This window comes from Suricata suricatta, chromosome 6 (genome assembly GCF_006229205.1).
Source record: "Suricata suricatta isolate VVHF042 chromosome 6, meerkat_22Aug2017_6uvM2_HiC, whole genome shotgun sequence".
Classification (NCBI taxonomy): Eukaryota; Metazoa; Chordata; class Mammalia; order Carnivora; family Herpestidae; genus Suricata; species Suricata suricatta.
Genome location: NC_043705.1, coordinates 101,510,299 through 101,577,907, shown reverse-complemented (window position 1 = coordinate 101,577,907; position 67,609 = coordinate 101,510,299). Strand labels below are relative to the sequence as shown.

At 39.9% G+C, this 67,609-nt stretch overlaps 1 protein-coding gene across 2 annotated transcripts; it reads right to left on the bottom strand.

The window, feature by feature from the left end:
• Positions 1–9,382: 9,382 nt before the first annotated feature.
• Positions 9,383–41,127, bottom strand: TIMD4 (T cell immunoglobulin and mucin domain containing 4). 2 transcript variants are annotated; one of them, XM_029941420.1, is made up of 9 exons: positions 41,044–41,127; positions 36,338–36,676; positions 33,737–33,979; positions 32,302–32,385; positions 31,065–31,148; positions 14,330–14,376; positions 12,785–12,878; positions 11,480–11,519; positions 9,383–10,339 (listed from the first exon to the last, which is right to left on the bottom strand). In XM_029941420.1, exons 1-9 carry the CDS (start codon positions 41,099–41,101, stop codon positions 10,255–10,257), a joined length of 1,074 nt encoding a protein of 357 aa, XP_029797280.1. In that variant the 5' UTR covers positions 41,102–41,127; the 3' UTR covers positions 9,383–10,254. The 2 variants fall into 2 exon arrangements, with proteins under 2 accessions (XP_029797280.1, XP_029797281.1); XM_029941421.1 differs by having other exon boundaries at positions 33,737–33,895.
• Positions 41,128–67,609: the final 26,482 nt, after the last annotated feature.

Here is a 67,609-nt window from a genome sequence, read left to right as displayed (position 1 = left end):
AGAAGTTGGTGTTTTGATTTTTTACTTTGCTTTTCTGTTTGGAGTGTCATTGTAAGTACTGTATTGTAAATGATGGAAAATAATTGCATATGTTAAAAAAATATGAAACTTTATAAAGTAAAAAAAAATAAAATTTCAAAAAAATAATAAAACATTAAAAAAAGAAAAAAGAAAAAATGTCAGAGGGCTAACAAAATAATGAAAAATCTCTAGGACTAAAACCAAAGAATATGCTAAATCAGAAAAGTAAGTCTAGAACTCAAAGTTGCCTTTGTTTTGAAAGTGTTTTCTGACATGGAAGGAATATCTGCAAAGTTGAATAGTGGTTTGACTGTCTCATGAAGTTAGATGAGAAGTGTCAAGGTTTAGGGTTTCTTCAGTGGTTCAGTCGGTTAAGTATCTGACTCTTGATTTCAACTCAAGTCATGATCTCCTAGTTGCATGAGTCCAAGCTCCACATCAGAATCTGTGCTGGCAGCACGAAGTCTGCTTGGAATTCTCTCCCTCTCTCCCTCCCTAACTGTCCCTCCCCCACTCACACTGTCTTTGGCTCAAAATAAATAAACTTTAAAAAATTTTTTTAAGTGTCAAAGTTTAGAACTCACAAAGTTAGGGACTTTGATGAAGCAGTACTCAGCATTAAGTAGGTCTAAAAGGGCCATACCCTCAGGTTAAAGGTGAACCAGTAGTAACTCTGATCTCTCATGAGCTTCAACCTGGCTTCAAGTCATATAAGTAATCCATGGAACTGTGAGCAGTAAACTTGAGCTATGGTGATCCTAGACTGATGGATGACACACAAAAGTACCTGGTAGAAGCAAATGCAAGTTCTTTCTGGAGTAAATCACATTATGCTGAAACTCAAATTATTCCTGCAAATAATTTTCAAATGTAATAACCTTTATACAATCAAGATGGCCAGCCACATAAGAAACGAAGACACCATGAGTAAGAACATGCAGAGACAAAGGACAACAGAGACAGAGCCAAAAAGTCCCCAAAGTGGAATTTTCAGACAATCATGCTTAGTGCTTTCAAAGAAATAAAGTTAAACCTGAGTTTCAAGTCCATTCAATGAAGAAAAGGAGTGTCTCTTCAACAAATGGTGCCAGCAAAACTGGATTTCTACATTCAAAAAAAAAAAAAAAACTTGGACTCCCTATCTCACATCATAAACAAGTCAAAGTGAACCAATGACTTGGAGTGTTTGGATGGCTTAGTCAGTTAAGCATCTGACACTTAATTTCAGCTCAGGTCATGATCTTGCAGTTCCTGAGATCAAGTCCCATGTCAAGATCTGTGCTGACAGAGTGGAGCCTGCTTGGGATTTTCTCTCTCCTTCTCTCTCTGCCCTTCCTTCCCCCTGCTCGTGCTCTATCTTTCTCTCTGTCTCAGAATAAATAAATAAATAAATAAATAAATAAATAAATAAATATTTAAAAAATGAATCCATGAACTAAATATAAGATTAAACCAAAACATTCTTAGAAAAAAACATAGAGGTATATTTTCATGACTTTGTATTTAGAAATAGATTCTTAGATATGACATTAAGGTAATAAGCAATAAAAGAAAAAATCTACAAAAGGGATCTCATTAAAATTAAAAACTTTTGTGCAAAGTACATTATCAAGAAAGAAATCAAAGACAACCTATAGAAATGGGAGAGATTTTCCAATTATATATCTGATAAGAAATCTATATCCAGAATATATAAAGAACTCCCACAACTACAACAAAATGACAGGCAACCCAATTTAAAAATGAGCAAAGGGCTTGAATAGACATCTGTTCAAAGAAGATGTACAAATGACCAAATAAGCACATGAAAAGGTGCTCTACACTATTAGTCATTAGTGAACTATAGACCAAAACCAGGAGATTCCACTTCACACCTAGTAGGATGGCTATAAGGTTTTTTTTTAAACAAATGAATAACAAGTGTTGGTGAGGATACAGAAAAATTGGAACCCTCATACACTGCTAGTGGGAATTTAAAAAGATAGCCACTGTGGAAAACAGCATCTTTCTTCAAAAAACTAAACATATAGAACTACCCTATGACCCAACAATTCCACTCTTGGGCATATACACCACAAAATTCAAAAGCAGAGATTTGAACAAATACCTATATGTCGATGTTTGCTGCAGCATTATTCACAACAACCAAAACATGGAAACAACCCAGGTGTCCATCAATAGATGAATAAACAAAATGTGGTATATACATACGATGGAATGTTATTCATCCATAAAAAGGAGTGAGGTCCTGATACATGCTACAAAGCAAACAGACCTTGAAAACATTATACCATGTGAGATAAGCCATACATAAATGGACAACTAGGATTTAATTCCACTTATATGAAATATCTAGAATAAGCAAATTCATCGAGATAGAAAGTAGAATGGTGGTTGCCAGGGGATGAGAGGGAATAGAATAGAAAGGGGGAATAGAGAGTTACTGCTTAATAATAGTTGCAGAGCTTTTGTTTGGGATGATGAAAAAATTTTGGAAATGGTGATGGTTGTACATTGTAAATGTAATTAATACCACTGAGTTGTATGCTGAAAGTGGTTAAAATGGTGGATTTTATGTTTTTTATTATATATCCATAATTTTAAAAATCATCTATTTATCTATCTAATATACCCACAATTTAAAAAGAAAAAAAGAATACAGATAGAAACCAGAGCAATTCTCTTTTTTCTTTTTTTTTTCAGGGCATTTTTCTTATATTCATCATTTCACAGGGGTGGAAAACCCCCGCATGAACCAAGATGTATGAGATGGATTTAAAATTGAAATAAAAAATAGCCCAGCCTATATCTTAAGGGCAATAAAAATTCAGTACATGGTCCACTCTCCACATGCCCGGTGTTTTAAAATCATAATTCAAATTCAAAATGGTGCCCTTGCCATCTTCCTAGATTCTTCATCACATTGGAAGTCCAAAGGGGTAGCTGGTACCAAAAGCATGAACGAAAGGCAGGAGAGGATAGCAAATGACAACCGTAACCGGCGCACAGAAGCTGTAGGAGCGATGGCATCACTTGGGAACAATTTAACATGGAATGCAAGATTCAGCCAGAGCTAAACCTCAGGCAGGGAGCGGAAGCTGCAGCTAAGAACCAGACGGTAAGAATGCCCTGGGGTTGACCAGAGCTGAGACCAGGGTCCACAGACAAAGGAAAAGCAGGGTCAGAATTGAAGACAGTGTGTCAGGACAGAGTGGCTAGGAATCAGGCTAGCACTGTTGCAATGTGATGCTCTGAGCCACCCTCTCACATGCTTCAGAACTCTACCAAGGTCATAAAAAACTCAGGTAGTAGGGCCCAATTCCAAGTCACTGAATCAGCATCTCTGGGGATTGAACCCAGATGTATGCATTTTGACATGTTCCCAGATGGGTCTTAGGATGCCTAAAGTATGAGAACCCCCATCAGGGGACATATGTGCAGCATCTGAGATAGACTGGAAGCCCGCATGTTCAACATGCCAGTTCTCCAAGAGCACTGTACATATCCTTCCTCGGGGACTCTGTGGGTCCTGCCAGCAACTTTCAACTAATATAGACGTGTAACTCTAAACTTGCCAGGGGGCGCCTGGGTGGCTCAGTCAGTTGGTTGAGTGGCCGGCTTGGGCTCAGGTCATGATCTCACAGTTCATGGGTTCAAGCCCCGCATTGGGCTCTGTGCTGACAGCTAGCTCAGAGTCTGGAGTCTGCTTTGTATTCTGTGTCTCCCTCTCTCTCTGACCCTCCCCTGCTCACACTGTCTCTCTCTCTGTCTCTCAAAAATAAGTAAAAAAATGTTTAAAAAAATTAAACTTGCCAGGGCTGCAGAGTGAACTAACAACAGTGCATGCTAGTCATAGAGCACCTACCCTTTGCCAAGTACTGTGCCAACTGCTTTACTGGCATTGCTACACTGAATGCTTGCCTATGAGAGTCCTGTTACTACTCCATGTTTATAAATGACAAAGCTGAGACTAAGAGCAGCCAAAGCAACCTGTCCTGGGCCACCCAGATGGGCAAGAGAAGCTTCGGGTTCTAGGCCCATTTAACTCAGACCTGTATTCTTTTCATACACCAACAAGTCACAAAATTTTCATAGTTAAAAAAAAAAAAAGCAGGGGCTAGTTGTGGAGGTTGTAGCATTAATTGATGGTGAGACTTTGGTTAATGAAAAAACTTTTCTCAGCCCAGTATACCCAAGGCATGATAGTGAAGTAAGATGCTGCTGTCTTTTCTAATCATTTGATCCCCAAGGAAGAAGGTATTGTCAGGTAATGTAATCTCATTCAGGCCTTTTTTTTCATCTAAGTGAAGAAGGGTCTGAGATTAAGTTTGGGAGGAGATTGAAAACCAAAGCTCAGAGGAACAGATTAAAATGATTCCAGGCATCCTGAAGCAGGAGGAAAAAACGATAGGACTTTGTTGATGAAGCTGCTGAAAGGAGATAAGACGAATTTCAGAGGGACCAGAGAAGGGAAGGAAAGAAGCCGAGGAAGGAACAGAGATAAACAAGGTAGAAGAGATAACAGGCATCATGGGGGCTGAGGGCGAGGCAGAGAAGAAGATGGCAGAACCAGAGGCCCTGCAGGAGAGCAGGACCCAGACCCCCTTTGTTTTCTCTTTTCTTAGGGTATATTTTAAGAGCCAGATTCTGATTATTCAGTCTCTGAGCCTGAATAGACAGTGCCATTGAAGGTAAAGCGAAACTTGAGTCTCTTCAAGAATAGGGACCCTTTTGGCTTCATGTCCTCCACGCTGTTCCATCCATTTCCAGGTTGGTCTAGTCAGGCAGACTTAGAGACAGACGACACTGAACCTTCGTAAGGCGATCAGGGGACCCAAGACCCCCAATCCAACTCCCTCACCCTACACAGGAGTACAGTCACGAAGAGATCACTAAGGCACTTTATATACTTGGAAGGGCCAGAGAACAGGGGTAGAGGACATGGACTTTGAAGCTGCTTCAGAGTTTGAACCCCAGCTCAACTGCAGACTAGCTACTTTATGAATCTAAACTTTCATTTCCTTACCTGTCAAACAGGGAACCCCCTCATGGAGAGATTAAATAATGCATGTAAAGTGCTTAGGGTAGTGCCTGGCATACAGAAAGTGCTCAAATAATATTAGTGATGACTGCCAGCCCTGTTATTGGGTTCAAGCAGAAAGCTAGGTGCACACATGAAAATACTTATCTATTGGCTTGAGGAGGAGTCAGGATATTTGATTCCCACTATTGTGGGAACGCAAGCAGTGACTTTACCTCTCTGCATTTCCATTTCTCTCCCCTATCACATGGAGATATCCTCTTCCTCTGACACATAGGTTTGGAGATGCTTAGAAATAAAAATAGAAAACAGCACAGAAATACAGAAGAAGTTATTTCCTTTGCTGTACCATTGCACTTATACCAAACTACCTACTCTCTGCCATACTTCTGAAGTTTCACTGCAGCCAAGAATTTTTGCTATGATTTGCTCTCACCTAGTAGGGGCAAATGTTTCTGTCTCATTCCTCTATTGACCCTTGATACTCATATGAAAGGTACAGTTCCTCAGCTTCAAGAAGGTGTGTCTGCAGAATTTATAAACTTTTATCCTTTTTAAATCTCTTCCATCTTTTGCCTCTCAGATACATGAAAGATGATCCAAATATCTGGAATCATGAAATGCATAATACAGATGGAAGTTGCTCTGGAGACTGTAAGCTATCTGGCAAGAGGGGCTAGGTCTGTCCAGCTCATTACTATATGCCAGCACGCGAAGGAGACCCCCACTATACTTTTGTGGGATGAGTGAATGTGTCAGGAATCAAGGTTGTCAACCCAACAGCCATTCCCAGTTTCTCCCATGATGATTGATTGTTAAGTTTTGGTTAAATGGTCATGTGTAGTGATTGGTATACATTAGTCCCAGATAGCTCAGTCCCCTTTGCCAAAGGGTGGGCATATGATCCAGTGAAGTATGTCCAACAAAATACATGTGAAAGTCTTCCAGTAACTTCTATGGAAGATTTTCCTTTTTGATAAAGGATTGAGAATCGTATTAGGGGAAATTTCCCATTCTCTTCTACCTCTTTGCTTACTGCTTGGGATCCTTTTGTGTGCGGGCGCATTAGAGCCATGACAGCCATCTTGCAACCATGAGGAATGAGCCAAAAGAAGTCACAGAGAGACTCGAATAATCTTAGCCTAAATCCGGATTTCTAGTCATATGAAATGACTCAAAGTTTTTAAGCATTCTCTTACTTGCAGCTGAATACAATGTTACTAAGATAATAAATAACTGTGCCCTGAAGAGGGTTTCCCATTATTTTTAGGAATAAGAGGGCAGATACTTCCCTTTTTACCAAGTTCCTTATTCTGCAACAAAGGTTTCCATTTAACCAATTTCCATGTTTCTTTTATAAGCTTAGCGTCATCTCCTCATTATCCCCCTGCTGTCTCTGAAAGATTAATAGCACCACCTTGACCCTTAGACATTCTTTCTCCATTTATCTTTTCTGTTTTCTCATTATCACTTTCCACAAACCAAATATTATATCTTGATTTTTAATTACTTTAATGGGCCTCATCCATAGTAATTGGGACATTTAGGTCATTATCTTGTCTCCTCAGATCTTCTTGGACAATTTTATTGATCATTTCTTTGAGCAAAATCATGTGGGGGTACTAGACCCACATAAACTTGTAACTTATGCCAAAAGTTGTCCTGATTAATTAGCAACATTACTTTCTGGTGCAAAACTGCCCTGTCTTTAGAATATTGGCTCGTAGTCGCTGCTGGGTGTTAGCGTTATCCAAGGTAACATAAAAACTCTTGAGAGCCAAGTCTCCCCTGTGCCCATTAAAATCAGGATCTCGGAGAGTTGAACAGTAGTTTTTAATACTGAAATTCCCATATGATATCAATGTGCAGTCGACTTTGAAAATCAATGCTTTAGGGTAGTACCTCTCAATCTAATGTTCGCGTGAATAACATAGAGACCTTGTTAAAATGCAGATTCTGATTCTGTGGTTCTAGGGTGGGGACTGACATTCTGCATTTCTAACAAGCTCTGTGTGATGACAACAGCATCGTCTGAGCCCCACATTCTGAATAACAAGGGTCTAGTATCTAGAGTTAGTAGTTCATTTTAAGACTGGATCTAAAGAATTAAACTCCACTTGGGTCCCACTGCGGTAAAAAAGTCATCACTGCAGGAAAGCCAAGAGCAGATAATTGAAAGAACTCAAAGGGTGGTTGTTTTCAGCTCTAGCTTAGTTATGGACTTAGGTGGACCAATCATCGCAGTTTGCCCAGAACTGAGGGGGTTCCCAGCCTGTGAGACAAGGACAAGTGGGTCACCCTAGTTATGGGAGTGTTCTTCAGAGAGCAACAGAACAGCCAAGCTTTGCGCTTCCACATTCTGATTCCTCTTTCTGGGAGTGTCAGTCACCATATGGTCAAGGGTGTGCAGGAAAAGATGGTTCAAGGGAAAGAAACACACCAAGAATGTAATGTGACTTCAGAAGGATAAACAATCAGGCAGATCCAGGTGGACCTAGAAAAATCCAAAAACAGGTTTGTGACATGGCCAGAGAGGTAAGTCCAGGGGAGAGGGTTTGGGTCCATGCTCTGGCACTCGTTCACTGTGGAGCCTGGAGTAACTAAGTCCCCCTGTCTGGGCCTCTGTTTCATCAGCTAAAACATGGGAGTTGAATTGCCAAATATGTGGGGGTTTTCCCTCACCCCCCACCCTCACCCTCCACTCCATGGGCAGCACCTGATAATGAATACAACGCAGAACAGCACCTTTCCAGCTCAGTTGGAGAGTAAACCCACCTTCTGTTTCCTGAGCATCCATCTCCAGCATGTCCTAGACCCTCATAACATCAGCAGTCATCTTACTCCATCTAGTACATCTCTCTTCGCTGCCCTTTGATGTTCAGAGAGCTGAGAGCTCACAGTGCCTTTTTTTTTTTCTAAAAAACCATAACGTGTTTACAAATCCAAATGAAATTCTATTTTGAGACCCAGGCTTTTGGTTACAAGTGGCTTCCTCCTTCTGATCCTGCCTCCACCCAGGGAGCTCACTTCTCAACTTTTTGTTTTCTTTAGAGAGACACAGAGTCTCCCCAGCCACCCATTGCTGGGTTCCTGTTAACCTTTCATTAAGCCTGCTGACAGCTTGGCTCCAGGTCTTCATGAGTTAGTTCAACACATTCCCATTTAAATGTGTCCCACCTGGCTTCATTAAGGCTCCTGCCAGGTTCTCCACTTTCAGCTTCCTCTGCAAATGCAAATAAGATTCTGAGTAAATAATATGGGGACCAGGGAAGATTGAGCTATAAAGGGCTTGGGATTGGAGAACCATCAAAACACCCAGGTCGCCATGGATTTGAGCAAACTAAAATCCATTTGGGACCAACACAGGCGAATGCTGCAATTCTGTATGCACTAAGTGTTAAATTAAGGTGCTCGCTGCGAAGCACAGGGTAGTGGTTAAGAGTGTGGAGTCCTTCCGGCCTGGCTCAAAGCCCTGCTCTGGCATAGGGATGTTGGTCCACATGACCTTGGACAAGTTTCTTCACCTCTCCCTGATTCTGGAGTAATTTACCTGTTTTACTGGGCTGCTGTGAGAACCCAGTGAGAAATTGCCTTGAAACACTCAGTCGAGTACCTAGACCATAGAGAATGCTTTTTAAGGACTGGGTGTTATGTCATTTAGCCTAGAAAGGCCAAGGTTGCAGAATTAGGTTGCTCTAAATCCTCAGGGTTTGATTGTGGACCCACCATGTAAACATCAGCTGTAAGAATCATGTCTCCATCAAAGCCCTTCCTGTGCAAGTGGAAAATCAGCACCGATTCCATTCTGTTGCATTTCCCATGCACATGTTTTGTCTCATTTAGATTTTTAAGCTCTGTAAGGGAAGTGAATCTGTCTCCTGGGCCCAAGATACCGGGAAGTTCTTTGTAAGTGGCTACCAATTCATCCTGATTGCACAGAGAGGGAAAGAGAGGAACAACTAAGCCAGCAATCTCTTCTGACCAGGGAGTCTCAGCATAAGAACTGTAATATTTATTAATTTGTCATTTGGTAAAACCCACACTCTACCCCCTGGACTTTGGAGTCTCAGACCGGTTGCCTTCCTCTAGCCTGTGGCCATGTGTTGCTTGGCCAGGACATTATTCTAAGTTGGAGTGTTAATGCCTTCAAGTGGACACAGACACATTCCACTTTGTAACGGCCCAGGCACTTTCCTTTGCCTCACTTGTCTGTGTCGGCTGTCCTCTGAAGTCCCCGGCCACCCAGCCACCCAGCGTCAAGAGAGGCCAAGTGCTTCCTCTATACCGAGAGTAGAAGTCAGGAGACAGGAATCTCTGGTCTGCATTTAGAAAAATATATCTCTGCCACAGCATGAAGAGTACATGAGAGGGAAGGGGGGTAGACGGGGAGGCAGCTCAGAAGCTGCTGTAAGAGTCCGGGGAAATGCCAGATTAAATGAGGTCTCTCACAACCGCCTCTACCTGGACATTTTCCTCCTGTTACAGAGAAGTCCTGACTCTGTGTGACCACACCTGCCACTGCAGAGCTCTTCTTAAGGGACAGTCTTTTCTTAAAATTAAAAAAAAAAAGTGAGCCAAAATTATATACGGTTCCACATCACTTTCTGAATTATTGATGAGACCCAGGGCTGCACATACCATCCCTGGAGTGGGCACTGAACTCCGCAAGCTGGGGCACAGAGAGAGATACACATGCGTACAAGGCAAAGGCAACTACGGTAGAGAAGGGACCAGAAATCGTGTCCCAGAAACAAGGCAATTTGGAGAGACATGAAGTTCTCCTTCCAATATCTGGAGTGCTGCCAGAGAGAAGAGAGATTCTTGGTAAACACAATAAATTCAACTAGGACCGATAGGCAGATGCTATCTGGAGACAGACTTTGTTTTAAATATTTCTGTCTTGGAAATGCCCAGAGATTGAATGATCTCCTTTAAGTGTGGTAGTGAGCTCACCATCACTGAAAGTATTCAAACATAGTCTGGAAGATCACTTAGCATAATGCTACAGAGGGGGTAAAGCACCTGGCAGGGGAGGTTCAGTCTCTAAGTCCCTTGCACTTGTGAAATTAACATAATACTGGATCGATGACACCAATGAAATAGATGGGGCTTTAAAAACAAAACATTCTAAGACTTATTTTGACAATTCCCACATCATGCCCCCATCTTCAATCTTAAGAAAAAGTGGCCCGTTAGAGTGTGAAAAGACCATCTTCATCTTCTCTTCCATGCTGCATGTCTTCAGAGGTGTTTTTACATTCTCCCACATTGTCAAACCTGTAACGAGAAAGGAGAGGCTGAAAATGGGAAACACCAGGACCAGCAATAAATGAACGCTGCTAAGTCACAAATCAACTAACCAGGGCTGTTAGAGGTAAAAGAGCTCAAACTCCATCCACCCTAAGCCTCTCCATTCCCAGATGGGAAAACTGAGGCTGCAAGAGAAAAAGGCCTTTGCAAATATATTCTAATAAGGGAATTAAAAGTTTCTATAATGGCAGAATACAAAATTATGATCTAAGTGTGTTTATGACCTTGGAAAGTCACCAGTTTCCCCACTTGTTAATATTTATTTGTTAATTGATATTTTGATATAGACACAATTAAGTGAAAGCACAGTCTTTATCAGTTTACACCAAATCTTTTCATTTCTTTCCCCAAAAGCTATAAAACAGGACAGATATTCAAAATTTCTGTCCAGAGACTCTTCAAACTATTAAAAAAAACAAAAACTGTTACAATGATTTCATTGGGCAGAGAACTAAATCCCAGGAATGATAGTCTACATGTTTTCATTTTCCCTACTGCCAGCTCTCTTCTCTGGAAACTCCTGTTTCACAATGTCCTTTCAAAATGAATCGCCCAGGGGCACCTGGGTGGCTAGTCAGTTGAGCGTTTGACTTAGGCTCAGGTCATGATTCGTGGTCCGTGGGTTGGAGCCCCATGTCAGGCTCTGTGCTGACAGCTCGGAGCCTGGAGCCTGCTTCTGACTCTGTCTCCCTCTCTCTCTCTCTGCCCCTCCCTTGCTTGTGCTCTCTTTCTGCTTCTCAAAAATAAATTAACATTAAAAAAAAATTTCATACAAAAGAATAAAAATAAAGTGAATTGCCCAGAGTTGAACAAAAAATTCTGAACACAGAGAAGAGTGACATATCACCTTCTCCCTTTTGCATGCCATGCTTCTATTAATGCAACCTGCCTTTGTATTTATATTTTGGGCAAACATAACACAGTGTTAACCAAGATAGAGGTTAATGTGAGCTAAACACCACATCGTTTTCACCTCTAATGCCACATTTCTCCAACCCTGTATTTAAGCAGAACACAAGAACAAGTCATTAAACCACTGAGTAGTATCTAATCATTCGTAACAGCTTGTACAATCATTACAACCATCAGTCATGCAAGATGAATTACCTTGTGTGTTTCTGGAAACAATTGGTTTTCACAACTTTCCCTGAAAAGACAAGGCCATGATATAAGCAGAGTAGCTGTGGTAGGACATGTGAAATGCTGGGTTAAACCCTGGCTGCCTTACCAAGAGCAGAGGTGGACCAAAGGTGAGGATTTAGGAACTGGTTTAGGCAGGGAAATCCATTCCTTTTCCCAGATGTAGTGATTGCCTCTTTGGGTCCCGAGGCCGTGCCCACCAATGACACAGTTGTCCCCATGTGTGGGCAATAACGTTCAGCTGTTTCATTCTTAAGTCATTGCCCACCTAGAACTCAAGCCCTCAAGTTTTAAAACACTCCCTTATGAGACATACTCAGAATTTCCAAAACTGTACGAGGACCAATGGTCTCTGCCTTTATGAGGGCTTTGTATGAAGGCTCGTGACAGACTTCCACTGAGTTTCAGGTTCCCTTTGGCAGTGTTCCCTAGGGACAGGTGCTGACACGTTCGAGTCTTCCCACCGCTGCTCGAACACGGGCTGGGACGGTTGCCGGTCTCCTCATCTACCAGCTCAAAACAGTTTCTGCTGGTGACTTTGGAACAGTTGTCCCCCATTTTACAACAGAGCCGGAGGCCACATGCCTATACTTTGCATGACAACTAAAAACCCTGTTTTTACTGTACTTCAAAACTATGTTTTTGAAAGTGAGGAGCAGAGGTGGGAAGGAGGTGTGCAAGGTCACAGACCAGCTGGAGACTCTAGTAACACCTGTGGACGCTGCCCCCAGAAAAATGCAGAATCAACACACAAGTACTTTCGCACATGATTTCAAGGGATTCACTTTCCCCTGAGGTCTCTCTGTGGAACCCAAGTAAGGAAAGGTTGAATTAAGGGGGTGAGAAGACCAAGATCCTTCATGGCTTCCTTCCTGGGGCAGTCCTTACCCAGAGGAGGAGGCCAGGCCAGGATTTCCTCCACCCCAGACAATGATAATAATAGCACTTTCTACTTAAGGCAGTAACAAGGAAGAAATGAATTAGGCACATGAAGAGCATAGTATCAGGACTGTCACAGATTAAGCGTTCAGTAAATGAAGGCACTCTTTTTTTTTTTTTTTTCCCAAAATATAAACTCCATCAGGAAGACGATACATGAAGACTAGCATTTTAGGGAGAATGAGTTTCCTTTGACCAGAATAGGGACAAGGATGGAAAGAGGACTCTGGGGGATGGAGACAGGGGCAGGAAGCACAATCTGTCCACTCCCAGAGCCTCCTGGAGCCTCCACAGCTCTGAGGGCTCTCTCCCTGCGAGGCCTGCCCTCCTTACCTCGAAGGAAAAATGCCACAAGCAACACCAACAGCACAAATCCCGCGGAGGGAACAGTGATCATTAGCAGGTCAGAGCTGGTGACCATTTTTACCTGTGAGACACAGGGAAGGTGACTGGGCCAGTCATTTCTGAACATCATGCTCACAGCTTCTGGTCCCCGTCATACCTTCCCTCCACCAGCAGCCTCACTGTCTCCCACCCCATTTTGCCCAACGTGTCTCAGGATCAAGACAAAGCAGCCTTATAAATCAGAACTGTAAAAAAAAAAGAAAAAAAAAAACCCTCTGAAAACCTGGGCCATTTCTCCAGACCCCAAATTCTCCTGTCTTCGACATCAGGCATGTGGGCTGTGGGGCTCAGGAAAGAACCGTGCTCTGAGCCCTGTGTTCTCCATGATCAAGTCTTTTCATTGGCCACCAACTAAACCCTTGGAGTTCTGCCCAGTCCTGTGCAGCTCAGGACCTCAGCTGACTTCGACCTTCAGAGGCAACACGATTCAAGAGAAAATGGAACTCAATTTCAACTTTTCGACAGCAGTGGTTCTCAAAGTGTAGCCAGGGGACCCATGAGATCAAAACAATTTTCGTGAGACATTATTTGCCATTTTCACTGTCATTCTCTAACAAGATGGAAGGTAGAGTTTCCCAGAGGTTACATGACAAGTGATGGACTGCTGTCATCATTCTGAGGACAGAATATGCAAGCAGATAAGCGTCTCTCTCCGTCTCCTAGCAAGCCAGACATTCATGAGATTTGCAGAAATGTCAAACAATGCCACTAATGCCACTTCTCTCGCTAATATTTTTTCATTGGGGGAAAATAGAGTTATTTTTCATAAAACATTACTTAGGTCAACACGTAATGGGTTTGTTATTCTTGCTTTTAAATGAATTAATTAACATTACTTTAAATTTGGTTTAATTTGTGTGAGTGTACAGGAGTCCTGATCCTGAATCATTTGAGGAGTTTTGCTCTGCAGGCAGCACCTCGTTCTGCTGGGGACTCAATGCCACCTCTGCTGCCCAGGCCAACACTCCACGTCCTCATCTTCCTGTCCCATTCTCCCATAGAGCAGCAAGGAGGGACAACAATCTCTCTCTGTGAAGGGAGAGGGAAGGAAGAAAGAAGGGATGGGGAGACGTCCCTTTTCCCTTACAGGTGTCTATACTGCGGGCAGTTTTTACTTAAAGCAGCTTGAACCACTTTTGTGATAATAAAAATTAATGAAGGGTACACTCAGCAAATAAGAAGTACGCTGGTGGCAAGGGCTGAATGATTCTGCAGGATGTCACTAACCCTGGGCCACACAGAAGGCACACATAGTGATTTCCATGCTTTCGTACATTTTTTTCTTTCTGGTTTTCTACAGAAGTAACGATATGAGTGTTAGTCCTGCCAAGAGCACAAATCGACAAATTCCTCAGCTAACTCACAACGTTGCTGCTGAGATAGATCTGCCCTCCCGAGTTCATTTCTGAAAACCTGTAATGTGGATTTGAAACATAGAAGTCACATGCTTCAAATCCAGCACAAAAATTTTACCTCTTCTGATTCAGCTTCATTCTGCACAATCATTGCCGTCTCAGATGCTAGGGAGGAAAAGAGGGGAAGTGTTTATATTTCCGGTGGGGGAATAAAATACCACATCCTGAAAAAGGCATTTCAAAGCTCATCTGGAATTTTGTTGATATGTTTAATCTTTTAATCCCATCTTTTTTTTTTTTGTATAATTTTTTTACAACACATTTGCTTTGAGACGGTTTTATCTGATCCTCATCTGCTATCCAACATTATCCCACAGGAGCATCTCCATTTTATAGATGGGTAGAGCAGGGCATAGGTCAGCAGGCAGCTGAGTCTACATTTTCTGTAGATCCCAGCAATGCATTCAGGATTTTTATCCAGCCAAAAAAAAAAAGTGTCAATCTATTGGTTAACAAATATCTATTATGCATTTATTATAGGCTATGTACTATGCTAGCTGGACCATCAACCTTGTTGATGAAATTTACCACGTAGGGCAGAAAACCAAAATTTTTAAAAATAATTTAAAAAAAGGTTTTTTTTATTGCTGAGAGTGACAGAACATGAGTGGGGGGTGAGTGGTGGAGAAAGAGAAGGACACACAGAATCCAAAGCAGGCTCCAAACTCTCTGCTGTCAGCATGGAGCCTGATGCAGGGCTCAAACTCATGAACTGTGAGATCATGACCTGAGCCAAAGTAGGATGCTTAATAGACTGAGCCACCCAGGTGCCCCCAGAAAATCAAACTTAAACAAAGAAGGTGAGTAGTTGAAAAAATAAGGTTATAATTGTGCAAAATTCTGGGAAAAACTAATGCAAAGTGTAGGGGCATATCACCAGGAGGGCTGCCCTGTTCTGGAAGATCAAGGGTAAGTGTTCTCAAGAACATGAAGTTCTCATGAGACATGGATGCATTTATTTATGATAGTTGAGTTCATCAAGGAAAACATACTAAGAATCTACCAAATGCTAAGTGCTGGTCCAGGCACTAAGAATGCTAAGATGAACATGGCATGACCCACCATCATGAGATGTATAGTACATTATGGAAGGAAGACCAGCAGCCCTCAGGCCAAGGGAAATAATGGACTGTGGAAGGCTTCTAGGAAGGGCAAGCAGAGGGAGAGGCACATAGCCTAACATCCTAGTTCAGTGAGAACTTCTAGAATTAAGCTCCATGATGACAGTGTCCTCTGTCCACTCAACAATGGGACTCTAACACTGCCTGGCACATACTCCGTGTTCAGTAAGTGTTTGTTGAATGAATAACACCTGAACCGAGTTAAGGTTGTGTAAGAATGAACAAAGAAAGATAGTAAAGGCCTTTTAGGTAGAGCAGCATCAGCAAACCCATGAAGTATGGAACAGTGTGGTTCCAAGTGGAATGGCAAGCAGCCATGAAGGTAGAAAATGAGGAATGGGGAGTGGCAGGGGATGGATGACAAGGAGATGGGCAGGAACTAGTCATGCTGGTAAGTCTCCATTTACTTCTGTAAGCAGTGGGAAACTACAGAAACATCTTAAGCATGTTATGGTCTAGTTTAGAGGATAAGGAAATAACCAGGATGAGATGATCAATTATCATCTGATCCCAGGTCTGAAATTCAGAGCAAGTAGAAACAAAAGGAGATAGATTCCAGAAATGATTAGTAGGGAGATCAAGAGGAAGTGGGCATTGAACGTGAGGGTAAGAAAGAAACAAATCTTGCAGATTCCTTCTTGGGACTCTGGGCCATTGCCTGTCTGTCTTCTAAGCCTGGGCACAGAAGAAGCAGAGCAGAAGTGTCCATCTTGGGGGAAAAGGTGAGGAGATCAAATTTATAGTCATTGAGGAAGGCGCCTGAGGGACACACACAAAAAACACCGGCCTAAACATGCAGTTGGCAGATTCAAATCTGAATCAAACTCAGGGAAAGGTTGGAGTTGCAGATACTGATTTGGGAGCCATCGGTCTCTAAGGAGCCGTTAAAACCCTCTGGGCATATAAGAAATCCAAGGGCTGCATGTCCAGAGAGAGAAGAGCAGAAATCCTAAGAAACCCCAGCACTTAAAAGGTGAGCAGAGAAAGTGAGGGAGAAGGAAGCAGAAGAAACAAATGGCAGAGAGCAGAAGGTGGGAACAGTGTCAAGGAATTCAATTCAGGAGAAAATGCCGAGGAAGGATGCAAAATCGCATGTGCAATAAAACCTGCTGATGGAAACAGAACATAAAGCCACACGTAGAGGAGGCCTGAATATAACAAAAAGCTAGGCTGATAATTACTGAAATTGATCATTGTTTCTCCCAGGCTTCCTTGCACTCACGGCGTAAGAAAAAATGCAATGGGTTTTCCAAGGCTCATAATTTGGTACAAGAGAGTTCATTTGTTCGACAGGGAAAGTGACCTGTTGAATGCCTAGGAGCATAAAACTCTGAGGGGAAAATTCAGCACGTTTTCATATCCTACAACTCAATTATTGTTGTTTTTCTCTGTGCTATTATCCCCCAGAGCTGGAAATTGTAGGTAGGAATTCAAAACTTCTACCCCAGTTTTGTGAAAATCCTGTAGTATTACAATCGTTTGGGATGGATACGCTGGAAACTGAAACCATCAGAGAGGAAAGCCAGCCTAGGTCAGTTTTGTCACAGGTGATCTGTATTTTAAATTGAAATTGCCTAATGGGAGAGACGTTTTGCAAACACAAACACTGCCATGTGATATCAAACAGTACTCCTCTGTCTCCTCCTTCTCCTCCTTCTCCTTCTCCTTGTCCTTGCCCTCCTCCTCCTCCTCCTTCTTCTTCAGAAAATGCCAAATGTCTAAATCCAGTGTTCAATAGAGTTAAACACTGAACAGCAGCAAGAAGCACAAATGGCTGGTGACGTTTGTTCTCCATGAGACACGGCAACGCTAACAGCCAGCGGATGGGGTAAGCAAGTGACGACTACTTGCTTCTGTGTGTTCTGTGCTACCTCGTCCTTCCACTCTCATGACCCTGAATTCTTACACAAGCACATTCAGGCAAAGGCAGGAGCCCCCCAGAACTTGCAAGAAAAGCAGTTCTGTGAAAGGGGAACTGTGGTAGATTTATTACGGCCTTCCTCAAAATCATGTGTACTCAGAAACTCAGACTGTGACCTTTTAGAAATAGGGCATCTTTGGAGATGCAATTAGCTTAAGGATATTGAGATGGAATCATCCTGGATTGAGGATAGGCTCTAATTCCAATAGCATGTGTCCTTATAAGGAGAGAAGAAGACACGGAGAGACACACAGGGAAGGCCATGGAAAGACGGGCAGAGATTGAAGGCACATGGCTTCAAGCCAAGGAATCTCTGAGGCACCAGGAGCTGGAAGAGACGAGGAGGGATCTTCCCTGAGGGCCTTCAGAGAGAACATGGCCCTGCTGACACCTCAATTTTAGGACCTCTGACCTCCTGAACAACAAGACAATAAATTCGGGTTGTTCTATGGCACTACATTTCTAGTAAATTTTTACAGCATCCATGGGAAACTAATACAGAGACACAGTGATCACTAAGATCTTCCACGAGAACAGTGGCTCTGGAGATGGGCACAAGAAATGACAGGAAGACTGACCTTCATTTAAAATGTTTTTGTACACTATGTACCTTCACCTTCTATGTATGGTTATCTACCTAAAAGAAGTTCATTAACCAGTAACAACAACAACAAAAGAATCTTCAACTAAATCACACTTTTCCCAGGTCTATGGACTCACCGATACTTCTGATTAATATTAGATTTCTCTACAGGGTGAGAATGCGTTTGTATTTTGAAAAATACCAAAATATGGACCCTTCTGGCAGAGTTCCCACTGTAATTAGTAGACTGGCTTGCTGGTTTAATTTTAGGCTCTGGAGTTCTTGGTATGCCCGGGTACTCTAGCCAAACGGAATTCATGTGAACTCTACCCCAGACTGCGGAGCACTGTGAGGATGCCCCTGCGCCTCCCCAACACTGCACTAGCCTCGCTGAGCGTGTACCTGCCCCAGGTTCCCTGGCTGTGTGACCTTGGCCATGACATTTCCTCTCTGAACCACAGCTGATTCCGCCCAAAATGCTGATATTGCCTCAACCAGTCTCCTATGTCCTTTTTAAACTTTAAATTTCTGAATGGCTTCTTACAAAGAATTTGAATGACCCAAGTACATGATCATTTTTCACAGGAATTTTTTAAAAAGGATGTAAAGCTATGCTTAGTATAGAAAATCAGTATGTAAATACTTAAGAATATACAAACACATGCATGCCTCTTGCCCCACACGGAAACCTGAAGAGAAATACTGAGAGACTAAATACAGCTGATGTTGAGTGGAAATATTATAGGCAATTCAAACTTTTTTAATTAGTACTTTTTAAATTTTTTTAATGTTTTTATTTATTTTTGAGAGAGAGAGAGAGAGACTACATGCGCAGGGGAGGGGCAGAGAGAAAGGGAGACACAGAATCCGAAGCAGGCTCCAGACTTTGAGTTAGCTGTCAGCACAGAACCTGACATGGGGCTCAAACCCACGAACTATAAGATCATGATCTGAGCTGAAGTCATATACTTAAACGACTGAGCCACCCAGGAGCCCCTAGCACTTTTTTATAATTTCTAAATTTTCTCAAATGAGAAAGTTTTAACTGTAAAACGTATATCATGTATTAACTACTGGAAATGCTCCAAGATGCCTGAGTCGGGAACCAACTCTCAAGGTGTGTATCATTTCTCTGAAGCACTGCAGCAGGGACCTGCTAAGTGAGCCTTTGAAGATCACTGTTAGAAATGCACTAACTCTCAGCTAAAGAGGGGCTGGGTGAGCTGGGTGATGCTATTAGTAACAGACAGCCCCCCTAGATACTGGTACTGGTGTACAAAGATGTTCAGGATATATGCATACACACATAGATAATACATATGTTTCTAGAGAGAGAATATAGACATACAGAGAGACACTTTTCTGTATATCAAAAATGGTTAGTTTGTTTGCACTTAGATAATGAATGCATGTAAAAACTGGTGAAATCCAAGTAGAGTCCGTAGACTTGTTAATTGCATTATGCCAGCATCAACTTCCCGCTTTGACCGTGTGCTGTAGTTATGAAGGATGTTTGTGGGAAACTGGAGAAACATATAGATTTCTCTGTACTACTTTTGCAAATTTGTATTGCAAGTTTTTAAAAAGTGGTTTAAATATCAGCATGTCATAGGTTCAAACTAATACATGCATGACACATAGTAGCTTTGTAATAAGGATTTATCAAAAAAATGAACACATTGTAAAGTATGTTGAAAAGTGGTTTTGTAAAATAATATTTTTATAAAAAATAATGATTATGATAGATGTTACTCTGTCATGAGGGAAAAAAATGATCTGAAAAGATACAGCCCAAACTGTTATGGTAATTATTTCTTCATCTTGGTCATTTGGGGTGAGGGGTTGGGAAGAATGTTTGGAATACAAGGACATTTCACTTTACAGTGTTTTGCCGTTTTTCTTTTACAAGAGCATGTATTTATTTTATAACATAAAAAATAAAGTGTCAATGTTAAAACTGCAATGCGAAAACACTGCCTTTACTTGTGAAGGACTCATAATCTAGTGGGAAGGAAGCAGTATTCAGTGCATGTGTTGGGAGAGGTCTGTTGAAATAGACTCCCATCTATTCTTTCTCAAGAATGTGTCCTGTGTCTGGACGATATAGATTAAGGGTTACCAAACTATAGCCTGAGAGTCAAATCCAACAGACTGCCTGTTTTTGTACAGCCTGAGAGCTAAGAATCATTTTTATATTTTTTATTAGGGAAAAATCAAAAGAAGAATAACTCATAACCCATGTAAACTACAGGTGACTCATATTTCAACGCCCATCAATAAAGTTTTATTGAAGTACCCATTTGTTCATGTGTTATCTGGGGCTGCTTTTGTACTACAACTATCCCCTGAGTAGTTGAGACCACCAGCCTGGCTGGTAAGGCCTAATATATGTACAATCTGGCCCTTTCCAGAAAGAGTGTGCTGACGTCTGGTAAAGTTAGTCCCCTGATGCAAAAGCAACACCCATGGAGTCGGGGAATTAGATGTGTCTTATCAGAGCACAATTTTAATGCTAAAAACCTTCAGACCTTCAGACCCTAGGGTGATGAGACTTCCCCTTCCAGATGGTTATGCCTAAGGCAGTGGACTCAGACCTACTCACCGAAATAAAACTATGTGCTATGTGCAGATCTGGAATGGCACTGAATTCTGAGATGAAAATATCTTTTAAAATCCATTTTGAACTCCACCCCTGTTGCTGTCCCATTGGTGGAAATTTCTTCAAAATTACTTGGAACCCCCTGTAAAAGTCAATTTATTGAGCACTACAGTATGCCTGGCAGGATGGTAAGCACTTCATATAAATTGCCTCATTTAATACTTATACCATCCATTCTACCGACATAAACTGAGGCTGAAAAAGTTTAAATCACTCATTCAGGGTAGCACAGATAATAAAAGGAAATTTGAAGCCAACTCTGAATGACTCAAAAAATCATGACTATAACCACTCTGAGAGGAAAGAAAAAGAGCATATTAACATCCTGTTTCAAAATATAAACTCTCTAGCCAGTGGCCTCATGCCAAAAATCAACTGGAAATAAAAGCACTCTATCCTCTCAGTGGGTCTATTTTAAAACTAATAACTATGTATTTTGACTCATCATTAAATTCATAGACACAGGACTCATCTGTATCTACTTTTAAAGCAAATTTAGTTCTGATATAAGTCAACTCAATGATACAATCTTAACACAATCCTAGAATTTTAAAAGCCATAACTTCAAGCCTTCAGGTGTTCTTCCATAGGTAGTATCTGTCTTCTGCTGCCCCCTTCTGGACCACTGGTGGTATGGCCTTAAAAATCCAGAGGCAAGAAAAATCCCAAAATCCGTCTGAGAGTATTTTTAGAGTTGAAAAGATTTCAAAACTATCTCCTCTGATTCCCCCACCCTTTTTTTAAGGGAAAAACTAGAATCCAGAGATGGTTTCACTCATCCAAGTTTTCACGGTAATGAGTAACAAAGGAAGTGACTAGAACGCATGTTTTGATACTTGCCTAGCAGCACTAATGCAGATCTGGAATTTCAAAATGCCGTTTGAAAACAGAAACACATCTTTCTTGAATTCACATATTTGCTTTAAAGTTTGGAGACTTCTGAATGTTTTTAATATGTGCAAGGATCAAAAGAGCACCATATACTTAAATAAATCAATCATTACATACATAAGCCAGGTGTTCCTTAGCACCAAGGGCAAAATTGGGTAAGGACCATTTTTTTTTAAATTTTGAAAGGGAACAGAGAGCAAATGGGGTCAGCACCCAATGCGGTTCATAGAGAAGAAGGAATGGTAAGATGACCTCACATTTCATGCAGATGAGTAAACAGAACGAAACCAGAGGCTCACAAACACCATTATTTAAGAGTCACAGAGTTCCGGGGCACCTGGGTGGCTCAGTCGGTTGAGTGTCTAACTTCAGCTCAGGTCATGATCTCACAGTTTGTGAGTTCCAGCCCCACATCGGGCTCATTGTTGTCCGCATGGAGCTTCAGATCTACTCCCTGCCCCCCCACCCCTCCCCTGCTCACTCACTCTAAGTTAAAGTCACTGAGTTCCAAACTTTGCCTCAAATACCCACTGCATCCAAGGATGCCCCCACTAACAAAAATGTCATCATCATCATGGGAGCCCACAGCTGTCACCTCAAGCCACTGCTCTCACGTGCCAATATCTGAGGGTCTCAGTGAGGCAGAGCTAAGACCTCATCCCTAATCCTTCCGCCCCCCCCCCCCCCCCCCCCCCCCCCCCCCCCCCCCCCCGGACTCCTCTCTGGCGGACAATGTCTGGCACTGCTCCTCCTACACCAGCTGATTAATAAATTTTGATTGAGGGAGGTGGCAACGTCCTCATTTTACCAAAGAACCTCAGAAATATCAACAACAACAACAGCAATAATGAATGGATACCATATGCCAAGCACTTAACTATACTACATGCCAGGCCTAATGCAAAGTACCTCCATGTTTGATCTCAGAAAACGCTCTGCAGTCAGGCACCAGGTGCTCAGTGGTTAAGCATCCAACTCTTGATTTCAGCACAGGTCATGATCTCACAGTTTGTGAGTTTGAGCCCACATTGGGATTTGCACTGACCATGTGGAGCCTGCTTTAGATTCTCTGTCTCCCTTTCTCTGTCTCAGAAATAAGTAAACATTTTTTTTAAAAATTTAAAGAAAACTGCTATGCAATAGACACCACTGTGTTTCTCACTGCACAGTGAGAATCCTTGGCCTAGAGATGTCAGGCGACTTGCTCAAGCCACATAGCTAGGAGACGAGAGAGCAAATCTCAGAGCCGGGGTTACCTACCTACGGAGGCCACCCTCTTATCCTCTCTATGGTCTTTGGAAAATGTGGCAAATGCTCATCTACAGTTGCTATAGAAAGATCAGTGCTGAAGAGTGAAACGCCTTGTTATTTTGTGGCACAATAGGTAGAAATCCATTTGAAATGGAACCCTAACCTTTGGCTGCTTTGATGGGTGCAGTTTTTGGAAAGGAGATCCTAACCTTTATTCTTGGTGATGATGATAATGAGCACAATGTTAGCAGCTGGAAGTGCACAAAAACACTTTCACATTTATTACCACTTTCCAACATCAAAATAAATCTACTGAGGAAAGTAAACTTCAGCAGAATTATTGAAAGAGGAGGAAATTGAAAGTCAGAGAGGGACCATATCTTGCCCAAGACTGCATAGCCAGTAATGATCACTAGTAAAGAGTGAAGCGTTTCATATCATAGCCAGTCAGGTTTATCTGAGGCAGATTATTATTGATTGAAAACTCTTTACAATGTTAGAGCAATGACCTCGGATTCCACATTCCATGTGTGCCCCCCAGCTGTGCTCCCGAGCATCCCAGAGCTCAACAGGCTGCACTGCCAAAGGGTATTGGTGCCTTCAGTCAATGACTTGTTCGCAGTGGGAGAACTGATACCTTCCCTCATCACAGAACTTGCTGAGGTATGTCATTTACCCTTCCCCCTGTGAAACCCAAGCTCTCTCCAGGGCCCAGCTCAGGGTCGGAGGAAGATTTTGGTGTGCAGAGGGTCACTCAGCTTACTTAGTTATCTTTCAGTGAGGACCCATCTCAGGACAGACTCCATGCTCAATTTCAGGGGCTGACACCTTACTTCTTTTTCTCTTTGTTTGCTTTACCACAAACGTACCTCTCAAAGCTTGGCAATCCTCTTTGTTTTTATTTGGTTGACCTTTCTGAAGGTGAGTTGTTAGATGCTAGAATTACACGGATTCAATCCCAGCTTTATTAATGAAAAAATATCATTTGTACGGTTGGTAGAATATAATGCTATTGTGAGAAGAATCATGAAAATCCATTTTTTGTCCTTTGCCTTTATCCCCAGACTGCCAGCCTACAACTGATTCAAGCCTGTGAACAGCGTGGGCATGAGAGATAAAACAAATCGGCTAATGCCTCACGAAAGATGTTGACTTTGAAATCAACTGCATCCAATTTCTTTCCTCCTAACAACGGCATTTGTGAGTGAAAATGAGCTTTGCTTCATTCCCCTGCCTTCCTCTGTTCCTTTTGCTGAACTTGTACTGAAAACAGCAATTCTCCCTACAACTTCTTTATGTCCTTGATCAGCTGAGGACTCAGAAAAATGTTAAGTTCTAACATGGCTATGCTTTCTCTTTAGTAAAATAATGTAGTGTAGGGGAGAGAACTCTGATTTGAGAGCCAGAAGAGAGTCCTCTCTGGGGCCTTGTTCCTATTTCTCTTTGAACTTTTCCAATGCCTGTGTGCCTCAGTTTCCTTCTGTGTGGAACAAGGATTGCACACTATACTGGCAACTCCCAAATGTCTTCTTGGGGGCAGGGATGGGGTGGCTTCAAAAGAATCTGCTGAGGAAATTTGTTAAGCATACAATTTTTTAGACCCACTCCCTGAGTTTCTAATTCTTCAAGCCTTGGATAGAATAAAGCAGTCTATATTTTTACTAAGCACCCTGTGATTTTCAACTCATGGTCAGATCTGGTATATACTTGGACTAGATGACCTTGAAGTTCAAGGTCTTGGTTCCATCCCCCTGGGAGGTGAACATGAGATCAGATTGCTCCACACTTTCATTTATTCTATCCTCTTTCCCATTTCTCTCACCTCCATTTCTAGACTAAACCCTACTTCCTTCATTTTTTACTGATCCTTTCTTCTACACCCAGACCAGTCTTACTCCATTCATTATCTCCTTCTCTAAATATCCATCCTCAGACTTCTTGAAAGAACACCTAACATTCACTCTTGCTCATCTTGGACTACAGAGCATCCACCCAAAGAGCTAACACTGTTCACCTAACGGTTCACAGCCACCCAAGTGCCTCATCCTACTTGACCAGCATTCTGAATTTCCTAATATTTGATTCTCCCATAGCTAAGCTTTGTCAGTCCAGTCCTCTTTGCACTCATGCTCTCCTGGGTCCCTTCCTACTTTTGCTGTCTTCATCCCTGCCTCCTCTTCCAATGTAGTTATTCCTTTATGGGGTTGTACCTTTCCATTTCTCCCCCACCTCACATAATATCTTTGGGTGATCTCACAGGAGCTTTCCATTACCCCCTCTGCTAATGAAACAATACAATAAAGTGCTTAATAGCTCAGTTTCAAGAGCCAAGAGACCCAGGGTTTAAACTCTGCCAAGTTTCTTAACTTCTCCAAACCTCAGTTTCCTTTCTTTTATACTGGAAGTAATAATTACATTTTTCTCACAGATGCAGACAATGCCTCACAATGGGACAACGCACCCAGGCCTGGGTATGTAACAAGCACTCAATAAGTGATTCCCTAAATTGTATCTGTAGCCCTGAACTGTCCCTTATGAGATAATATGTATTAAAGTTGGTATAGTATCAAGTCCCTGTGCAGCAATTGTTCTGTGAATCATAGTCATTATTATTTGATCAGAGGTAGGTACCAATCATCAAAGACACCCATTCTCACACAGGCATCCATAAGTCAAGCCAGCCCCATATTTCCAGCCACCCATTAGACGTTTCTCAGGGGCCTTCAAACTCGAGCTCTCCCATAAATTTCAGCCTTCTTCCTGGGGTTCCTTATTAACCTCACACTGGTCTAATCTCCCAAGTACAGAGAGTGAGTCATCCTTCATTCTTACTCAGGTCACTGTCCTCTCAGTCCTAACTCTGAGTGGCTTTGGCTTCGTCCCCTCTCTGTAGATACTGGTGCCATTATTCTACTCTAGACACTCACCTCTGGTATGAATTATTGCAAGAGCCTCCCGGGTAGTCCCTCTGCCTCCGAGTTTGCTCCTTTTCATACATCTCCCACACTCTTACCAGAGCAATGTTTCCTAAAACAGAACTGGAAATATCATTCCCTATCCAGAAAACATGAATGGTTCCTTATGACCCTGTGATGAAATCTAAATTCTTCATCCTATCAATAGAGTCCCTTAAGAACCTAGACCATTCCCAGATTCTTGTCTCCATTAGATTAAATTAGACTATTATACAAGCTGCAAAGATTTCACACTCTTATCAACTCCCACTCTTTTTATTCATGCTGTTATCCCTGCCTGTTCACCCTTCCCTGCACAATGAAATGTTCTCATCCTTGAAGAACCAATTCAAAGATTATTAAGTTAAGTTATGCTGGTCCTCCTTTCCAAGATAGACTTCATCTCTCCATTCTTTGGGCCCCCAGGAAAACTTTCCATACTTCTATCCCAAAACTAAATCCACTGGATGATTGTTTGCTATGCAGAGCCTGTCTGTCTTACTAAAGTGTGACCCCTTTTAGAACAGATGTCATGACTATTCACACCCATATCATTTATAGAAAAGCAACTCAATAAGTTATGTTTAATGAATGACAGATTTGAAAGGCCACCCAAAATCCTGTTACCTATTTCCATGTAACCAAACTAAGTTCCAAGATAAAGAGAAAAGTCCCATCTCCAACCACTTTGTCCTCTGAGAATCCTTTGACTCCTTGGAAAGGCTAGCCTGCTCTGGACCATGAAGCTTGGGTTGACTTTGTAAAACAGAAAGACACAGTCATAGAGCAGATGTTTCTAAAAAGCATTCTCTCCCATTCCTTCACCATCCTACCCTGGATCCAAGAAAAAGTTACTGTAAGAATCTTAAGGAAAGCAAAATGTCATTATTATCAAAGACTGTTCTTTTTTTTTCTAATTTTGTTGGATGGACAGCCAAGTCCTCCTGCATATTTGGGTATCTTAAATTTGAAGTTGTTGTATAGCTTTGACTTCATGCTAGTGATGGGTATGATGATCCATCTGGGGGCTGAGAAAAAGTGAATCATAATACTTTAGTAAGAGCAAGTATGACACCTTCCCTCAGGGAAGCTCTGTTGAGAGATAGGGGCTGCCAGTCCTGGAACAAAGGCCAAGTCTACATGGGATAAGGGGAACTGTCCTCTGGTCCTTCCAGTCACTACAAGAACTCTCAACTCATAAGCCTTTTCTGGGCCCCCGTTTCCAATCTTCTCAGTTTCCCAGTTTCCCACAGACAATACTCCTTCCTGGGAGTTAATAAACACAAGTTTAATCCCCCTGAAACCTGAATGTATTAGCTCTCCCTCCATCTAGCTGTGTGATTTTGGGTAAGTCACTTCATATCCCCCAGCTCCATTTCTAGACAGCCTTAGAGTGGAGGCAAGGATTTGCCACCCTAGGTAGGACTTCTTCACATGATGCCTACAGAAAATGCCTTAAAAGTAGAGGAGGCACTGAAGCCGGAGATAACATACTCGGAGTTGTCCTATGAAATGAATAACATGAATCTGGTAGCTCTTGCGTGGCACACTCAATCACAGCTCTTTTTCAGGCGTGACTTGATTTCCAAGCCTACGTAGTAGAGTGAAGCTTCTATAGATTGAGCAGTGTGAGAAGGACAAAACAACTGAGAGGCAGAAGAAGATAAAATGTGTCCATAAGTAGGGATAAAACCAATAATTAAGAATTCTGTAGAGCCATATAACAGGGAGTCAGTGAAGAGCTTTCAGAATCTCAGATTTACTCCAGTAACAAGTAAAGAATTACTACTGTGAGATTTTAAAAGCTTTTGTAACATTCCCAGGTTTGTAATTTTTTCACTCATTGGCTGTCTCCCTGGTGCGATTAGCAGATAAAAAAAATCATAAAACCGAAAGTGTCTGTGTGCTTATAAGCAACGGCAAGTCAGTTGGGAGCTGGTGGAAATGGGCTGTTGTTTCCCTGCCAGAGTGGCCTAAAAATGAAGGTGTGAGTAGGAATAGCAGATGTGTGCAGAACAGAGGAAATGGGAATAGGGCATGATGACTGTCATTTACTAGTCAGGAATTAGGTGCTAGGTGTTTTTCCGCAAGCATTTCCTCACTTAACAGTCCTATGAAATAAGCACTAATATTATCATCACTGTACATTTTGGGGAAACTGAGATTTAGAAAAGAGCAGAACAAGTAACTCACCTGAGGCTCTAGAAGAAAAGAGAAACACAAAATGGCGGAGCTAGAATATAAGCCTGAGCCTTCAGTCTCCCCAGTGAGCACTTTCAACCCCTACCCAGTGCTACCCCTGAGACTGTGAGGATAAAAGACTAGAAAGAAAGGATCTGAGATGTTACTGAAGCAGTAAAAGAACAGGAGGCATAATCAATGGCAGACTTAATCCCAGGCCATCTGATTATGGTGTCAGAGTTTCTGCCCAGTAGAGCCTTTGAGGGAGCAAATTGGAACCATTTCACAAATTCCTGCTGCCAAGCAAGAAATGAAATTAACCCTCAGGCTGGATGGAATGATTTCAGTTCCTAGGTATCTGGAGGGGTCAGTGTTTACATTCTTCAAATAGACTTTTTAGCTGGGGGCGGGACGGGGGAGGGTGGAGAGAAACCTGTGAGATTTTTATTGTTGTTTGTTTGTGTTTGAATTATGGTTCCAAATCATTTGGAGCTCTGCAGTATTCTTGGAGAATCTAAAGATATGTCCTAGACTTTTCCCTCAGAAAATGTGGGTTCACAAAGACACACATAGTTATATATGTAATTTCAGGGGGTCCATACCACTCCCAGGCCATCCACCCAGAAGATCACAGACACAATTTAAAATCTCTGAGGCCTGGTGTGAGTCCCAGCTCTTCCTCTGCCCAGCTCTGTGATCTTGGGCAAGTCACTCTACATCTCTCAACTCCACTCTCGGGAGCCATAGAGTGGGGGTGAAGAAGTATCATTCTGGGTAATGCTGACCTTAGGGAATAATAATTTTGACCAGATCTTCTTGAAGGATTTAAACCAGCTCTCATCCATGGAAGGCTTGCCATCCAAAATTACATGAAGAAATGAGGAAGGAATTGGGTGATAATGGTATCTATCTTATAAGATTTTGTGAAAAGCCAAATGAAATAATGCACTTAACATGAGCAGTGTTAGAACAAAGACTTCAGTAGATGTCAGCTACTCTAATAAACTCTCTGACCCTCCATTTCTTTATCTCTAAAATGGGTATAATATCTGCACCTGATTGAAGTTCACTATGAGATTTAAATAAGAAAATGCACATTAGCCTGGGTGACTCAGTTGGTTGAGTGTCTGACTTCGGTTCAGGTCATGATCTCACTGCTTGCGAGTTGGAGCCCTGCATCGGGTCTATGCTGACAGCTCAGAGCCTGGAGTTTGCTTCAGATCCTGTGTCTCCCTCTCTCTCTGCTCCTCCCTCACTCATGCTCTCTCTCTTTCTCCCTCTCAAAAATAAATAAACATTTTTTAAAAAGAAGAAAAAAAGAAAACACACATTAAATACCCTTAGTACAGCACCTAACACATAATTAAGTCCTCAGCATATAGGAAGTGCAATTATTATTACAAATGTTTCATTACAACCAATGGGATGAGAGGACAATAAATGGAAAGAACACAACCTTTTATTTCAGACAGGATGGCAAGACAAAATAAAATAATATCTAAGAGCTTGGACTCGGAGCTAGACATCCTGCATCTGGCACCTGAGAGCAGTGTGGCTTTGGGAAAGTTGCACAAAATAGGAAGATGAGCATCTGCTAGCGAGGAATTGAATGAAGTGGGCCATGAGAACAGCTTGGCACTGCACCCGCATGTAGTATGTGTTCAGTAAGGCCTGGTTTCTTGCGTAATGAAGGTTACACAGCTTCCTCTCACAAGCTCCTCAGCAGTGCAGCCTTTAGATATTGATGCAAGTGTTCTCTCTTCTCCAAGACTTATCAGGGAGGAGTGAAATGAAAATTATCTGGGATATCACAGAAGAGGGTAAAACATCAAGATGACCTCTTGTTCCCTTGCAATTGAATGCAAACTAGCCCAAGATTTAAATGGAATGAATGATAACATTTTGAAAATTCCTGGCCCTCCCTCCATCATTTGTCGAGTTGCTACTTTCTCTTCTGCCAGGAAACAGCCTCTACCTTTACCCCATGCTGTGGACAAAGAAGGTTTGGATCTTTGGCATCTAGCTTCCCTTAAGTTAACAACTCATCCAGATTTCCTGTCTTCCCGCTGAATGAGGAAGTGCAAAAAACAAAAACAAAAAGCCAAAACCTTTCAACATTAGGTCACTCTTGCATTTCACCTTGACTTATAGTCTTCCTTCAAAACATATCCCCATTCTCCGTACTCTTGTCCAGCCTCTTCAATTCTATCTGCTGAGCCTTTGTGAGTGATGTTACACTGCCTCCTTCACAGATAGAAAGACACTCAAACTCTTCGTTAATCAGAATAACAAAAAATGAGATGGTTTTTTCTTCTCAGGAGATTGAAATAAAATTAAACAAATGGTCATATCAAGTATAGGGGAGATGTAGGAAAGCAGACCAAATTGGCGAAGCCTTTCCAGAAGACAATTTTGTGATGGCTAGTGAATTTAAAAGCATACGTTTCTTTCAGCCTAGCATTTCTCCTTCTTAGTCACCACCCTAGACACTTAGGCACTTAAGGAGACCCTTCCATACAAGGATACCCCTGCAAACTACTTATAGTAATGAATTCATGGGTGTTGGATGTTATAAGTATCCATAGTATAAAATACCACACAGCAATTTAACATAATGATATATATGGACTGGAAAGGAAAGTAGTCCATAGTAGTATATACTGTTGGGTGAATAAAACAAAATACAGAAGGCTGCATACAGTATGATAGAATTTTTTTAAACTCACACAACAAAAAAAAAAAACTCCCTGCACATTTCTATACACAAACATAAGCAAATAGAAAAAGACCTGAAGATTGGTCCTCTTTAACTAATAGCAGAGGTTATATCAGAGAACAGGTTGGGATTAGAGACAGGGAGTCAAAGAGATCTTTTTTCTACCTTCTATGTATCCCTAACAAAAATACATTAGTGTTATATTTGTGTAATTTACAATAAATTACTAATTTTTTTAAATTAACGGATAATTTTCTGTCATTTCTAGCTTTGAGACAGAAGCAGCTAAGGAAGAAGGGGAATCCCTACCGAGGGGTTTCAGAAATGAGGCAAAGGAAGGAAGAAGCCAATATGGCTGCTGTTAGCTGGTTTCACTTTCCCAGCTGGTGGAAAGAGGTAGGATGTGATCACAGTGGAACCAAAATAGCCAAATCCCAAGACAAGCTAGCAGATGGCAGATGACAGATTGTTCCCAGGGTCAAAGACAAAACCACCCTCAGGAGCACAGCCCCTTACCTCCTGGCTGAGCAAACGTCACGGAGTCACTCACATCCCACATCGATGCCTGGGATGTTGACTGAAGAACCCACCCTTCCGACTCTGAAGAAGAGAAAAAAAAAGGAAAAGATAAGACAAAACAAACTTAGGTTAAAGCTTGTCTTCTTTATTTTTGGTGCCCCACTGTCCTCTACACTAACTTCTGTCATAAAACAATAAAAGAAGAAGAGCTAACGCCTATGGAACATTTAGTTCATACCAGACACTGTTCTAAGTGATCTACAAGCATCCTCTCACTTAATTCTCAGAAAGAGACATAGGATAGGTGTTATTATTATTCCCATTTTACCAGTGAGGAAGCTAAGACCCAAAGAGATTACATAACTTTCCCAGAGTCATACAGCAGTTAAGAAGCAGGTCTTGTACCAGGCGGTGTGATACCAGAGCACACACATGAACCACCCTGCCATACTGCCGCCCGACATTGTACCAACCCAAGAACTGATTTGTTTATTTACCCCATAGCTGTCTGTTTTCTTCTGCTTGATTATATGGCCTATTAAGTAAAATCTACCATTTGAGCACTTTCTAACGTGCTAGGCACTCACCTGAGGCCATTATATACATGAAGTTATACAAATCTCCAGTTCACTGGGAAATAAGCCGAGGCCTGAGACCCCTGGCTAAAAGGAGTAGAACAGGGAGCCCAGCATGAGCATTTCTCTCTAGTACCCCCATGGATGTATATTGTGCCTTATTTTAGGGCATTCTCTGCCGTTGGGTCCCTATTAAATACCCAAAGTAGGCCTGATGGATAGAAAGATCACATGAATGAAGGAATTTCTCCCTCTACTATAGAAAGTCAATGATCAAGTGAGGACTCCTTCAAGGGAGTCAACAAAGATCACTGTACTGGGAATTAGAATGAGACAGCTAAGCATCACCTGGCCTAGAATGGAAAGGCAAATATTCCAGAAATGTGCTACCATGAGGGGTTGCTTAAGCAAATCAAGGCCAGCCTCTCTCTCTCTCTCTCTCTCTCTCTCTCTCTCTCTCTCTCTCTTTCTGTCTCTCCCACTCCCTCCTTTCTCTCTCAAAGCCACAAAAATGAATGAACCACAAATGCTGTTCAATTTGTCCTAGGTGGGGTTCATGGCACACAGGCACAGGACCCAAAAGTCATCTTCAATCATCTCATTCAACACATTTTACTTTCCTCAGCTCAAGAAATGAGGAAAAGAAAGTGTCTTCATACCTCTGGATGTAAGCATGGCAATGTTTCCGGAGGTCACTTTGGTGCTTGTCTCAGAGTCACTGGAGAGAAAGAACGTTTCTGATTCTGGAATATAAAAAAAAAGTTTGATAAAAGAGAGCTAAAAAAATAAGTGTTTGTGCTGAGTAATGAGATCCAGGGCTATTTTAATACTTACTTTGCTATTTTTTAAAATATATTTCAGATTTTCCTCAAGGATTCCAAGTAATTTTTTAAGATTCAACACACTAAAAATGTCATATTTTAAGGTGATTACTTTAAAGGCCAAAAAAATTTTTTTAAAACTCAGAGTATAACAGAATTAGCTGATTCAATAGTCTAAAGCTATTTAAATTATCTAGGCCTTACTGAGGTAGCTGACGCAGCTAAGAAAGCCTTCGCACTACCTCTTAGTGAGTTTCTAATAGCCTTACCTTGGTATCAGAGGTTGAAACATAGTGGGAGCTTTGATAAGCCCTATAAGTAATGGAGCTAGTAAGTCAAAGAGGGTCCAAGATGGAAGATCAAAAAGGACTTGAGGGGGGGTGGGTATCCGGGAGCGGAAAAAAAAGAAAAAAATGGAAGGGAGGGAGGGATTGAGAGAAGGAGGGAAGAAAAGAGGAAGGAAGAAACAAGAGTAGAACTAGTTAATCATCAAGGGATATCTTAAGGCATCTGGAGGCTTTCCTCAACCAATCTCGAGTGCCCAGGCAGAGACCTAACCCCTGGGAGAATGAAACTGGAGTCTGATCCCAGGTGACATTCCTGGCTGTTCCATAAATATCTCTAAGATTCCTGGAAGGTCAACTGGAGAACCAAAAATCTGACTTTTAACAAAAAAAATGGAAAAAAAAAGGGGGGACAAAAGGAAACCATAAAACAAAGAAAAGGAACAGGTTAATGAAATCACACACACACACACACACACACACACACACACACACATACAGTTATAAACTGAACTATATTCCCCAAAATTCATAAGTTGAAATTCCAACCCCCAATACATGAAAATGTGGCCTTATATGGAGAAAGAAATAATTAAGTAAAATGAGGTTATATGGATGGACCCTAATTCAATATGACTGGCATCCTTATGAGAAGATAAGGTTTGGACACAGACACGGAGGGAAGACCATGGGAAGACACAGAAAGAAGGTGACCTTTTATAAGCTAAGAAATCAATCATACTGACACTTTGTCTCAGACTTCTAGCCTCCAGAACTGTGAGAAAATAAATTTCTGTTGGTTAAGCCCCCTAGTCTGTGGTATTTGTTATGACAGCCTTAGCAAACCAGTACACACACACACACACACACACACACACACACACACACACACGTCTCTGAACTGCCCCATTCAGTGAAAGAACCCAACTGCAAGGGACCCAAGCTAAAGCTGACCAGCAGAAAGGAAAGAATGGCCAATGACCATGTACCTGTAATGAGAGTGGGTGCTCCCATTGAAGGCTCAGTGGTCTGAAGAACTGTGGTTGCTTCAGTAAGAAAAGTTGATACTGTTGGGGGACATGTGGTTGCCACTGTTGTGAGGGTAGTCTGAAGTGGTGCTCTGGTTGTTAGCTCAGGTGTAGTCACAGCTGTTGTTGAAAGCACAGTCGTGGTTGTCATCATGGCAGTGGTGGTTGTTGGGAGATGTGTTATTGAGCGCTTGGTAGTTGGGGCTGTAACCAGTAGAAGATACATCTGTACAAATATATGTGGGAACTGTCCATTTCTCTTTGTTTCTGCCGCCTACCCCTGGTCCACTGGCCTGGATGACCAGAATGCCCAGGAAAGCTGTGTTTCTTGTCTCTACTCTTGACCTTTCCAATATGTTCTTCACACTGTGGCTAGAACAATCTTTTAAAATGACTAATAATTATGTTGGTCCCCTGCTTAAAAGATTTTACTGGGTTCTCCTTGCTCTTGAAAAGAAGAACCCAACCCCCAGTCTTGCACACAAAAATTCCACCTAATCTGGCTCTTTCTTTACAATCTCAGGTCTCCACTTTACTCTTCTCACTTTTCTCCAGCCCACTGGCTTTTCTTCACCTCCCTAAACAGTGACCTCACACTGGAGGGAATTTGTACCTGTTGCTTCCTAGCCTCTCTCTTCATTAGACTGACTCCTCCTGAATCCACATGTCTCAGCTAAAAGGACAGTGTTGCAAGGAGGTCACACATATTCTGCAATCAATTAGGTTTCTGGGTTTTGTACTCTATACTTTACCTTCACAGCATTTATTGCATTTTATAACTGCACATTTTATTTTATGATTATAGTTTAACTCCTGCTTCTCCTACTAGACTGTAAGCTCCATAAGGGAAAATGTGGTATTTATTTTGTTCTCTGCTACACATCTAATACCTACCACAATGTTGGGCACATGGTAGATATTCCAAAAAGATTGCCTCAGTGAGCAAATAAACAATTGCATCAAAAGTGAACCCAAGCATAGCATTTCAGTCAAGAAAGATGAAGAAGCCCTAGAGTTCTGCTGTACAACATCATACCTATGGTTAACAATAATATGTTGTATACTTGAAATATTGTTAAATGAGCAGAATTCACCATAGGTGTTCTTTCCACAGTGAAACAAAATTGAAATCTAAAAAAAAATTAGTCCAAAGTATACAACATGGCATGAGAATGTAGTCTCTTTCATGTATTAAAGACAAGTTCATGCCAACACCACTCACCCCCTAACATTTGAATTTGGGTTCATCAACCACAATTATTCTACATATGCTACTCTCTCTTAAATATGCCAAATTTCAATTAACTCTAACAGATTCCAATAAGCTTAGAAATGACCCATAGATATCAAGTTCAACAGTATTTTATAAAATAATAGCTGGTTATATCAGGCTTGAAAAGAGAAGACTTGGATTAGCATCATTTAACTTCAAGAAAAATTCAATAAATCAGAAAAATACCTTTTCTATCACAAAGTCACTTCTAAAGAAGAATATACTGATGTGTATGAAAGTTCTCTAATGAGAAGCACTGATATAAGTTGTTCTCAAATTTTAAAGTGCATTACAGTCACCTGAGAATCCTGTTAAATGTGTGGCTATAAGCATATAACCCTGTTCTCCAAGATGCTGACCCAGTCAGGAACAAAGCACAAGAATCCCCGGTCTCTTTTTTTTTTAAGTTTATCTATTTATTTTGAGAGAGACAGAGACAGCCTGAGTGGGGGAGGGGCAGAGAGAGAGAGAGAGAGAGAGAGAGAGAGAGAATCCCAAGCAGGCTCCACACAGCCAGTACAGAGCTAATGCAGGGCTTGAACTCATGAAACTATGAGATCATAACCTGAGCCAAAACCAAGAGTTGGATGCTCAACTGACTGAGCCACTGAGGTGCCTGATAATCCTCCATCTTTGATGCAGTTTGAACATACAGCTTACTCTGAGAGGCACCATTCCAGACAAGCAGGAGAGGTGATTAATGTTAGCATAATTTAACCATTGGCTACCTTGCATAAAGCGAAAATCTTTAAAAATTCTACCACATTCCAGTTTCATCAAAAGCAACTGACAGTGACAGAAGGAAAGGCTGTCTGAAAACTACTGTGATTGTCTCCAAGTCTCACGCCCTTTCCCCTCTGCTGGAAGTCTCAAACTTTGGCTTATGGGCTGAACCGTGGACTCATTTTATTTAATTTACATGGTATTTTTAAAAAATCTTTGCCAGTATACAAAAATCAATGTCATATACGTAAAAACTGGGAAATCTGAAAACATTGTGCACAAATTTCTTCAAAGCGACAATCTCTCTCGTCGACAAGAAGCAAATGTCCTCTGCAGACTGACCTTGCAATTCACTGGTCCCTTCCCACGTATGCCCTGCCCGCTCATTGGTCTCCTTGGCCCCCACGAGCATTCGCTCCATACTGTGGCTCCTCTAGTCATAGCAGCACATCTTAATATTAATCTGCCTACTCGTGCTTAAGCACCACAGCCTTCCCAACACCACCCATTCCCCATTAGCTGTTAAATCTCTCCTTCCACAGACACAAGTCCCTTTGTGTACACACCTCTCCTCAGCTGCAGGTGAATGTTCTTTTTCATGTCATTGAACCAGCCAGGGACCTCTACGCGGCAGCAGTATACACTGTTGTCACCTTCATTGGTGTTGAAGATGGTCAAGGACACGTTGCCTTCTCGGATATTGCCCTGAAGTTCATATCTTGATGACTTCCTGGACAGCACCTTCATCCCATCAGTGTGGAGAAGCTCGTTGGTGCATTTCGAATTGGGACACTCGCCCTTGCCCCAACACATGCTGTGGCTGCCCTTAGACCAGGATGAGTACTTACAGGGCAAGGTCACTGTCTGACCCAGATACCCTCTCACAGTCTCTGGTGCAGCTGAAACTGTGAGAAAAGATGAGAAAAATTATGGCTGTGCAGTACTAAAATCTGTCAAATATACTGCATGATGTTTGTGCAGATATATGCTTCCAGGAAGATGAAAAGAGTCATTATGTATAATTTTTTAGTCTAAATTCTGATGTGCCCTTAACTGCTGCTGAGTCCCTAACTCCACACCCTTCTGTCCCTCAGTTGGAGACAGCTGACCCACCTGAGAGTCTGAACTTATCTCCATAACAAGACCTTTTTGCTGATTTAAAAACTCTGTTCTTGAGAACCATTCCAATAATCAATAGCTTTTGCAATGAAAAATCCAACTTTTTAATCTAATTCCAGTAACTCATGTAAACACATCCGGAACTAGCACTCTACCCAGTATATCCTCAATAAGCAGTGACCATGTACTAATGACCTGAATGCTTGGAACTCCCCCCCATTTTCCAACCCATAGAATGTTGTGGCAGTAAGATAGGCTTTGAACTACGTTACACTGTCCTTCTCTCCTTTGAGTACTAGATCTAGAAATTAATTGCTCTGGACCATTTATTTGTTGTTAAATAATATGAAGCTAGGTGGACTTTGAAAACTTTTTTCATGTTAAAGCTGGAAAGAACCAGGGTGGCTCAGTCTGTTGAGCATCCGACTTCAGCTCAGGTCATGATCTCATGGTTCGTGAGTTTGAGCCCCACGTCAGGCTCTGTGCTGATAGCTCAGAGCCTGGAGCCTGCTTCAGATTCTGTCTCCCTCTCTCTCTGCCCCTTCTCTGCTCATGCTCTCTTTCTCTCTCAAAAGATTAAACATTAAGTTAAAAATAAGAAACTGGAAAGAACCACAAGAATTAGAAAGAATGGCACCTATGACATACAAAAATGCCAAGGGTTAGTTTTACCATATTAGCTGTGTGAGAGGGAAGCTGTCACTATGACTAAAGTGAAGCAGTCCTATTTCCCAGCTTTGCCTGTTCATCAGCATGACTTGGGAGAGTTGTTAGAAATGCAAATTTTATTGCCCAACCCTAAATCAGAATCGCTGAAGCCAAGGCCCATGGAAATTCTTCAGATCATTTATCACTTGCTAGTCACCCAGTATTGGAGGACCAGTGGACAAGCTTTTCTAAGATTACTTCCATCTCTAAGAATCAGCAAAACATTTTCACCGCTGCAAATGTTAAGCCCACTGGTTTAATTGAACATCGGCCATTGTTCTAAACCCGCTACTCCCAAAAAATTGCTACTGAAGACAGGCTGAAGCTCCAGATCATCAGGACTCCATCCTGCTTCCTCTAGGATATCTAGGTCTTGCGTATTGTTTTCTCCAAGGTACCTTCCTGTGAGACTCTCCATTCACTAGCTTTGCTGGACAGCAGTACCAGGTTCCTCTCTGACCCAGGTGGCAGGAATGTCCCCATATCCTTCTCTAAAATAAGGTAAGCAGAAAGCAAATTCAGACCAGCCTGGAGCCTTCCCTGAAATCAGTTTATTCACTTCATTGTAGTAGAAATGTTTCAGTGATCGTAAATGCTCTAGAAGTCCTTTTACCCCACCATGAAACAAGGAAAAATAAATAAATAAGAAATGCATTGTCATTACCTTTAGCTATGTTACCAACAGAACATATGCACCTAAAACTCATAGCTTTTTCAATAGGAGCTTATTCCTACAAATATTTGGAAAAATAATTTAAAAAATATATGCAGGGATTATTTCTGATGGAGATTCAATAGTTCGTTTTTCCAGTATCATACTATCGAAAGAGGTATCCTACTACTCAGTAAGAAAACACCAATAGAGAAATTGACAGAAGACATAACACACATAGAAAAGGAAATACAAGAAGCCAGTAAATTTCACCTGAAAGACTGGCAAAAATTTAGAACGCCAATAATATCAAAGTTGGCCAGACAGGGACTTAGGAAATGACAGACTGCTGGGGTATGTTGGCATGAAATGGGAGTTTAATTAGTATAGCCACACTGTGGGGCAATTTGGCAATCTCCATTAATCTTGAACATGCATGCATTCTAGCTAAGCCTTAGCAATTTCGTGCTTTGTTATCTACCCTACAAAAAGACACATGCACAGGGAAACCTGTTTGCAAAAGTTTGCTGCAGCTTTCATATATATGTGAATGAAATAAACAATGCATATGGGGAATGGCAAAACTGTGACATATGCATTCCATGGAAACATGAATGAATCGTTCCTTCCATGAAATCATCCCAAGGTTATTAGAACTAGAGAGAGCTTTATCAATTGACATGAAAACTCCAAGCCTTATTAATGTATGAAAATGACAAAGTCAAAACAATACATAAAATATAAAACCAACTTATAAAATAAATAAGACAGTTTGCTTTTCTTGACATATGAAGGTATGCACATAGAAACGTGCCTGGTGGAATATGCACCCAACTCACTGTGCCAGTTGCCTCTACAATCCGGGGGAAGGAACTGGGGCTGGAGAGAGTCGTCAAAGGGCTTTTAGCTTTATAATGCTGCCATTTCTGTCATGTAGGGTGTTTCTGTATTACTGATTGGGTTAAAAGTTAATATGAAAAAAAGAAAGCAGGCAATTTGGTGTGGCAGAAAAACATGCATTAGGCTTACACTGTAAACTTCATTCTGCTAATTACTGCTTTTGTGTTCTTGGGGGAAAGCCACAATACTCCTGACCTCATTATCATCTAAAGCAAAGGGGATATATAATACTTGCTTCAGAAATAGTTCTGAGGTTTACATGGAATAAAGTATCAAATGCCACATAAAATTAATAAAGTATTAGTACAAGTAACGAAGCATTTCAGAAGTTAGAAATAGGACAAGAAGCTCTTGCCTGCCATTATAAAAGTATCTTGGAGCAAAAGAATCATTGATAATCAAATTCCCTTTCCAGGAATTACCCAGAATGGTAGGTGAAACCTAGGTTTTGTTGCTAGCTTGGTCCCTTCTCCAAGAGGTGACCTGAGGAAAGGCCCCTTCCCCAACCGGGGTCTCAGTTTCACTATTTATTTACTGAGGAAAGGGTTTCATTCTGCATCTTTTAAGAGCATATCCAGTCCTGATTGATTCTTGGTGATTCTGAGCAGTTACTCTCTTCTAAGTTGATCATTTTAGAAAAGGCACAAATGAAAAACAAACAGACAGTTCTCTAGGTGCTGCTTCCTTCAAGGAGGATTGGAGAAGCCCACCCAGTCAGTGTCCAGCCAGGAACAGGAAATGTGGACATGGACTCCAGCAACCTTCAACATAGTAAAATCTCCACAGCTCAACGACTCAGGACGCGATAAAGACCACTGAAAACACTGATAAAGAAAGTGACAGGGACTGCCTTCATTCCATTAACTGCTAGAGTATCTAGGAAGAGAGGCAGTTAAATGATCAGTTACTACAGGGTGATGAGTTCTCTGATGGATGTCACTATGGAAGACAGGAATTCATAGCAGAAACACCTAAACTCATCCAGAGGCTCTAGGTGCTCAGGAAAAGCCTGCTCTGGGTGGAGACCTGATAATGCCCGCAGTTACAGAAAAAAGAAAGGTGGGTAGGAAAAACAGCATGGCAAAGGATTGAAGGGTAAAGAGAACACGTTTATTTTCATTGGAATGTAAGTGCTTTCGCAGGCAGCACATTTGAGAGATCATGTGCAAATAGCTACTAACTTTGAAAACTGCTAGGGATAGTAGATACTATCTAGTTCTAGAATCGTGGATTGTTCAAACTGGTCTTAACTGGCTCCCTCACTTCATAAAAAGAAGAGCCAGAACAATATAAAGATGTTTCCTTTGTTAATGGTTAGTGACTGAGACACAACTGCAGCTCAGTGAGGAGCATTTTGCCCTATGCTGCCAGGACACAGAAGTCTAAACTAGCCCAAACTGAGTGTGTACATTTGCATCGTCCAAAACTTGGAAACAATGTACAGAAAATAAACCTCACCTTTCTGGTGAGGGATGATGCCTCATGCCCAGCAAAATAAAACAAATGAAAAGCAAACTAAAACTCCTGAAAATAAAGAGAAAAATACGAATTATAATAAGAGTGCTTGCAGAAGAATCCCCTGGCTCCAACTATGCTAACACCTGCAGATGAAATTTCTTTTCCCATATTTCATCTGACCCTTTATTTTGTGTTTCTTTTGAAGTTGTCATTTCTGATCTGAATACAAATTAGCCCACCCTAAAACTCTAAAACCAGTCTTAGGATAGAACCCTGGTAACTAGGAAAGGCAGAGACCCTCCAAAGACAAAAACCTGGAAGGAATCAAGAATGAAGCAGGCTTCTGCTCTCCTGGGGTCTGATCAGCTGTGAAAATCTATCACAGGATGCCAAGCTCTCCGGGGACTCCTGCATGGAAGGATTCAGAACACTTACTCAGAGAAAGCCGCCCAAGTTCAATCAGCAGCCAGAGAATAAGAGGCCCTTTGGACATTTTGACTGTTGGCGGACCCCAGGAGTCTGTCTGTCTGTCCAAAGTCCATTTCTTATACTCCGTTAGTGCTGACGGGGCAGGACCTTTTGGTTTCATTTCTCTTTCTGCTCATAATCTTCCCTTTCCCCCCTCCTGAATAGTCTCCCTCAAGAGATGTATGATAAAATGTGCTGAGCGCTTTCTCCTCACCACACGTGTGTGGAAATGTGTGGATTGTTAGTGAGGCTGCACATGTATTCCTTTGTCCATGTGTATCAAGGATTTCCTACCTATGTGTTAGCATCCATGCATGTGCTTGTGGGTATGTGCATGTATGGGCTGCGCATGAACTACAGGACTTCCCGCTCTTGTGCAGCCTGTCATAAAATGCAATAAGCTCACCTTATTGGCTGCTGTTTACACATGAACTCCACAGGGGCCAAAGGAAAGTTAGACTGGAAATTGGCTCTGCTCCCTTTACCTGGTTCACCTGGTTCTCCATCACCTAGAACACTGGCCCTTTATTCTGATAATTGAAAAACAAAAGCAGGACTGTGGTCAACCATCACATAAGCCAAAATTACCATAAGAATTTACTTGACAAGGAAAGAATTCAATAGAGGAAGCATACTGTGGCCATTAGAGGACACACTCACGTAATAAACAAGCCCAAGGTCAAGATCCAGTCCTACCACTTTTTAGTGAAGTCTTCATCACTTACTGATAAAGAGCATAAAAGCTCATGAGCGAGATTCCGAGGCTTGGGTGAGATGACATTCATAACCCTCTGGACTCTATAGCTCCAGTGACCTATCCAAGACCACAGAACCAGTTAGAGGAGGAATCAAATCAACCAGATACATTTTCTTACATAGATTTAGGTCATCATCATTGGTTAATGAATATTTAGTTATATTCCAGGCACTCTGCTACATGATACAGATGTATTATCTAATCCTCACAACACTAAGAAATAGATATTTTTTCCCCATTTAACAGATGAGGAAACAGAGGCTTAAAGGAGCTACGTTAATGACATTGACAGCCAAGAAGGTATAAACACAACTCAAGCCCAAGTATCCCTGATCCCAAAGTCCATGCTCTCGATCATGACACTCTCCTTTGACCTGTGATCCTTAGGGTAACATAGCCATGAGACCCACCATACCAGTGGCCAGCCAGATCATACCCAGCTCTCTGGAGCTCTAGATTAAAAAAGAAAAATCCTCATTTGATTGTAACCAAACAAATGAGCCTCAGACATTCAGTATTGCTCATAGTAAAAGTATTGGTGAAAATACAAATATTGGATGAGGCTCTACACTCAGAGAATCTGGGAAAACAGGGGGACGGGGAAAGGACGAAAAGAGAAGGAGTCCTAGAAAATGTTCCCACTGAACTGTGGAATCCTTTTCCTAGAAAACTGGGGAATTTAGTCTCTGGATAAACTGGATGGCCCTACTAAAACACTTACAAATATTGGTATTTAGGTATTCCCCAACAATACCAACATAATTCCTTTTCAAGAAAGTCACCAGTTCATGAGCCTCAGTCATGTATGCAGCATTCCTAATTAGTTTATAGTGTGTCTTCTAAATCTGAATAGGCAACTAAGGATCTGAGACATTTGGGGAAAATCTTCAATATGAAACAGATACAAAGACAACACTCAAGATGACTTGTTTACTCACATGTCTAGCAAATTGATAGGATGACTTGAAGACCTAGTAGCTGGACAGGTGTCCCTGTGCCTCTAAATGGCCTTTCCACAAGGCATCTTGGGCTTCCTTCAGTATAGCAGTCTGAGAGTAAATGAATTTCTTACATAATATCTGGCTTTCTCAAAAATGGACATTTCAACAGGCTCAGGTAGAAGATGCAAAAGTTATGACCTAAACTGACACATGATTCAGTATCATTTCCACTGTATTCTTTCGGTCAAAAAAAAAAAGGCCATCCCAGGGGTACCTGGGTGGCTCAGTCAGTTAAACGTCCAACTCTTGATTTTAGCTCAGGTCATGATGTGAGATTGAGCCCCGTGTAGGGTTCTATGCTGACAGTGTGGAAATTGCCTGGGATTCTCTCTCTCTCCTTGCTTCTCCCCTGCTCCCCTACTTACATGCACTGTCTCTCTCAAATAAATAAACATTAAAAAAAAATAGAAGGCCATCCTGGATTCAAATAGAGGGAACTATACAAGGGTGTGAAGAGCAGGAAGTTCACTGGAGGTGAAGGGGAAGCATCTTTGCAGACTTGTTACCACAACAAGCAAACCAGGCTGGAGCAGGACAGAGGAATAAGGTTGGCAGTCACTGTGATGAGTGTAATTGATAGATTAGCTTATGCTTTTAGGCATTTTGAAACTAGATCCAATAGGACTTTGATAGAAAGGGCTTGAATCATTTAAGATAAAGTTTGATAAACACTTGGGAAATTAACAAAAGGAAAACAGGAGACAATTATTACAATCAGGAAACACTATTGTACAAGAAAGAATATGAAATCGTAGTACATTTGCTCAGTGGAAAAGATAGCTGTACAGCCATGATAATGTAACCTCTGGCTACTAGTTTAACACAAAATTGTGATAGGAACACATTGGGAAGGTGGACAGAGAGGAAGGGGAATGCGGGTGCAAGAAAGCCAAACCCTACCCACCCTTCAGGAGGTCAATAGATGGTAACCAAAGTGATCAATCAAATAATAACAGTAAATGCACATTATTTGTAATATGGAAGAAAAAAGCTCAAAAGATTTACATTTTATGGAAAGGAACAGGAAAGGTATTGACTTTTTAGTTATAAGTCTTTTAGAATAAGTTTACTTTAATGAAATGTATATATTGAGCACACCTTGAAGCCAGATCTTAGTTTCTAAATACCACTCTCCAATGAAAGGAACCAGAGCTCCTTGTGGAAATGTCTGGTTCTAGGACTGGGTCAGGAAATACTTAAAATGAGTCTGGAGCATCTTGTACTAGGAAGTCTGAAAGTGCTCAAAAAATAAGTAAAACCCTCAATGGTGGGATTGTTAAATGGACACAGGAGGCAACCAAAAAAGCTACCAATGACCAAAGCTGGAACAACCCAAGCAACAAAATAAACTACAACTAGATTATAACCAAAAGAATAAAATAAATGTCTATACTGATATAGTGATCGAATCAATAAATAAGTAAGGGAGAAGAGACAAAACTCCTGCCCAAAAACAAATCCAAATGATTTATGTAGTTACTTCCTCCTCAAAGGAGAGGTGGAGCATATCTACTATCCTTAACTGTGGGCTGAACACAGTGACTTTCTTCCAAAACTTCCGGTAAAGACAGTGAGAACAATGACTACCTTTACAGTGGAGAGACCTGGCAAACACTACCTCAGGCAGGTGATCAAGGTCAGGATTAACAGAGACAAGTCGTGTTGATGGTTTCCACCCTTGATATGATGTGGTATAAATGGTTTTCCCCGTGTGGTAAAGCCTTCTTCCCAAGAAACATAATCCCAGTATAATTATGAGGAAAACATCAAACACAGCCAAACTGAGGCAGATTCTACAAAATCTTTGACAAATACTTGTCAAAATGTACAATGTCATGAGGTGCCTGGGTGGCTCAGTCATTTAAGCGTCCAACGCTTGATTTCAGCTCAGGTCGTGATCTCATGGATTATGAGATTGAGCCCCTGTTGGTCTCTGTTTACAGCACAGAGTCTGCTTGGGATTATCTTCCCCCCCAATCCCTTCCCCACTCTTTTCAGTACATGTGCTCCTTTTCTCTCTCTTTCTCTCTCAAAATAAATTTAAAAAAAACATCTTAACAACCTACCAAGGTCATTAAGAAAACAAGGGCAAATCTGAAAAAAATGTTACAGCCAAGACTAACCTAAGGAGACATGACAACTAAATGTAATGTGGTATCCTAGATAGGCACTGGAAGAGAAAAAGGCCATTAGGTGACAATTAAGAAAATTTTGGACTTGGGTTAATAATGAGGTATTAATATGGGCTTATTAAGTGTTACAAGTATACTGTTACAATAATATAAGATGTTAACAATAGGGGAAACTAAGTGTGGAGTGTATGGGAACTGTCTGTTCAATCTTCATCATTTTTCTGTAAATTTAAAGCTATTCTAAAATAAATCATTGTTTAGTGCACATACACTTTTATTTTAGAAATGCAAATGCTAATAATAATTTAGTATCTGTAAAGGGTCACACACTGGAAAGAGAGGCTAAGTTTGGTTATCCTCTCTTCTCAAGTTAGACCCTAGATGGTCTTCAGCCTAATATTGGATGCTCAATTTGTATTACTATATTAAAGCATATTATTCTTCAGAGAGGGCCATAGCAGTTTTAGGTAAGTCATGTCTTTGCCACCTTCCTCTGCATATGGAGGTTTGCATCTGGAGAGTCAGTCCTCACTCATTTTCAGCCAGTGCAGTTTAGATGATATTGATTTCATTCATGGCCATGGTGTTTGGATCAAGGATGAACAATTGATCCAAATAAAGCCAAGGATACACAATCCTTGACACATTTACTAGAGCTTTTGAGAGATAGGAATACTCCTTATTTTCCATTGGTTTTTCAGCTGTGAGGATATGAGCCTGAATCCAAAGTTATCCATTATGCCACCAGTAGGTGAAGCCTGCCTGATGAGAGAATCAATTAGTCAGAAAACAGGTGGAGAAATAGAGTTCTAGGTCCTTGACAAGGGTTGAACCTCTGAAACAAGACACATCAATGTGCCAATAAATGTCATTTTGAAACAAAGCCAGTTTGAGTAGAGTCTTCAGTCATTTGGAATCAAAAGACCCCATGTGGGGGTGCCTGGGTGGCCTAGTCATTTAGGCATCTGACTTCAGCTCAGGTCATAAATTCGAGTCCTGCCTCAGGCTCTGTGCTGACAGCTCAGAACCTGCAGCCTGATTCAGATTCTGTATCTCCCTCTCTCTCTGCCCCTTCCATCCTCCTGCTCTCTCTCTATCTCTCAAGAAAAAAATAAACATTTTTTTAAAAAGACCCCATGTTCTTAAATCTAGAAGGACTTCTATATAATGGCAATTCAGCTGGATGACTAAAGTTTTTTCAATTGTAAGAGTTTACACAATTATCTGGTCCAACTACCTGCTTCACCAAATACCTGCTTTCACCCTGACCTTTCAATCATTCAGCAAGTGGCTTGTCAATCTATTTATTTTCAGCATGTACAATTCTGCTAGGTTCTGGGGGTAAAGACAAATAAGGAACAGATCTTACTCTTAAGGACCTGACAGTTTCAAATCTTAAGCAGAAGAGTTATTATTTACTTAAATCACTATTTGAAGATAAGGCTGTTGGAGACTAGAAGATAAAAGACTGTTAAGTGATATGAAGAAAATAAGATCCATGTTTTCTAATAAAGAGTTCTTTGTGGTAAACAATACTTCCTTTCTGGCAAATAAAGTTAAATGTAATCCCACTCATTCACTTTTATTCATTTATTTCTTCATCAGTTATAGCAGAGGTCAGCAAACTGTTGCCCATGGACCAGATCCAGCCTACCACCCATCTTTGTAAATAAAATTATATTGCAACACAGCCCTGCCCATATGTTTACATATTATTTATGGCTGTTTTTACACTACAATGGCAAAGTTAAATAAATGCAACAGATGCTTTATGGTTCACAAAGCCAAAAATATTCACCATCTGGTCTTAAAAGAAAGAGTTCACCAACCTTTGGACTATATACTGAATTTATGCTATGTGCTATGCACTGTGCTAAACACTGAGACAGCAATATGAGACCAGTCATTCTTATCCTCAATAAGGTCATAGACTAGTGTCTCCTAGTAGGAGCAAGTTAACAGACAATATAGCACATTAGATAAGGAAAGGACAGAAGAATATGGGAATGTTGAGAAAAGATTCCTAGCCAAGTCTTGAAGATGGAAGAACAGAGTCAAGGACATTTTTAAAATATAGACCTCAAGGACATGGGAGAGGATTGGGAGAGCATAGAAAGAACTTCCAGCAGAATGAAAAACATGTAAAAGCTCAGTGACTATAATAGCAAGACATTTTTTACTAACTGAAGAATTTCAGCTTCACAGGTCTTTATCATAGTATTTAAAAGTAAATGTAAAACTTAAATGTTCTAACCAAAAAAATTAAATTAACAGATAAAATAAATCATAGCTATGTGTAGACTAACACTGAGACAATATAGTTATCTGAGGACTATAATTGGTGTGTGTGTGTGTGTGTGTGTGTGTGTGTGTCTGTGTGCATGTGCATGCAGGTGTGTGTGTGCATGTAAGTGTCTCCATGACTAGACCTCAAATCAGGAAGGAAGAAGTAGAAGTTAGGGGACTGGAACACAGGCTAGGGGCAGATCATGAAGGACCTGATAAGCCACGTGAAGGAGGGTACTGTTGAAGGGCAAAGAGGAACCCACCTTTTATAGATGATTACTGAGCCTGATAGTAAAGCCTATAAAAAAAGGAATCACAATTGGGAGTATTTTCATTAAAATGTGCCTAGAACTAACTTGCTACATCTCTAAATCACCTCCAGCTTTGGCAGGTTATAACTGCATATTCTGCTAGGTCAGGAAAGGACTTCAACCTGGGAAAGGAGATTTTTTTCTGACTTCTTTTATTGAGGTGGAAGGCAGCCCCTCTTGCTTGTTGTCAACTCTGGGAGTCTATTTAGCAAACTTCCTCTCATTCTATGACCCGTGCATCAGCTTCTTTATTTTCTATTATTTTCTGTGGGATGGGAAATCACTGCTTGAGTTCCATCTTGACCACGTACCAGATGTGTGGCTATGAGCAATTTACTCAATGTCTCTGTGCTCAATTTCCCTTCTATGAAATAGAGATTGTAGTACCTATATCTTGGATTGCTGTGAGCATTAAATGAGATGACCAATGGAGAGCATTTAGCTGAGTACCATGCAGATAGTGAACCCCCAACAAATATTAGTTATTATTCAAGCAGTTATTATTCTGGTAGAGTTAGAAGAACAGAAAAGTCAGAATGACCTATTATAGTGGATATATCTTGTTGTTTCCTGTTCAACATCCCTTCCTCTATGGAACCAACCCTTTTTTTATCTATATGGATCCAGTCTGGCATATGAGTAGTATAGGCATATGCCTTAGGTATAGCCATTCATTTTAAACCATTCCCCTGTGGGGATTGATACAAGGAAAAGAAAATAGACTGGCTTGCTTGGAGAAGCAGATTCAATCAGAGACATGGAGATCCGTGGAATCTTGAAATTTTAGAAGAGAAAAACAAGTAAATAAAGGATCACTAATTTACTCATCAATCCAAAGCTTGATAAATATGGTTACAACTCAGCTTGCATACTTCCTTCCAAGTAGTCAATTCTATTTTTTTTTTTTGTCAATTCCATTTTTGTACAGTCCTAGTTGTTAGGGAAATAAAAAGAAATTAATATTCACTAAATTGTGGCTATGTGCTAAACACCATGATAGATTTATTCACACATAATCCCAACAAATCTGTAAAAAAGATATCTTTTGGACTATAAGGAAGAAGGGGTTCTAATATGTTTAAAATATAGCTCATATTGTCTAGTATGTTAGAACTTATTTGAGGACAAGAAGAGAGGTTCAGTAATATTTCTCCAAGGAAGAAGTGACTCATGACAAGGGCAAACATGGTCTGGAATCAGCACCCCATTAGGAATCTCCAAGGCATCACTGGCTCTGCTCTTCTATTGGATCTCTCTGTCTCTGAAACTCTCCCCAAGACCAACTTCCTCATGATTTCAGCTTATTTGGGGTTCATATCATATACCTCAGCCCCAAATCCTCTCAATTCAGCTCTCTGAGCTAACTGACTTATTCTCTCAATTCTAAATTCCAAATGTCTGAAACACAACTCCAGTCCCTCAGTTCTCATTTTCCATGGTAGGTCCCAGGCTGTAGTTCAGTGGGCAGATCTGTAGTTGGCTACCCTAGGATCAGCCTTGCCCATGGGGAGAAATATCTCACTGTACAGAATTCAATCATTCCGTTTGTAATTTGGGAAATGGAGCTATAGATGAGGTACAGTCCCTCAGAAGTGGCTGGGGTAGACAGGCAAAGACTAAGAACTTTAAAACAAATAAGAATTTGTATATTAGATGGTCACCAAAATAGTCCATTAAGTCACTTGGGAATCCATTCAACTGTAACAGAAATTCCAATTCACAGAAGCCTAAACATTTAAAGTGTTTGTTTTTCCTATCATAACAAGAAGTCTAGATGTAGGCAACCCAGGGATTTGAAAATATCATCAAAGACTCAGGCCCATGTTGCTCTGTCACAACAAGGTCATAGGAGGGCTGATGTACTTCCAAACATCACATTCATCTTTGGGAAGGGGAAAAGAGAGTCATAGTAGCTTTCACAACATTATTCCTTGACTTTTATTTGGAAATTAATGTCCTTGTAGGCAAGTTCCCCTTATAACTTATTATCCAGAATGAGACCACCAGTCAACACTCAAATCTATCCTATGACATATTTATGACTGGTTTAAACCAATTAGGGACATCTGATGCTTCTGGTAGGGACCTATGGTCTCTGAAATCAAGAAATTGAATACACTGGTTTCCTAAAAAAAAAAAAAAATTAAAGAAGGAAATTAAAAGAAGAAAGGCTGTTGATTTAGCAGCAGATAGCATCTTCTTTAACAGAACACTCCTCCAGGACAAGGAACTATGTATATACATCCCCTGCAGCTGACCCCATGCCAGGCTTCCAGTAGATAACTACTTCTTGTTGACTGACTGAATGAATATTTTGACTCATTAAAGGGCTAAACTGATTTTAAAAACAAAGAAAGAAAACAGGCTGTCAGGAGATGAAAAATATGTCAGAAATCTCCATGAGATCTTGTCTCACTTCTCTGAACCTCAATTTTTTCATATGTAAAATAATATTGAATAATCCCTTCACCAAGGTTGGTTTGGGTATTAAATGAGACTACTAATGGGCAAGTTTTTTGAAATCATAAAGAATTAGGAAGATACTGTTCTGATTTATAAGCTATGGAAACAAAGATAGGAGGAAGCTGGCATGAGTCAATTGGCCTTATAAAGTCATCCTCACAAACAGAAAAGGAGAAATGGTGCCTGGGTGGATACATGTTCTGATTGGTTCAAGAAATCGTTGTTACGTGTATTTTATCCTCTAAAGATGAAAGAGAGTTTCCATCTGAATAATATGGAAAGTGCTGAAATCTTGGAAACTCAACTCTTGTTTTTTCTGGTAAAGCCAAAATAGGGGTTAAGAAATTGAAAGTGGAAAAATTAGATGTAAGAATGAAAAAAGTGTACATTCAGCTTCCCTGGGGATATCCTAGTTGGCTCAAATGTTTTTAAAAAATCACTATTTCCAGGTCACATTATACTGCAGAATCTCAGATAAATATAACTGGCTGCCTTTGGCTGTTGAATTCAATTTATTTTCATATCTTTTAGCGATAGTAATTTTTATAGATATTTCAGTGTTCTTCCAGGCATATGGTGAAGTAGCACGCCCCCCACCCCCACTCCCCATGATGTTAGCTATTTCCACAGGACTTGATTTGGCCAGTGCCTGTGGGCAGGAGTGTCATGGGTCATTTGTAGGTGGAAGTCTATATGAATTGGCATACAATTCACTATTTTTCCTTCCCCTGACAGAGAAACTGTCTCCAAATAGTGAAAGCTCCACAAGTCTGGGTCCCTGAGTGAGAATGATATCCAGCAGCAACCCCTCCTGCATGACATTCAATAAAAGCAATCAAAAACAAAAACCAAACGTTATTATTCTAAACCACTAGTTTGTTTGCTTAACCATAGCATAATGTACCATATCCTAATATCACCTCAATCCTATGGAAACAGCAATGTGAAGTCCCAAGGAAACAGCAATGAGAAAGTAAATATAGACATGGATAACTTTACTATGATGTTCTAATTACAGAGATAAGGTGTGCCCAGCCTACTACTAAAGCTCACGTGGGACCTTTGAATTCAGGAAAACTTTTTGTAGACTATTCAGTCTGAGTGTTGAAAAATGAACTAGATAAGTAAAATTAAAGAGAAGCAGTTCTCACTTGGCTAAGAACATTCAGGTGAGGCAGTCCACAATTGAAGGCTGTGATGCTTACTAGCCACATGGCTACCATTTACCCCGCTGTAGCTTTGCTCATATTTTCTTGTAGCAGTCTAGATCTGTGGTACTCAAATCTGGCTGCACCTTGAAATCAAAAGAAAAACTTCTGAAAAATATGCCAAGGTTCTACTCCCAGACATTGTGATTTCATTGATCTTGGGTAAGATCAAGGCATTAATACTTTTTTAAGCTCTAATATGCAACTAGGATTGAGAACCAAGTGTCTTTAATTTTACTTACCTCATTCGTCTTTCAATACTCAGAATGAATAGTCTACAAAAAGTTTTCCTGAATTCAAAGGGCCCACTTGAGGTTCAGTAGTAAGCTGGGCACCCCTTGTCTCTGTAATTAGAGCATTATAGTAAGGTTATCCATGTCCATATTTAGATCTCTTAGAACACAGAGATATAGTAGAATCTTCTTACACCAGTCTTCTATCATACAGTATATCAAACTATATACCCGATTAGCATTTATTTAAACAGAAAAAAGACCATTTGTGGGGAGCCTGGGGGGCTCAGTCTGTTGAGTGCCTGACTTCAGCCCAGGTCATGATCTCACAGTTCGTGGGTTCGAGCCCCACATTAGGCTGTGTGCTGGCAGCTAGCTCAGAGCCTGGAGCCTGCTTCAGATTCTGTGTGTCCCTCTCTCTCTGCCCCTCCCCTGCTCATGATTTGTCTCTCTCTGTCTCTCGAAAATAAATAAATGTTTAAAAAAATTTTTTAAAAACAGTAAAGGAAAAGAATGTTTAAAAAAAAAGAAAAAAGACCATTTGATTAAAACTAAGAAACTATTGGTGAACTTTGAGAAAACAGCTGTAAGAAAAGGGTGGAAGAAACAGTAATCATTCTACATTGAGAAGAGAAGGTAAGTTTGGTTATCTATTTGAGAGAACAAAACTGGAGACATCATGATTCCAGATTTCAAACTATATTACAAAGCTATAGTCATAAAGACAGTCTTGTACTGGCATGAAAACAGACACAATGATCAATGGAGCAGAACGAAAAACCCAGAAATTGACCCACAACTATGTGGTCAACTCATCTTCAACAAAGCAGGAAAGAATATCCAATGGAAAAAAGATAGTTTCTTCAACAAATGGTGTTGGGAAAACCAGACAGTGAAATGTAGAAAAATGGAACTGGGCCTTTTCTTACACCATACACAAAAATAAATTCAAAATGGATGAGAGACCTAAATGTGAGACAGACAAATTCCTAGAGGAAAACATAGGCAGCACCCCTTTGACCTTGGCCGGAGCAACTTCGTACTAGACACATAACCAAAGGTAATAAAAATAAAAGTAAACATGAATTTTTAAGACTTCATCAAGATAAAAAGCTTCTGCACGGTGAAGGAAACAATGAACAAAACTTAAAGGGAGGCTACAGAATGGGAGAAGATATTTGAAAATGACATATCTGATAAAGGTTTGGTATCAAAAATCTATAAAGAATTTATCAAAATCAACACCCAAAAACCCAAATAACTCAGTTAAGAAATAGGCAGAAGATGGGGAGACTGGGTGGCTCAGATGGTTGAGCATCTGACTCTTGATTTCAGCTCAGATCATGATCTTGCAGTTCATGAGTTCGAGCCCTGCCTCAGGTTCTGCTCTGACAGCATGGAGCCTGCTTTGAATTTCTCCTTTCCTCTCTGCCTCTATTCTGCTTGCACTCTCTCTCTCAGAAAATAAAAAAATGAAAAAATAAATGGACAAAAGACATAAGTAGACAATTTTCCAAAGACATCCAGACACATGAAAAGATGCCCAACATCACTCATCATCAAAGAAATACAAATTAAAACCACAATAATATACCACCTCACACCTGTCAGAATGGCTAAAATTAACAACACAAGTGTGGGGCCCAGTAGGCCAAAAAACCTCCCTCAGAGCTACCCTTGATGGCACTGCCTCTGGGACACAGGAAAAGTGACCGTTGATGGCACTGCCTCTGGGGCGCAGGAGAACTATTTGGGAAGTTGCAAAACAAGTCAAAAGACTGTGAAAGAACATTTGGCCTCCTGAGCTGCACATGTGGCTTCTGTTTAACCTGTCTATGATTTTCTCGTTGCTTTGCAAAAGCAAAAAGGCATATACCTTTAAGTTTTGAGTCAACTTGGGTCAGTTAGTGACACCAGCTTTACCTTACATTATTTCTGTACCCAGCTCATTGCCTGCTGTGGGGACAAACACAATCCTCTGTCTAAAATTAACCTTTTGGATAATAAGCATCTTGCCTAGACATAACTGCTAAAGGGCCTTGAAGAAAAGAAGATTCTTTGAGAGACAGACTCCCTCATTCCTGTTTTTTTACTTCTGTTCTCACAGTTGTTCTCTCCTCTGATAAAAAATGATCCTTCTCAGAACATGTTTTTACTTTTTCAAGGACCATAAACTATGTAATCATTAAAGAAAAAAAATGTGTAATCCCCTATGGCATTAAAGACACTAACTTTCTTAGTAAAGTGTGGCTTTCACGTTGTCTGTCTTCTTTCCTATAGATAGTTCACCGACACCAACCACCTACTCAGGGACTGTTCGACTGGGGGTGCATGGGCTGGTCCCCTGTCCTCCGGACACAAGAAACAACAGGTAGTGGCGAGGATGTGGAGAAAGGGGAACTCTCTTGCACTGTTGGTGAGAATGCCACTCTGGAGAAGAGCATGGAGGTTCCCCAGAAAACTAAAAATAGAGCTACTCCATGATCCAGCAGTTGTATTATTAGGTATTTGCCCAAAGGATACAAAAATATGGATTCAAAGGGGTACATGCACCCCCGTATTTATAGGAGCATTATCAACAATAGCTAGACTACAGAGAGAGCCCGAATGTCCATCAGCTGATGAATAGATAAGGAAAATGAGGCATATATATAAAATCAAATGAACAAAATTAAGAAGGAAAAATACATATATACATAACATACATACATACCAAAAAAAAAAAAAGATTTGGTTATCTACTTGAATATGTTGTCTTGACACAAGAAATAGAAAGACAAGATGACTATGGCAAGAGAATGGGTTATTTTTAGGATGGCCAAAAAGCAGTTTTTGTAGCATTGGGAAAGATATCATTCAAAAGAGGAAATGTATTTCTGCAGAAAAGTTTAATTTTTTTAGTCAAAGATTCAGAAATAGAAGAAGGAGGTGAGGAAAAAAAGCACGGGTGTACAGAATGTCAAGTGATTATTCTAAATGCTGCGATCTGGGTAATGTGTTTTCTTTAACTTCTAGCAGGTGCTCAATAAGTATTTGTTCAATGAATAAATTTTTGTGTGTAATTAAACATGTGCAATTCTTCACAGGTGCAGAGTTAAATTCACTGTACAGTTTAACATCATCATGGTCTGTTACACCTCCTCCTATTTTCTCTGTTATCTGCTTACCTAATCCTAACTTTTTCTCTAATCTATTGAGTAAATATAAGTATCCTAGATATGTAAGTATCCTTGAAAGATGCAGTTTTTCTTTGAATGTTATTTTTTAATTAACAAAACATTTTGCTATAGATTTCATTCTGCTTCTGTTTTCATTTAACCCTATGTTCTTAAGATCTGTATTACTGTATGTACATTTAGCTTACAGCTTCTAATTGCTGAATATACCATTGTAGGCATATCTGCTATTATACAGTCTCTTAATGATGAATATCTGTTTGCCTTCAACTCCTCACTAACATAAAAAATATTTCAAAGAACAATCTCATACCTTTCTCTACATGGACCTGAGAAAGGATTTCTTAGGGGTAGATATCAAGGAAAAGAATTGTTAAATCAGAGATCAGTCACGCACTTAATTTCTGTAAGTGCTACCAAGTCTCTCTCCCAAACAACTGACCAGTTTTACTCTTAACCAGCCTAGCATGAAAATTCTGTTCCCCATATCCTTCCTAATGATACCCCCCTTTTTTTCAAGCAGGTCACAGATCCACACTAGGGAATCATTTGTTAATGTTCTAACCAGAAGAAATAAAATTGAAGTCCGGAGAGAAACAAAGGTACCACGAACAAAGGGAGCCCTTTTCTCCTCCAGTAAATAAACAAATTCTGAATCTCTTATAACCTGGGCTAAAGTATCAAAATTTTCAAATGCAGATAAATATCTGGGTGGCTCTGGGCTCTGCTCAGAAACATCTGGCTTCAGGGAGGGGTGAGTAACTATATCCTTCTTTATAATTTTTGCCAAGCTGATGAATGTAATGGGTTGCTTTGTTCCCTTTATATTTCTTTTTACTTCACATACTGGTTAACTATTAAAGTTTCTTCTTCAGTGAATGGACTTCTCTTTGCCCATTTTTCTATTTTGTGTCTGTGTGTGTGCGAAATCATTTCTAAACATTACAAGTCATTTCTTCTGCTCCATCAACCCTCTACCAACTTTTCCATTGAATACTTCACTGAACTGAAGTCTTAATAATGATTTATTAAAATATATCGAGCTTTATCCCTATGACTTCTACCTGGGAGGGTCTTATTTAAGAGGATTTTTTTCCCCACTCCAAGATCACTGTAATATTTGTCTATACTTTTTTTTTACTAGCTTTATAGTTTGGTTTTGCACTGGTCACTAATCCCTCTGGAGGTCACCATTATTTTCAGTATGAGATAGAAACCTAACTTTATTTTTTTATATAATAAGCTAGTTTTCTCATTACCTTCCCCTAAAAATCCATCCTTTCTCCATTGGTAGGTGATGCCATCTCTACTATAGTTATGTAGAATATAGACAGGTAGAAAAATGTATGTGGACGTGTGTGTTCTGTGTTATTTATTCTGTTGCATTGGGCTTTTTGTTAGTGTTCTTGTTCTTGGGCTCTTATTACATTATTTAATATGGTGGCTGGGTAGCAGGTTCTAATATTAAAAAGAATGGTTCTAAACACTCCCACTACCTTTGGTTTTTTATTTCATTTTATTTATTATTATTGCTATTTTATATTTTATACTTCCATGAAAACACTAGAATCAGTCTTCGAGTGCTTAAATAGATGCTGTAAGGAGCATGGGGGGTGTAGTGAAATGGGTGAAGGTAGTCAGAAGGTACAAACGTCCAATTATAAGATAAATAAGTTCTGGGACAAAATTTACAACATGGTCGCTGAGGCTAATAATGCTATATTATATATTTGAAAATTGCTACAAGGGTAGATCCTAAAAATTCTTATCACAAGAAATTTGTAACCGTGAAGTGATGGTTGTTGACAAAACTTATTGTGGTAATCATTTTACAATATGTACACATATTAAGTTATGTTGTACACCTAAAACTAATATAATCTATATTGCAATTATATCTCAGTAAAACTGGGGAAAAAGATCCCTGTTGGATTTTTATTGTAATTGGCCTAAATGACCTGATTTCTTAAAAAAGAATTGATATCCAAATGTCAAATCATTCCAATCATTAACTTGGCACGTTAGGTTGTCTTGTGTTCCTTAATAGAGTTTCAATTTTTTTCCAAAGAGGTTTCATGCATTTTTTATTAATTACTACAAACTATATGATCTTTCTTGCTAATGTGATTTATACCTTACTTTTAAATTTTCCAGAAAATTTTTGCTGAAATAGAGATTGCTATTGCCACTACTTTCTATTTTGTACTCAGTTAGCATGGATTACCTTTCAAAAAAAAAAACCTTTCTGAAACAAAACGGGGGGAAAGAGTACATATGAAAAGTTTGTATTTGTAGGAATAAGGCTATTTCTTTCTCTAAAATAGGAAAGAAGGAAACAAAAAAGATTAAAGAGAGAGAAAAAGGGAGTGGACTGAATGAAGGAAGTTGAACAGATCCCTTGAATTGAACTAGTCCTGAGAGGTTTTACACTGCACCCCATAAAGACAGAAAATACTTTTCTCTTAGAAAAACCAGTCCAGTCAAGGCAATCAAGGAATAGGGAAACAACTCATTTCAAAAAGCATTACAGAAACCCAGAACTGAAAAACCAGAACTTTAGAGGAAAGGAAAACAAAGATCAAAATGAAATCTAAACATTATATTCTCCACCTACTTCCTCATCTATAAAATGAGGAGACCACACTAAATAACATCCAAACTTCCTTTTACCTTAGGTCTCTGAAAACATTCTTTTTAGAAAATGAAGCAACAGAAGTGGAAAATAATTTTAAGTGTGAATTAATCTTTGTTGACTTTTCCCCCCACCGTTTCCCCTGACAAAGAGTTTTAAGAAGAGTTATTCTTTATGGGAACTCAAGGGGAATAAGTTTAGTTCATGTCACTGCACAGAGACCATTTGGGAATGCACACTTTTAGAGAGGAACTGGATTATTTTTACCACTGTCATTTTGGCTGGTTACTGAATTGGCTCTTTCTCTACCATCAGCTCTACCCCCACTCTAATATTGAAGCTCTTTTCAACTGGCTCCATGCATTTTAAGAGTTTTCTCTCTTGGGGAGAAAGAGAAGGAGACAGAAGTGAAACTTCTGGAGTTGCATTGCTAAAAGCAGCTTGTTCTTCTCAGACTCTTTGCTGCCATATTTTTACTCAACGTTCCTCTTTTGTGAGGTAGGAGGGTTTGTTTTTTTTTTTTCATATTAAAAAATATTTGAGACAAAGTACAAAACTCACCACCTAAGCGTCTTACATAACAGACACACTTCTTCACTCAGATGAGTTCCATTTCTCATTTCCACAGTGAGCCCAATCCCCTCACCCACATCTCTAGGGCGCATTTGTAAAGAAATCAAAATTACACTTTTGAAGAATAGCAAATCTAAAAATCAAATGATTCATCTCAAAATGCAAAGGTATGCTTTACAAATATGCGAAGATACAAATAAATTCTTAAAAGTGAAATTCTTATTGCTAATAATAGTACAAAATCTAAAATAACCAATTGTCATGCACCATCAATATAACAATTCATACTGAATTATTAATAAAAAGATTCAGCGAACTCTTAAAAGGATGTTGTAGGTGTGTGTTTATTAATGTGAAAAGATCTTTAGGATAGAAGTGAGGAGAATGATCTTGATAATTGAATGTGGCAGTCAAGACACAAAAAATGACACACAGTCTTAACTGTCTTTTAGGAACACACACACAGACACGAGCCTGCAATGATATAAAAAGCATTAACAATGGTCCCCTCTGAGTGGAGGAAATAGGCAGTTGTTGGCTCCTTTTTCTTTACATATCTACATTTTTAAATTATGTGTACAATTAACTTACATTCTCACAGTAAAACAAAAGATATAAAGAGAAAGAAAACAAAAAATGAAAAGGCAAGTGAACACTAGGTTTCTATGCCCTAGTCTTAGCATGTCCAAAGTTCCACAGCAGAAAATTTTGAGTAAAACACTAAACTTCCCTAGCACCTTAGTTTTCTTATCTATGAAGTAGGAAGAGCTGCTTTCCTCTGGTAGAGTTTTTGTGTTGAGTCAAAACATCTTCCCATAAATAATTAGGAGTAAGTTCAATGGACACTTGCCACAGACACCACAGTTTCACTCTTAGATATACCCAAGAGAATACCCAAAAGAAATAAAAATGTCAATACAAGTACATAAATGCCTGTAACATTATTCCTGGTAGTCAAAAACTAGAATGTTCACACACCAAAATGTTATTCGTCAATAAAAAGGAACAAACTACTGACATATGCAACAACATTGATGAGTCTCAAAAACATTAGACCAGGTGAAAAATCTAAATTAAAAAAATTTTTTTTAATTTATTTTTGAGAGAGAGTGTGTGAGGGGGAGGGTCAGAGAGAGAGGGAGACATAAAATCTGAAGACAGGCTCCAGGCTCTGAGCTAGCTGTCAGCACACAGCCTGACATGGGGCTCAAACCCACTAACTGCAGGATCATGACCTGAGCAGAAGCCAGAGGCTCAACTGACTGAGCCACCCAGGAGCTCCCTGGTGAAAAATCTAGACACAAAAGACTACAGACATACTCTAGGGTGTCATCCAAATGAAATTCTAAAACAAGGCAAAACTGTAGAGACAAGGAAATGGATCAGTAGTTGCTGGAGGCTGGCAGGGAAGGGAGGGCATTGCTTGAGAAGAGGCACATGGGAACTCGCTGGAGTGATAGAATTGTCTGTGTCTTAAATGTGGTGCTTACGTAATTGTGTGCGTTTGTCAATACGATGTACACTTAAAACGAGTGAATTTTAGTATATGTAAATTGTACCTCAATATAGCTCCTTTTAAAAGCGCAGTGATCTTAAGGGGAAAAAAATTATACAAAGTGTGTAAAAATACATTGTAAAATGTAAAGCTCTATAGAAATGTAAGGAATATTTTTTAAGCACTTGTAAAACTAAACCAAGGACGAGGAAACAACCTTGGAATAGATTCAGCTAACAACGATTTCTCTTTGATAAGTGGGGGAGTGGGTGGAAGCTAAGAGAAAAAAAGAGTAATTGTTATCTGTTCCTTTTTTTAAAGCTGTGTTAAATTTTACATAACAGTTCAGGGAAAAAATACATATCCTTTAAGTTATTTTATTTAATTCTTTTCTCTGCTAAATACTTAGTCGGAAAGAAGAGAGGAGAAAGTAGAGAAAAAAACTTCCTCAGCGTCAACCCCAAAACCTGCCATTGGAAACCTAGCAAAACAACCATCGGATGTTAAATATTTGGAAAGCCTTTAAGGTCACATTCAGTGTTTCAGACTTGTAAATCACTTGCTTGAGGACTCAGGTTAGCAAGTGGTAGAGCCAGACTCTTCCATGGAATTAGAGCCAGGGCACCAGGGTACCACCGATCCAGCCTCAAAGAGACACTTCCTGCAAAATGAAAAGAACCAATGTGGACATGGTGAGAGGGGTCCCCGAGGAGGACTTCTTTGGCACTAAGAACTGAGAAAGGTGGAGCAGCATACAAGAAGAACCTCAGAGAGGAAAGGGTGAGGCCTCAGAAGTCAGACCTTCCCTTCACAGCTGTGGCCTGGCTGCCCTCTGGTGCCCCTTACCACGGGCATGGGGGAGGGCTGTTCACATGACATGGCCTGGTGACCAGGGTGACTGCCCAGTGTGTCTCAGTCATGGGGTGGGACATTCATGTGCTGAGGGCTCCCTGAATCTCTGGGTTGAAAAGGAACAACTCCCAACCCCACTTATTAAACTGGGGGATGTTTACATTTTGTTTCCTTTTTATTCTTAAGTTTATTTATTTATTTTGAGAGAGAGTGAGAGAGAGAGAGAGAGAGAGAAAGGCAGAGAGGGAAGGGGAGAGAGAAGCCCAAGCAAGCTCCATGTTAACAGCGCACAGCTGGATGTGGGGCTTTAACCCACAAAGAGATCATGACCTTAGCCAAAACCAAGAGTCAGATGCTTACTGACTGGGCCACCCAGGCGCCTCACATTTTGTTTCTAATGTGTCTTGTTTGCCTCCTTTCCCACGTCTGGGCTTCTAATGTAGGAGGCTCCTAAAGCCAGTCATGTGCTGCTTTGCTTCACTCTGCATTCCCTCTCTAAAGAAGGTGGCTTGAAGCCGTTGAGGAACCTGCAAGAAGCCACAGAGGTTCACATCCTCTTCACGCCATTTTATTTCTGGGGTACCCATTTAAGTTATTTACTTATGTTTTTTAAAAATGTTTTAATTTTATTATTTTTATTATATTTCAGTTATTTATTAGATGACTTCCAGCGGTTTTATATAAGTGTTATCATAAAATAATGAATGATCGTTATATAGTTCTCTCTATTTCCTATAAAGGAAAAAACAGGACGAAAAGCTTACTGCTCCCACCATTAATCAAAAGTGTTGTGACGTAGATCCTACCACCCCTGTTCACACAGGGCATATCTTAGCTTTGGTGACCAGCTTTTCTCATTTATTGCAATATGAACATGTGTCACATTCTCAAGTTTTTATTTAAACACTCTTTTTACTGAATATTTCTTCATGTCTTCAGTATTTGTTGCACACTATGGATATGCCATTTTTTACTAATTATTTTTTTTTTTTAATTTCAGACATAGCACAAGCGGGGAGAGGGGCAGAGGGAAAGAGAGAGAATCTTAAACAGGCTCCACACTTAGCTCAGAGCCCGACACAGGGCTCACTCCAATGACCCTGAGATCACAACCTCTGCCTAAAGCAAGCGTGGGACGCTCAACCAACTAAGTCACACAGGTGCCCTGTCATCGTTATTTAAATAAGTCCTCTTTACTAGATAGTTAGGTTCTACACTTCAATTTGTTACTACTAGAAGTAGCAGTTTACCAACACCTTGTATGAAGTATTTTTTGCAAAAATATTGAAATCAGATCTAATAAAGTATTTATCTTTTTTAAAAAACCTTTTTAATGTCTTTATTTTGAGAGACAGAGACAGAGAGTGAGCTGGGTAGGGGCAGAGAGAGAGAGAGAGAGAGAGACAAAGAATCTGAAGCAGGCTCTGGGTTCTGAGCTGTCAGCACAGAGCCCAACATGGGGCTGGAACCCACAGACTGTGAGATCATGACCTGAGCAGAAGTCAGACGCTTAACTGACAGCCACCTAGGCATCCCTCAAGTATTTATCTTTAACTGCCAGTTTACAGGAAATGAAACAATCTGAAAAGCCCACAAGTTGGGACATTTTAAAGAACTATTTATCTAGTATTTCAACAAGTCAATGGCATGGGGAAAATGAGGACTCACTATTCTAGATGAGAAGAAACTTAAAATACAAAGCAACAAAATGCAGTCTATAGATCTTGTTTGGGTACTAATTTGGATAAATCGATTATAAACAGATATTTGGGGGAAATCAGTGAAATTCAAATTTAGACTGGTAATTAAGAATTGTCACTGGTTTGGAGTGCCTGGGTGGCTCAGTCAGCTAAGCTTCTGACTCTTGACTTTGGCACAGGTCATGATCCTAGGGTCATGGGATTGAGCCCCACACCAGGCTCTGCACTAACAGTGTGGAACTTACTTGGGATTCTCTCTCTCCCTCTCTCCTTCTCTCTGTCACTCCCTCCACTCATGCTCTCTTTCCCTCTCTCTCTCTCTCTCTCTCTAAGTAAAATTTAAAAACAAAAAGAATTATCACTGGTTTTATAGGTACAATGGTGATTACATATAAATTTTATTTCATATTTTAGAGATATATGGTGAAATACTTAAATAAGAAGTATGCTTGTTCCTAAAAATGTTTAGGACTGTTAACAAAGAAATAAAATTACAAAGATGAACCAAAAGACAATGATGGAATTGAAAAATACAACAAATAAAATAACTGAAATAAGAGCTTGACAGATGGGCTCAATACTAGAATAGAGATAATGGAGGGAAGAAGCAGAGAGCTTGAGAATAGATTAATGGAATTTACCCAATCTTAGTGACAGAGAGAAAAAAAGACTAAAACAAGAACACCAGGATCTTAGCAACCTGAACAACTAAAACAAAAGAGCTAACTAACATTCATATCACTGGAGTTCTGGAAGGAGAGGATATGAAGAGTAGAACTGAAACAATGGTAAGAAATAATGGCTTGAAACTTTTCAATTAGGCAAGAAAGAAACTTATAGATCCAAGTATCTGAGAAAACCTCAAACAAGAGAAATCAAAAAGTAATTACACACACACACACACACACACACACACACACACACACACACAGAGTCAAATTTCTGAAGTTAAAGACAAAGAAAAAAATCTTGAAAGCAGCAAGAGAGAAATGACTCATTGTTTTTTGGGGCAACACTAATTTGGGTAACTGTGGATTTCTCATCTGCCACCAAGGAGGTCAAAGGAAGTGACACATTTTCAAGTGATAAAGAAACGAACTGTCAAATATGAATGCTTTATCTGGCAAAAAGGCGTTCAAGAATAAAGGGGAAATAAAGACATTCTCAGATGGAGGAAGTTCTTAATTAATGTAGAAGAAATATTTAACACAATTATAAGTGGGAGAAAACGAAGGGAGATTATGTTTCTATACTTCATCCCAACTGATAAAATATTGACATTAATAGACTGTGGCAAGTTATACACATACTATACAATAAATAGAGAAACCACTAAAAGTCTATACAAAGAGACATGCTCAAAAACATGACAGGTAAATCAAAGTGGAATCGTAAAAAATTAGTCAAGTAACCCACAAGAAGGCAAGAAAAAGAAAATAGAGAGGAAACAACAAGTTTAAAAACAAAATATAAAATGGGAGACTTAAGCCCTAATGTATCAAGAATTACATTAAGTGAAAATGGTCTAAATAGCTCAGTTAAAAAGGAGAGATTGGAAGAGTGGATTAAAATGCATGATCAGTTTATATGTTATTTATACTTCAAATATACGTGGATCATCAGGTTGAAAATAAAGGGATAGAAAAATATACTGCTGTGGGCTAAATTGTATTGCCCCCAAATTCATGTTGAAACCCTAATTTCCAGCACCGCAGACTGTAACAATATTTGGCAATAGGTCCTTTAATTTTAAATTAAATTAGGGGCTGGCCTTATTCCAGTATTACTAGTGTTCCTATAAAAAGTGGGAATAGGACACAAAAATACTTATAGGGATGACAAAGTGAACACATAATGAGACTTAGTCTCATTAATGAGACTTGCCTTTGGCAAGCCAAAGATACCTCAGAGAAAACTAAACCTGCTGACACCTTGATCTCAGATTCCTCCCTCTAAAATTGTCAGAATATATTTTTGGGGGCCACCCAATCTATAGTATTTTGTCATGGCAGTTCTGGCAAACTAATATAGATACTACCAAGCAAACACTAATGTAAACATTAATCCAAGAAAGCATGAATGATTATATTGCCATCATGTAAAGTATATTTGAGACCAAAAAATATTACCAGAGGCAGAAAAGGACAATGACTCATCCAGCAAGACATAGCAATCCTAAATGTATATGCACCAAACAGAGCTATAAAATATGACAGAACTAAAAGAAGTAGAAAAATTGACAATTATAGCTGGAGACTTCAAGACTCCTCTCTCAATAACTGAAAGAATAACTGGGCATAAAATCAGCAAGGATATAGAACTCCACAACACTAAAGCCAACAAGATATAATCAACATTTACAAATACCCATCAACAACAGAATACACATTCTCTTCAAGTTATCACAGAACATATGCCAAGATAGGCAACATCCTGGGTCATTAAACAAACTCCAACAAATTTTTAATAGAGTAAGTTCTCTGTCCACTGTGAAATTAAACTAGAAATCAATAGCAGAACAACACCAGGAAATTCTCCAAACACATGGAAACTAAACAACACACTTGTAAATAAACCATGTATCAAATAGGATCTTTCAAAGAAGTAAAATATATAAATACATACATACACACATTGAGCCTAATAAAAATCATATTGGAACTTGTGGGACACTACAATTGCTCTCCCCGGTGCTAAAGCAATGGGGAGAGGAAAATTCATAGCACTTAAGTACACATTAGAAAAGGGGACATTTTTCAAATCAGTAATCTAAGCTCCTATCCCAGAACATGCAAAAAGATGAGAAAAAGAAACTCAAGCCCAAAGAAGGGAAAAAATAACAAATATAGATGCAAAATTTGATGAAATCTAAGAAAAACAAAAATGGAAATTAGTGAAACAAAGAGCTGATTCTTTGAAAGAACAATGGCATGGACATTGACAAACTTCAAGCTAGACAGATGGAAGGAAGGAAGGAAGAAAGAAGGTAGGAAGGAAGGAAGGAAGGAAGGAAGGAAGGAAGGAAGGAAGGAAGGAAGGGAAAAACAGAAGACACAATTTACCAATACCACAAATGAAACTGGGGATACAACTGATGGCCCTTCCTTAGTATAAGGAACTCTAAGAGTCACTCTACCCAGATAAATCTGACAATTTAGATAAAATGAACCAATTCCTCAGGAAACACAAATTTCACAAGTTGCCCAATATGAAATAGGCAATTTGAATAGCCCAGTGAGTATTAAAGCAAATTTAATTCATAACTTAAAGAAGTTTCTCTAAAAGAAATCTCTAGGCCGAATAGTTTCATTGGAAAACTACCAAACATTTGAAGATGAATTAAAATCAATTCTACACAATAGTCTCAAAAAAAAAAAAAATGGAAGAGGAAGAAACACTTCTAATTCATTTCATGAAGCTGGTATTAACCTGATACCCAAACCAGACAAAGACATACAAAAAAGAAAACTATACACCAATATCCCTCAAGAATACAGACACACAAATCTTGAACAAAATATTATAAAATAGAAATCAGCAACATATAAACATAAGTGTATGCTATGACCAAATGGGGTTTATTTCCAGGGTGCAGGACTAATTCAACATTTAAAAAACTGACCAATGTAATCCACTGAAAAATCATGTGACCACATTAATTATTGATGTGGGTCAATAATACTACACTGCATATTTGAAAGCTGCTAAAAGAACCTTGAAGATTTTGTAACTATGTATGATGACAGATGTTAACTAGATTTATCATGGTGATCATTTTGCAATATATGCATATATCAACTCATTATGATGTACTTAAAATTAATGTTATTAATACATGTCAATTATACCTCAGCTAAAAAAAGAGAACAGAGAAATAAACCCACACAAATATGACCAATAAATTTTTTGACACAGGTTTCAAATGTAATTCACTGGCAAAAAGATACTCTTTTTTAACAATGGTGCTAGAACAACTGAACATCCATGGGGGGAAAAAATTGAACCTCAACCTAACCTCAAACTTTATATAAAAATTAATACTTAAAATGGATTATGAATTTAAATGTAAAACATAAAACTATTAACTGTTTAGAAAAAACTATAAGAGAAAATCTTCTGGATCTAGGGTCAGCAAAGCATTTTTAGCCTAGACACTAAAACATGCTTCACATAAGGAGAACTCATAAATTGGACTACATCAAAATTTTAAACATTTTCTCCATGAAAAAGCCTGTTAAGAAGAAAAAGAAGTTAAGTTACAGACTGGAAGAATATATTTGCAAACCACATATCCAACAAAGAATTAATATCTAGATTATATAAAAAGTTCTCAAAACTCAACAGTAAACAAAACAAAAAACTCCAATCACAAAATGAAAAAAAGACATGAATAGAAATTTCTTAAGAGAATTTAAAGGGTAGGGTGCCTGGGTGACTCAGTTGGTTGAATGACTGACTTTGGCTCAGGTCATGATCTCACGGTTAGTGAGTTCAAGCCCTGCACCCATCTGGCTGCTGTCAGCCTAGAGCCTGCTTCAGATCCTTGGTCTCTCTCTCTTCCCCTCCCTCACTCATCTTCTTTCTCCCTCTCTCGAAAATAAACACTAAAAAAAAAAGAGGATATATGATGATGACAAATAAGCCAATAAGATGTTCAACATCATTAGTCAATAGTCTAACCTATTAGTCAGTAGTCAAACCTATCAGATTGACTACATTTTAACATAGTGAAAACACCAAATGCTGACAAGTATCCAGAGACACCGGATAACTTATAATTGCTGGTGAGAACATAAGTGGAGTGGCATATCTGCTCCGGAAAAGAGTTTGGCAGTTTCTTAAAAATATGATATGGAAGTAGGTCCAAGATCTATTGCTAAGTAACAAAGCAAGTTACAGAACAATATGTATAATTTGATCCCATTTAAAAAATATGTAAAATAAAACATGTATTATATGGGTGTTTATATGTGCATTTCTTTAGAGAAAGTTGTGGAAGGCTACACAGGTAACTGTGAATAATGATTACCCTTTCATTGCAGAATGAGAAATAAGACTAAGGAAAGTACTTTTCCAGATATGATTAGAGGAAGTCTCTAGAGCAGCAATATTCAATAGAACAGTTAGTGATAATAGAAATGTTTTATACCATGCTTTCCAGTAGGGAAGTCACTAGCCACGTGTGGCAATTGAGCAATTGAAACATGGCAATTGTGACTAAGAAACTGAATCTTTTTAAAGTAGGCTCTACACCCAATGTGGAGCTTGAACTCATGACCCCAAGATCAAGAGTGACATACTCTATCAACTGAGCCATCCAGGTGCCCCAAGAAGCTGAATTTTTAATTTAATTTTAATTAATTTAAATGTAAAACAACCATATGTGGCTAGTAGCTAACTAAAGGGATAGCACAACTCTAGAACCAAAATGGATAGAATCACATTTTGTTTCTAGAACTTTCCAATTGTCCGTCTCTGAACTCAATTTCTCCATCTCTGAAATGGGATTTTCTACTACTAAATTGTGTGTAATCTTCTCACCACTACACAGCAATAAACAGTGATAATGTAATTATCACAACTCAATTTGAAGTTAAAGAGAGAGATATGACTATAATAGAAACTTGGGGATCTTCAGCAAATGCAGAGAAGAGGTCAAATAAGAAGCAAGTGGTAGATGGAATCCTGGGGCACATTAACACTCAAGGAGAGAG

Coding starts and splice junctions, on each gene's coding strand:
- TIMD4 (XM_029941420.1), bottom strand. CDS start 41,101: ATGTCCAAAGGGCCTCTTATTCTCTGGCTGCTGATTGAACTTGGGCGG. Junction 36,677..41,043: donor ACTTGGGCGGCTTTCTCTGA/GTAAGTGTTCTG, acceptor CTTTTCTCACAG/TTTCAGCTGCACCAGAGACT. Junction 11,520..12,784: donor TGTGGCATTTTTCCTTCGAG/GTAAGGAGGGCA, acceptor TTGTCTTTTCAG/GGAAAGTTGTGAAAACCAAT.